General features: G+C 34.6%; 1 protein-coding gene, 4 long non-coding RNA genes, 1 other non-coding gene and 1 pseudogene across 7 annotated transcripts; all 7 read right to left on the bottom strand.

Moving 5' to 3' along the window:
* Window positions 1-2,855: 2,855 nt before the first annotated feature.
* LOC145046307 (uncharacterized) lies at window positions 2,856-4,865 on the bottom strand. Its single transcript, XR_013681993.1, has 3 exons — window positions 4,705-4,865; window positions 3,084-3,210; window positions 2,856-2,957 (listed from the first exon to the last, which is right to left on the bottom strand). It is a non-coding gene; the product is annotated as an uncharacterized LOC145046307 (long non-coding RNA).
* A 1,158-nt stretch (window positions 4,866-6,023) lies between these two features.
* Window positions 6,024-6,095, bottom strand: TRNAG-UCC (transfer RNA glycine (anticodon UCC)). Its single transcript has one exon. It is a non-coding gene; the product is annotated as a tRNA-Gly (tRNA).
* Window positions 6,096-9,032: 2,937 nt separating this feature from the next.
* On the bottom strand, window positions 9,033-9,711 carry LOC144998464 (uncharacterized). Of its 2 annotated transcripts, XR_013660337.1 has the most exons (4): window positions 9,621-9,683; window positions 9,455-9,505; window positions 9,277-9,359; window positions 9,033-9,181 (listed from the first exon to the last, which is right to left on the bottom strand). It is a non-coding gene; the product is annotated as an uncharacterized LOC144998464 (long non-coding RNA). The 2 variants fall into 2 exon arrangements; XR_013660336.1 differs by having other exon boundaries at window positions 9,455-9,711.
* Window positions 9,712-9,720: 9 nt separating this feature from the next.
* Window positions 9,721-11,218, bottom strand: LOC144998465 (uncharacterized). Its single transcript, XR_013660338.1, has 3 exons — window positions 11,137-11,218; window positions 10,485-10,640; window positions 9,721-10,408 (listed from the first exon to the last, which is right to left on the bottom strand). It is a non-coding gene; the product is annotated as an uncharacterized LOC144998465 (long non-coding RNA).
* Window positions 11,219-11,304: 86 nt separating this feature from the next.
* On the bottom strand, window positions 11,305-12,394 carry LOC145045391 (uncharacterized). Its single transcript, XR_013681814.1, has 3 exons — window positions 12,175-12,394; window positions 11,480-11,689; window positions 11,305-11,394 (listed from the first exon to the last, which is right to left on the bottom strand). It is a non-coding gene; the product is annotated as an uncharacterized LOC145045391 (long non-coding RNA).
* A 12,878-nt stretch (window positions 12,395-25,272) lies between these two features.
* Window positions 25,273-26,978, bottom strand: LOC145047398 (uncharacterized protein At4g06744 pseudogene; annotated as a pseudogene).
* Window positions 26,979-28,129: 1,151 nt separating this feature from the next.
* Window positions 28,130-29,931, bottom strand: LOC145046529 (uncharacterized). The gene is made up of 5 exons (XM_078994816.1): window positions 29,917-29,931; window positions 29,498-29,697; window positions 29,307-29,424; window positions 29,032-29,215; window positions 28,130-28,515 (listed from the first exon to the last, which is right to left on the bottom strand). The coding sequence occupies exons 1-5, from the start codon at window positions 29,929-29,931 to the stop codon at window positions 28,130-28,132; spliced, it is 903 nt and encodes a 300-aa protein (XP_078850942.1).
* Between the last annotated feature and the right edge of the window lie 28,429 nt (window positions 29,932-58,360).

Raw genomic sequence — 58,360 nt, 5'->3', positions numbered from 1 at the left:
CATAGAAAGAATGGAGGAGGATGCTGTGAATGATGGGCAGGGTAATTCTGGTACTCCTAGACCTCCTGATATTGGTAAGGTTAAAAGTGGTGATTCTGTATACGGAAGTAATATTGATATATTGGGCAGTGGTTCTGAACAGAACATTGATGTCACTATTCAGAATAGGGGGTTGAATAGTGGGGTTGGGAATAAGAATGTAAGTGTTGTATCTCAGGCATTTGAGGAGGTTAATGCCAAAAATGTTACTAATATCCAATGATGAATATAGGTGCTTGGAATATTAGGGGTTTGAATAAAAGTATTAAGCAAACTGAGGTGATTGAGGTGATTAATAAGGGGAATAATCTTGGTTTATGTGCTATTTTGGAATCTCGTGTGAAAGATAAAAAGTTGGTTAGAGTGTGTTCTAAGGTATTTGGGAATTGGGAATGGGTTTCTAATAATTCTTCATGCAATTCTGGAGCTAGAATAATTGTTGGTTGGAATACTAACGTTTTTGATGTGATGGTGTTATCTGATTATCTCATTCTTATCAGGTCATGCATTGCCTTATAAGATTCTTGGAAACAAATTGTGAGTTTTATATCTCTTTTGTTTATGCTGCTTCTCAATATATTGAAAGAAGGATTTTATGGGAGAATTTGGGTAAACATAGAATTGTTGTTGATGATAAAGCCTGGGCTTTATTAGGTGATTTTAATGTTGCTATGAAGCTCTCGGAATGCTCTATGAGTTCATCCAAAGTCCCTGTAGGTGTTTCTGATTTTTTGGATTGTATTAATTTGATAGAAGTTGAGGATATTAACTGTTCTGGTCTTCAAGTATTGGAAATGGTGAAAATACTTCCCTTTGGCATGATTGGTGGCACCCCATAGGAATTATTAGTATGTTGATTCCTAGAAGGGAATGGATCAGTAAGGGGTTTAATGACAAATCTAAAGTTGGGGATATTTTAGTGAATGGTAATTACTGTTGGCCAAATGATTGGCTGGAACTTTATCCAGGGTTAAGGGATGGTCCTATGTTTAAGTGCGGTGGGAATAGAGCTGATGGTATCATTTGGAGAGATAAGAATGGAGTTAGCCAATGTTTCTCTTGTAAGTAGGTTTGGAATGACTTGAATTTTTTTGGAACAAAAGTTCCTTGGTATAAAACTGTGTGGTTTAATAACAACATTCCAAGAAATTCTTTTATTCTTTGGATGGCTATTTTGGGGAAATCGAAAACCCAACATCGAGTTAAAGGTTGGGAATCCAAAGGTAATCTTCTTTGTCCTTTTTGCCTTAATGAGATTGATTCCCATGATCACTTATTTTTTAGATGTGATTATCCCAAACAAGTCTGGAACCATTTTTGTAATAAGATCAGGTTCTGGTCTCATTATGAAAGTTGGAATGACTTAATAAGTAAGTTTTGCGGGTTTGCTAAAGGGAATTCTATAGGTTCTGTGATAAGGAAACTAGTGCTGGCTGGATGTGTGCCCCATTTATGGTTTGAAAGAAATGCTAGGCATTTTAGAGCTGTGAGAAGACCTTGGCATGATGTGATCTACTGTATTGAGAAGGAGATTAAGTTTAAAATATTGGGGATGAATGTTCAGGATAATATGGTGAATATGGAAGTGTGTAAGGATTGGGGAATTAATGGAGTGGATAGGAGAAATAAGGGAAATGAAAATAATGGCAATCAATAGTAGTATGGGGGTTGTTGATTGGTTTAGGTTTTGGGAGGTAGTGAGACTGGTTCCATGGATTTTTTGGACTGGTTTTTGGAGGATTAATATGGATGGCAGTTATATATCCAAAGGAATTGACGGATTTTGTTGCTTATTAGCAAGCTTGCTTTCTAATATAGTGATTTGTACCGCAGGGAATTACTGTCTGGATATGATCATTAGTGAGATTATTCAAATAGGGTTCCCTAGACACGTGATTGATGCCGTGTCTAGCCTGAAACTTAATGTGTTCTGTTTTTGGTTTGTCTGTTTTTGGATTTATTTGATGTACAGGTCTATTGCTAAGCATAGGCCGTTGATCTGTTTGGACAACTTGGAGAATTGGAGGAGGGCTGTTGGCTGGCAGATTAGTTGTTGGGTCAACGTCAAGCAGATGGTGATCATTAAAGGGAGCAGATGGCTAATTATTCAGATGGATAGGATGAAAAGCGAATGGATGTGGTCTGAAGACTGGAAGGACAGAAGAAGATTTTGGATCGAGAACTTTTGCATTTTCTTAATTCATAGGGTTATTTGGTTGTTTAGTGGTGTTTATTTTAATTTTGGTTTATTTGGTAGTTTGTTAATAATTTGTGGGTTGATGGGTTGGTTCTTAAGATTAGTCTACTGGACTGTGGGTTTTTTTTAAGGGCCTTGCCCCTTGCATTGGTTTTGATGGTATTTGGTGGCTATGGTGCTGCAAGGGGTTGAAGTTACCTTTTTTCCGACTTCAAATAAGTTCGTGGACTAGTCTTAGGGTTAGTATGGTCATGTGGGGTAGCATTGGGGATTATTTTTTGGTTAAAAAATGGTTACGGTAGTTGGTTATGGATAGGTTGGAGAACTATTGGTTATGTGTTTTGATTTTGGTTTGGTTGGGTTGTATTCTTTTATTCTTATATTAATAAAGTTTGCTGAGCTTTGGCTCTTTCAAAAAAAAAATAAAAAAATTGATTCCTTGGGGAAGACTACCAATCATTAGGATTTTCTTGTAATTTAATCAGATGTTCTTGTAGTCAGGTTCATAGCAGTGTTCAGCTATTTATTGCATTTGGCCCAGTTTGTGGTTTCAAATGCTAATCAATGTAAACTAATAATACACACAACAAGAATTTAGAACAAACAACAAATGATATTAGATGTTTAGTAGAAAGAACATACCTGGATTAATAACAACTGAATTCCAACGTCTCAATTTAAGTGTCAGATGCCTTCAATCTCATCTTCAAATAATCAGCGACTGTTATACAAAATTAATATAAATAAAAGACTGTTTGTTTTTCGAGAAGACAAAAAAAAAAAAAAAAAACATAGCTTCTAATTTTGAAAGAGGTTTTCTAAATGTGATATTTCTATCTGTTTTCACCTAAGCAAGCCAACTAACTTGAAGTTTTCTTTAATGAAATCACGTTTTCTTCCAAACCAACACTCCATGCATGTTCATCCTCCACTTGTAAAACCAACTCCATAATTCTTTTCTCATACATCTGAATCTGATATTTGCTATTGCTATTAGAAAATGAAAACAAATACTTCTAATCAACTTTGCATCTTTAAAAATAAATATATGTAACAGTAATACCAACATTATAAATACACCTTTAAAAACACAACAGAAACCTCTAATAAAAAATAGTTCTAAGAAAACTTTGACAATATAATGGGGGACAAAGCAAGAGTATCATCATAAAGAGGGAGTCAGATGTATGAATATGCATGATCAACAATTCCAATACAGGATCCCTGTTGCAATGTATAAATGTGTAACTTTCACACAGTAAAATTAGGTTTAAAAAAACTTTAAAATGGGTATAAAATTTAAACATTTCCCTTCCTCTTTAGATTGAATTCTTTGCTAAATGAAAGCATTTTTTATCAGGTCAATCATAGATATATAGACATAAATCCATAAAATCTTGATGAAAAAGAAAAAAAAAGGTTTTGCTAAATATCAAATCCATCAGATGTTGTAAGGACTTAAAGTAAAGATTCAAGAACAAATCTGATAGAATTCTTATTTTCTTTGCACTTTAAAGCAACGGAATAAAATGATGTTGGTTCCTATGACATTTGTTTCATTTTAATATATTTAATATTTTATGGCATGCCAAATATCATAAAGGAATTGTACTATTGTCTAGTTAAAATTTTACAGTTGCATTTTGTACTGTTTAAATTTGTTAATTGCTACCAAAGAATTAATTTACCATTTTGATCAACTTCTTTCAGCTTCTCCTTATCTGCATGTTTAACCTAACCAAGTTTCTGGTTCGAATTTGAAATCTATGTTTCAACTAATTTCCCAGCATTTCATCAAACAGTTGGAGGTTGAACAGTTGGACCAAAATCTTGGGTTCTTAGGCTTAGATAGCTTCTAGTATTATTGTTTCTTTGGCTTGTTAATGATCTTATAGAGGCGCATCCCAAATTAAGGGCAGCTGAACACCATAGCAAGAGAGTTATCAACACATTCAACCCATGACCAGATCCAAGATTTTGACCAGAGTTATCATATTATTAGTTAAATGCAAATCAGTGGAAGAGAAATAAGAAATAGAATAAAAACTAGGTGATGGAGTCTTCGATCCAAACACAAAAAACATTATCAAATGATCAACAAACCAAGGAAACACATTTTGAAATAAGCCTATGAGAAACGCTTAATCAGGATTTTACAGAAAAAACAAAAAACCCAATAAAAGATAGAGAAGAAACCCCCAAAAAAACGACAGAAAAACATTAGTTTCCTTTTGTTTTAATGTTGCAATACAGCTTGTGAAGTTTGAAAATCAGATTTTACAGAAAAAAAAAATAAAAAAAAGAGGCAGTCAGAAAAAAAGAGAATTAAAAAAGCAGCAACTAGTCTTCGATTTTATCTTATCCATACATAAAGAGGAAATTTAACCATCTGAAATTAGAGAAAACCCTAAGAGAACTAAAGTAAAAGGTAGAAGAGAAAAATGATAAGAATGAAAACTTACAGAGACCTTGATAATTTATTTGGATTGTAGACATGGTTGTCAGTGTCGTGCAAAGGATGGGGTGCTTGGGTCTAAGAGGAGCGGAGTTATAGAGATCCGGATGAGTCTCCGGCGGAGTTTGGAGAGCAGCCACCACCACCAGGATGAGCGAAGAAGGTTTATATTAAGCGCCAATAAACCGACCTAACCCTTTCAACTTGCCAGTTCTAACGGTTCTTTTTGTAACCTTTCCAAAATTAACTTTTGATTTTTACTGTTATAATCCAACTTTTTATTCTTTATTATGAAATTGGTCCCTTATTTTTTCTTTTTACATTTGACCCATTTTTTATTTTTTATTACAAACTTGTTCCACATGTCTTTTAGAATTTTTTTTTTATAACTTTCTAAAAATGTAACTCTACATTTATTGTTAGGTCATCTCTAACCATATACTAAAAATGTACTTTTACACTAAAAGTTATACTATATTGTTCTAATCCCATACTAAACCTAACATATATATATATATATATATATATATATATATATATATATATATATATATATATATATATATATATATATATGTTAGGTTTAGTATGGGATTAGAACAATATAGTATAACTTTTAGTGTAAAAGTACATTTTTAGTATATGGTTTATATATATATATATATATATATATATATATATATATATATATATATATATATATATATGTATATATAGCATTTGTAAATAATATAATACTAAATATGTTAGGAAATCTCCCCCCCCTTCTTGTTCACCGTCTCCTTTTCCACCATCATTATCTCATCTTCCACTATTTGCTCAAACGTAAACATGAAACCATCAAGGAAAATGTACCTTGTAGACATCACTTCCTCTTCATCTCTATAGTTCCAACTCCGTTTCTTCATCTCCTTTCTATCGGCGGCATGGTGGTTGTGCTTGACCGCTAATGTGGTGTTAAGTGATAAAGGGGGTGTTTACAAAAACAAAAAGGCAAATAAAGGGGAAGTGATGTTTACATTTTCTTTTCTTTTTTCTTTTTATTTATTTTAATAAGAAAAATTAATAATTTTTTTTGAATAAAGAAGATACCAAGAACGAATCCATCATTTTAGATATTTTCAAAATATTTTAAAACATACTCGTAAGGGAACATTCTGAAGAAAGTTTGAAGAAAGTTTGATTTCAATTGAAAGGCAGTAAGGGAACATGATTTTCGAGGGAGATGAAAAACAAAATTAACGCGGCAAACGAGAAGGTTGAAATTGAATTTTTAGCGGTTTATTTTGAGATTTATTAGGTGAAACATTAAAAAATAGAAAAAACAAAGATTGCGTTTGCCGGGAGTCGAACCCGGGTCTATTGCTTGGAAGGCAATTATCCTAACCGTTGGACTACAAACGCTGGATGCTTTTTAAGAATGTCTATCAATATTATATCAATAAAGGATATGGCATGTTCCTATTTCCTATTGTTGTATGGTTAGTTACGAATGAAAATGATTTTTCCTGATTGTCTTGAACATACATTGACTGATATAAATTGAAATTTTTTCATTTTAACACTCTTATTCAAGAGCAAAGAATGGTGAAGGGGGGGGGGGGGGGTCCACCACCTAGTTTTATAGATCGTATTACAAGTTATATATGAAAAAAATAAGATACGTCTTACAATTTTTTAATAGCTTACCGTATAATATTTGATAAATTAGAACACAAAAAATAAAAGAAATAGTGGAAGATTTATATTTAAATTTGCAACACAAATAGTTACAGAGAAAATAAAAAATAACACAACTCCCACGTTAATGGTCGTAGAAAATAAGTGTTTCGAATGAACTATTTAAAAAGAAAAAAGACCCAAACATTAAGTAAGTATTTATTTTTGCAAAAAATCCAACTATAGGATCAATTAGGCCGACTTTTTTTTTTTTTTTTTTTTTGGTTTTTAAGGTGTTCAACCGATCCGGTTGAACATTGCTTTTAGTGAACCAGGTTACCCTTTCGTTTTGTAAAAAAATGACCAATTAGACTCGACAAAAACAATTTTATTCCCTCAAAAAGCACGCAAATAAATTAAGGGACCGAATGAACAAATGTATCGGCTAATGTGTCATTTTTCCTATAAATAAATAAATAATTAAGAAGACCAGGAAGTGAATACCTTATCCTCTTTATTTGGTCTAAAACAACTCGATAGGCAAAAAACTAGACAAAACTATAAATTTGATCCTTGTGGTTTGCAAATTTTTTTGGATGGGGTCCAAAAAGTTTCCAGCTTGCACCACAAGTCCAAAATCAAGGTTTTTCATTGTTTTTAGTCCAAAAAAACTTGAAAAGTCGATTTTACCCTTTTACATTTCTTTTTTCTATTTCTTTATTTATTTTGGTATTTAAATAATTAAAAAGAGAAAATAAAATAAACCCCACAACCTCTTCCTCCCCCCTCTCTCTCTCTCTCACACACACACACATAGATACACACACAAATATATATACATATCGTCTTCATAAAAATGGCTGCCACCATTACTTCAATAGTCTCAAGCTAGATCGACCATAGAAGCTCAAAGTTTTCGACCAAACAAAAATTGGTGTGAAGGACCTCGTTGATGCTGGAATCCGCCAAATCCCTCTCATCTTCTGCCAATCACCATAAACATCGCACAAAAATAAGTGATGCAATTGTTGGAGGTTTAAGAGAAATTCAAATCGAGTAATCAAATAAAGTGATGAAATATGAGGTATGCTTTTCCAATTATTCTCAAAGGCCTTGGGATTGAACGCATATCACCCCCGGGATCACGATTGTAGCAAGGGGCTTTTGTTCTCCGACCATTAATACCCTGTTTGTTGACAGAAACCCTTAAGGATTTTAGAAGTGATTAATCGGGTAAGAGATGGTTTATGGTTTGATATGGAGACCTATATTAACACCACTTTCACAGACCCAATTTCTACATACATAATCGACTTATCATCTTCAGATCCATTTGGTATGGAGATCGATATCAGCACAACTTGCATAGCCATCACCGGGTGGCTTGAAGATTTTGATGTGGACTACGTGAAATATGTCAGAAACAATTGAGGGGGGAAACAACAATGAGATCACGGGTAGATCTAATTTTGTTGGAGGTGCTACTGTCGGAGACGCTTCAATGGTCGGAGGTGTTCTCTTGGCGGAGAAGGTAAGGCTGGCAGAAGCTTAACGGTACAAATCAGGAGAAAGGAGAAAAATGAAGCAACAAAGGCTGCTGTAAGATTGGTCCCTTCTGTGTGTGTATGTCTATGAAGACGATCTGTATTTATATTTATGTGTGTGTCTATGTGAGAGAGAGAGAGAGAGAGGAGGAGGAGGAGGAGGAGGGAGGGGTTGTGGGGTTTATTTTATTTTCTATTTTTAATTAGTTAAATACCAAAATAAACAAAGAAAATAGAAAAAAGAAATGAAAAAGGGTAAAATTGACTTTTCAAGTTTTTTTTGGACTAAAAACAATGGAAAACCTTGATTTTGGACCTTCGGTGCAAGCTGGAAACTTTTTGGACCCCATCTAAAGGTTTTCGCAAACCACAAGGACCAAATTTGCAGTATAGTCAAGTTGTACACATGGAGATAAGACTATTCGGGAGCTACGTTAGGTAATTATTTACAACTCTATATGACTTAACAACAATATAGGATCTATACATAGCAATTAAATATTAGATTTATTTAACCTTGATACTTAATACGCCCCCGCAAGATGAATGATCCATCAGAGACTCCAAGCTTGTAACGTAGATGAAGAAATGGGTTGCAACTGAACGGTTTGGTGAGCGCATCTGCAAGTTGATCAGTAGAGTTTACGTGAAGAACTTTCAAGGAACCATCAACAACTTTTTCCCATACAAAATGGTAGTACAAGGCTAAATGTTTAATGCGCACTACTAGAAAAAAGGCCTTTTACGACGCTCATTGCGCATCGTAAAACGCTTAGACGACGCGCAAATGCGCGTCAAGGAAGGCCCTGTCATAACGAGAGACGCCGCGCATTTACGACACGCAATGCGTATTATTAAAGGTGTTGTCAAGAAAGGCCATGTCATAAATGAAGATGACACACATTTTTGCGTATCGTAATTTTCTTTTTCTTTTTTTAAAGTTATTTATAAATTTACTAATTTTTAAATTAAATTTGCATTTCATGTCTCATAAAATAAAATAAAATATTATATACAAAAAATACAATCCATTACATAAAATTTAATATCATACAAATAATCGTTCAATGGAAAGATAAAACAAAGCAATAGAAGTTGTAACAAAAATTTACAAACTAATTACATACAAGAAATATGAAAAACTTGAAATCCCTGAGATTAATAGTTCTAACAAAAGCGGGCTTCACATGAGATACATACAATTGAAATCCATGGCTGCAATTCTCTCTCAACCTAACAACCAACATCATCATCTTTAGCAATCCATGGCTGCAATTCTCTATCAACCTAACAACAAAAACAACATAGATTCAATATTTTTTTAAATTGTAATAAGAATAAATGTTAGGATAATGTTAAGATAATTTTTTTGACATCCATACCTAAGGAATACAAATTAATCCCTAACCACCAATCTAATGAACTGCTTTTTGTTATTGTATATAGCTCTTCCCTCTGCAACAACCTATCAGTAACAAATAAACTAAAAACAACTCTTTTGCTTTTGCTAAACGATTTTTTTTTAAAAAGAAAGGAAATATATTGGAAAAATGGGTTTACCAGCACAACAGTTGGTGTTGCTAAACCCAATGCACATGGACAAGCAACAACCTGCATACAGTTACAAACAACAAAATTGGAAATTTTCCATGGTGAAGAGTAGCTGGTAAAATACGTGCACAATTTCGAAAAGTTCCCAAATGGGAAAAAAATGGCGAAAACTTACTTCTGAAAAGATGATTTTCCAAGCTCTCTCTAAATATAGTATACATCTAAACTTGGAAAAATTCCAATCAAAATGTGAAGAAATTCAACTTTATTATGTTTTATATTTATATTTACACAATTCATCCACAGATTATCGATATGAAAATGAAATGAGAAGTATAAGTTCTTCTAGCAACTCACTTGTTTCTAACTAATTCTTGTTACCGAGAGAACCATCCATGAAGCATATGATGGTAGTCCCCCAACAAAAGCTACACAAAACAAAAAACAACTGATTATGAAAAGAACAAGAGATAATTCAACAATTACAGTATTACCCTTTAATTTCACAGAGATTGCCAGCGACTTCATAGCTGAGAGATGTCAATTAATCCCCAGCCAACCAATTCTCAAAATGATAGATCATTAAGTATTAATTGACATTAAACGTTTAAAACACGATAAAGAGATAGAGATTCATCTTTAGAATTACATCTATATCATCAACTATTTACTCTCCAAAGGCCAATAAAAGGGTGGATCATTTGAGGATAATAAAAGTGAACTCTTGAAAGCAAGTATCTTACTGGTAAAAGCAAATCCAGATAAACTAAGTTTAACTAGCATCATGGTTCAAAAAGAGCAAACAAGAAACACAGGGAAACGTTAGGAACCAAAACTATCAACCTATTCCATACTTGAAAACAGTCTCGGAATCGGAATCACATATTGCCAGTGGACTTGAAGTGATTTTCATCAATCGATGAGTAAATCAGCCCCTCAATTACCATCCCTTCAATCGCCTCCCTATTAAAATTTCAAAACCATCAAAATATATTCTTTAATCATCATCATTACACATATAAAAGAAACAGAGGATTACCGAATCTTGTCTAAAGAAAGGCCAAATTGCATAGCAATTTCTTCTAAAGAAAGACCATAATCAACATAAAAGTCAGTAAAATATCATAAGGGTGGGAAAAAGGATACTCTTTCCTTAGCTGAAATGAGTGCACCTTCGGGCACGGTTCCATGTCCACTATATGGAGTTAACAAAAAAAAATTTTTTTTTAGTAAGCTTAGCAAATTTTGTCACCAAAACAATATAAAATAGCTCAAACATATGCACTAGTTGACTGTAATAAACCAGAAAATGCAACTCAATTACATTATAGTTCATAAGTTCATTCCTTGTCAAACTGATGTCAGGAATGCCAATAGAGCTTCCACGAATTATCCAAAAGCCTACTTTTCTTATAAAGCTCTTATGACAAACCAAGAAAGAGGTCAATTACTCCTTATTGAACCAACAGATGAAACTCAGTCTAGGGAAGATGTTAAAACAAACTTTCTTGATTTCCATTTTTAAGCTACATGTCTTAACTGTTGTAAACCTTCGATTCCTCTAAAGTCCGAAATAAATTAAGTTTTAGAGCTATTGTAATGAATTGATCTGAAACATACAAACAACTTACAAAGAATTGGAATTTCACATAATAAAACTAAAATAAACCAAACCAAACTAGACAACTTACAAATTGACTGGAAGTAGCAAATAATCCAACACTATTTTGTCAACTCCACTCAGTCCATTAACAACATATTGAACGATGAACTACCAGATCACAAAGTTAACATGACACAATAAGTAATATTTCTCATGATTAAAACTATAGAAAAGACTCTAGAAGGTTTACCTGATTTGATGGAGCAGTTTGGTATGGCTGTGTGTTAATCCGAGAACTTGGCATATGAGATTGATTACTAGTACCACTACTACCAGCTTGTTGCTTCTATATCACAGACAAACAAAAAAAAAATCAAGTACTCTATATTTTAATATCATGTGTTCAAAGTTAGAGGTAAACATCTCTATACCTGGAACTATCATTTTCACGGTCATATTTGTCCCTGCTTCTGTTGCGACTTCTCCTCCTATAGCCCATGTATTCATCTCTATACCTGGAACTACACTGGGTAAACATCAACTCCCAGCTTCTGTTCCAAAAATACCCCTGCTGCTGTTGTTCTCTGTTCTCTGTTGCTGTTGTTGTTCTCTGTTCTCTGCTGCTGCTGATGTTCTCTGTTCTGAAAAGTCCACAAAAACTTTTCAAATTCTAATTCATTTTAACTTCTTCCAAGAATTTTAAAACCACCAATGAAATATCCTAGTAGGGAATCTTATGAACAAGAGAACATTGTTTATCTAAGCATGAACAGAACTACTCATAAAACTAAACACTTCCAATAAAAAACATGTGTATATTGTTTAATTTATAGAAACAATATATGGATTTTTTTTATCAATAAGAACAAACACTAATTTAATTAACTGAGTCAAATTGTTTTCTTTTCTGTTAACCAATTGGAAAAAAAAAGATCAACGATAAAACAGAGACCACAAAACACACTTTCAAAAAAGCTTTGATTCCTTTTTCTTTTTCCAAATATTTCTGAATCATCGAAAAAATATGCAACGATAAGAAAAAAAAAAAACGATTGAACACAAAGTGAAGCTCATCATCATCATGATCATAGTTTCAAAGTAAAAAAAGAAATACAAACAAACATACGTTTCGTCCATAACAGAGAGGTTAAGAAAGATGAGCAGGGCAACTTCGTTGGCTTCCAGTGATAGAGAACGGAGCATCGACACAAGGGGTTTAATTACGACGAAGAATTGTCGGTGACACCGCTGGGAAGTCTTGGGAGTCGCCGGATCTCGTCTAAGACTGTTAGAGAGGAGGGAATCTACCGGCTGGGTCTCGCTGGAAAGTGCTGGAGAGGTGGGGCTCCACCGGCTCCCCCCCCCCCCCCCCCCCCCACACACACACACACCATCTTCTTCCCCTCTTGCTGTTACGCAGGTCCCCAAACACCCACTCGATTTGCTGCTTCTCACTTTCTTCATTCTGACAACAATTGTGTCGTTTGAGATTCCATATCACCGGAAAAAGCCCAACAGGAAGCCGGAGATCGCTGACTCCGTTCCAACCTCCGACAATCTTCCTCCTCCTCTACATCATTTCCCTGTCGAGTGCTACAGACACAAAGGAAAACAAGGCAGCAGAGTCGCTACCGCAAGTCAACCGTTACCACCCACCACCTCGTTGTCGCCGCTGCTGTGATTGGTTGTCCCCTCCATCACCGGTGCCAATCTTCCCTTCCCTCTGTCGTCCTTTCTCCTCATTTACCATCGCCAGAAAAGAAAAGAGAAGGGCAGCAACCTGCTATCGCATCTCCACTCATCGACCACCACTGCATTTGTTGAGAATCTCCGATCACCACCACCTGCTGCTGCTCTGATTTCATTTTGATCGATGCTCCCTGCCGGTGCTTCTTGACCCACTGTTCCCAATCGTGTTTCGACCCCCCTCCCTGCTGGGACAAGTTCTTCAAAAAAACCCTAGCTATTACAAAGAGGGAAACTAAAGCGGAGGAGGAAAAAAAAGGGAAGGCAGGGTTTTTAAGTTTTTGGGATTTCATTTTACCCGGATGGAACGCCCACGTGATATTAAAATTTATAAAACGACGGTCTTAGACGACGCGCATTTTATTATAGGCGTCCTCCGTGTTTTTTTTAAACACTAATTTTAAAGCACGCAAAAATGCGTGTCCAAAATCTTTTAAATTTTGCAAAATTGACATTATTTTTTAGGGCACTCACAAATGTGCGTCCTCTATCAACGAGTGTCATTGTTTGCGCGTCATTAAAGGGCTATTTTCTAGTAGTGGCGAGAATGATAAACTAGATTGGCACAGAGATAAGTAGCTTCAATGTTATCACAAATAAATATAGGTGGTTTCATACTGTTTGACACAAAGATCGGTGAGTAAGTTTTGCCCCCAAGAAACTTTTGCTGCTGCATTTGCTAGAGTCGTGTATTCTGCTTCAGTGAATTTCCATTAGATCATGTTAGAGCCCAAATAAAGTAAATAAGCGGTTGACCGCCATTTGAGACATCTCCCCAATCAGAATCAAAGAAGGCTTTAAGATCATGAGGGAAACCCTTTTTAAGATAAAGGCCATTGTGAATTATACCCTTTAGATAATGTAGCACCCTTGTAATGCCTGCCAATGAATCTCTGAGGGAGAGTGCATAAATTGGGCTAAACGGTTAACCACAAAGGAAACATCGGGCCTTGTGAAGGCCAAGTTTGCAAGGAATCCTACCAACTTTTCGATAAGGTGTGATTAACACTTGGTGACCCGTCCATGGAGTTGAGAACTATAGAAGGGTAGGGGGTAGCCACCTCTTTAGCACCATCCATATGAAACTGAGTTAGGAGATCTTGGATATGACAATGTTGAGTTAAGAATAAACCATTGGTTGTGGGAATAACTTCAATGCCAAGAAAATGGTGTAGAGGACCCAAGTATTTGATGGAGAAACAACGAGCTAATGTACCAATGAATTGGTCAAGAAATACATTGTTGTTGCCTGTGAGTACTATGTCATCAGCATAGACTATAAAAAGGCACATGATATTGTCATGATTATAGATAAAAAAGGGTACATCAACTAAGGATTTTCAAAAACCACAAGTAAAAAGGAAGGATGTCAACTCAATGTACCATGCTTGTGGAGCTTATTTCAGGCCATATAGGGTTTTTCAAAGTTTGCAAACATGTGTGGGGAATTGAGGGTGAGTGAACCCCGGTGGTTAGGTGATGAAGACGTCCCCATGGAGAGTCTCGTGAAGGAATGCATTATTCACATCAAGTTGGCATAAGGGCTTGTTGTGTGAAAGAGATAAAGATATAATGACTCGAATAGTCACAGGTTTGGTGACTGGACTAAAGGTATCAAAATAGTCTTTCCCATGTTGTTGTAGAAAACCTTTTAGCAACCAAGCGAGCCTTATACTTGGAATTGTAACATTTGGATTTTGTTTATCTCGAAAAACCATTTACAACCAATCTAATTATGGCTGTCACGTGGTATTAATTCCCATATTCCATTATGCATGAGTGCAATGAATTCTTGATCCATTGCTTTGCGTCACTCAGGGTTTAAGAGCTTGAGTGTGTGTATTGGGTTCAACAGTTGCGGGAATTGGGTGATGAATGGTGGTGTTGATGAAGGAGTCACTGGAGTATTTGGAGTTTCACTTTCTGGTGAGTACAAGTTATGAGTTTAGATAGGAAATGGAGATGGAGGGAAGAGTAGAGGGAGAATCGGTATGTAGGGTGTCAGTTAAAGGAATAGAGGATGGTGTTTATAAGATGGAGAGAAAGAGGTGATTATGGGTAATATGAAATGGGTTTCATTAGATAAGTGATTATGGAAGTTGTTTTGGGGTAAATTTTACATGGGGTAAATTTTGCACAAAATAGTTATACATAGTTGTTTTAGTTAGCCACAATAAAATCTGGCGGATTAATCAAGATGGATGAAAGAGGGCTTCTTCTCCTATCACTAAAGAGTTGCAGATGGGTGCATAGTGAAGTGAATTGGAGAGAGAGAGGGAGAGAGATATGTGGGCCTAAGTAGGATTAATTATTTTGTTTTTGTTTTTATTTAATAAGTTTAATTAAAATTAATTATAAAAATAAATAAAAAGGGTATAAAAGTCATTGTAGGTGGGTGAGAGATTATTTAAAAGTTTTGAAACCATTAGGACCATCTATAAATTTTTTTAAACTTAACAATTATATCTTAAATTTCTGAAAAGCGCAAGGACCATTTATAAAGTTTTCTATTATATATATATATATATATATATATATATATATATATATATATATATATATATATATATATATATATATATATATATATATATATGTTGAGAGGGTGTGTGTGGTAGGTTTCGTTGAGATTAAAAACAAAATAGAGATATTGAGATTCCACCTCAGCAACATATTTTATACCTGCCGCTCTAACCCTCTGGCGCACCGGCGTGACATGCGTGTTATAATCATAAGTGATTATATGGTGTTGTCTGTTCCTTTCTCCTCCGTAACCATCCCCCCCACCACAACTACCACCACTATCACCTCTGATATCATCCGACCCATCACTATCGCCTTCGTCACTTATACCACCGCTACCTCTGTCACCACCACCTATTCTGCCACCAACTGTCATAATCATATGCGATTACTCAATCTGTAAACAAACATATATGTATAATCATTTATGATTAGACATATATGTATAAACATGTATAATCATATTTGATTATACCTCTCTGTCGTATAATCATTTATGATTATGCATACCCCACTGCTGCCGGTACGCTGGAGTGTTAGAGTGGAAAATAAAAAATATGTAGCTGAAGTTGAATCTCAAGATCTCTATTTTTTTAATCTCAAGTGAACCCCATATATATATATATATATATATATATATATATATATATATATATATATATATATATATATATATATATATATATATATATATATATATATATATATAGAGAGAGAGAGAGAGAGAGAGAGAGAGAGAAAGAGAGAGGTTCATATGTTCTCAACAAATATTGTGTGGACGTATAGACCAATGCTAATTTATGAAAAAATAAATCATTAATTAAATATATAAGGGTAAATTGATAATATTGCATATATAATAAATAATATCCAAAGTTAATTTCGTATCATATCCCTTTATTTAAGAAAAATTGGAATCAGTTTGTTCATTACGCCATTACCATCGCCTTGATTTCTTCATCCATGCCCTAGCATCGCTTCCTAAACCATTGTCTACAACCCATGAACAATTAAGAACGTCGAACATATAAGGAAAAAGGGGGTTTCCGAGGAATCAACAATGAAGCCCGTCAAAGTATTGAAGTTAAGTCACACGTTAACATTTGAAGGTATACACTCTTTTATTGTAAATTTCGTCACATTCATGTATTTGTTAATTACATATAGTGTATGTTTCATAAAATGGAGTATAAAGATCTGAGCATCTGATTTTGCCCACCAATTGTTTACTAAAATGCTTGAAACAAATATATCGACCAATTTTTTTTTTTTTTGTAATCTTTGAACTGTCATATCTCTCTCATACTGGCTTAGAATGATTTGAATTTTTTTTATGCATATTCTCATGTTAGCTACAAATTAGGTTCTGAATTTGAATTGTCCTATCTCCCACATATTAGCTTGTAATTAGATTCAGTCAATTATTTGGATCAAGTGACTCGAGGATTACATTATATTAGAATAAATTAAAATTCTTTAATATTTAACACATTCTATTAGAATTTATAGTCTTATTCTTTTAGAATGTACTGGAAATTTGTAATATTTGAAAGCTGATTATGTTTTCTTTGTGAGTTTAGGTTTTGAAGAGACTATCACTAATGTGAAAAAAGAAAGAAAATACCTGAGACCAATAATGTATTCTAGTAGAATGTATTCAACCAAAATGTATAAAATGATGTTTAACAATAATATTTTTTTTTAAGAATGATTAGTGTTAACGATTTTTAATGTTTTTGATGTTTTTTTTTTCTTTTTAAAAAAAAAAAACATTTTTAGATTTAATAATTAAGAATAACCGTAATTCTTAACCCTAATTACTCATATTTTTTTTAGAATTAATGTAATTAGTGATTTTTAAAGAATAAAATCCGTTTCATATAAAATCCTTGCTTTTTTAGAAAATTTCATTCTTGATAGTATATGTTGTATAATTTGTAAACATGTTAATTATCAAAAATATCTTTAATGAAACCGTATTTCGTAAGAATAAAATCAGAAATATCTTTACTACTTTACGTCTAACAATTTATCATTTTGAAATAATATAACCGGTTATTATTAACAATTATGTTATAATTAAAACTGAATTAATTTAAAAACTGAGATATTTAAAATCAATCGAATTAATTATCCATTGACATCCAAAATTTCATATTTTAAATATAGTTAATTTTCTAAAATACTCTTATAACTAAATTTGAATGATAATATGATACATGATATTCCATTGTAATAGCATACCCTCAAAATTGTAATCATTCATTGTTTTCATCTTTTGGTCCAAAATTGTCCATTTATGCATATAATAGTTATCTAGAACACAATAACACACACACACACACACACACACATATATATATATATATATATATATATATATATATATATATATATATATATATATATATATATATATGGAAAATGTCAATAGAGAATCATAATTATCGGTTCTCCAAGGAACTAATTTTTTTTCAAGTTTTAGAGCTTATTTTTTATTGATAAAAAAGCTAAAAATATATAAATTCATAACTTAACATTATGAATTTTAAATATATTTTTTGGATTCAACGTGTGAATTTAGATTCACATTGTGAATTTGACGATTTTTTTTATCGAATTTGATATCATTGGAAAAAAGATAAAAAATTATGAATTTATGTATTTTTAGTTTAGTTTAGTTTTTTTTACGAGAAAAAATAAATTCTAAAAATTGAAAAAAAGATTCATTTCTTGGTTAATTATAGTTCCCAATTGAATCTTACCATATATATATATATATATATATATATATATATATATATATATATATATATATATATATATATATATATATATATATATAGAATTAGGTTCATATATGAATCTTAAATATTGTATGAATGTATGACCTAATATCAACCATTGATCAAATTCATTCAGCAAATGGTAAGATTGGAATTTCATATCCACTTGAAATATTATCTAAAATAAACAAACTGATATATATGGAAATCACATATGCGTTATATTTTTGAATCAGTTTCTTCCACTTCATCTTATTCGATTGGCATTTTCATCATATTCGTAAGTATTATCTTCATCCTCCATAACAATTGATGTGAAGTAAATCAAATCATATTTTTTTTTTTTACAGATTTGTATAAATTGATTTGAAGTCAGTAAAATTCAACAACGAACACTTGTCAACAAGAATCAAGAAAGCAAGAATTTCAAACAAGGTAAGAATTCGGTTTCTTTTTTCATTAAAATTTATAGGCTTTAGGTTCTCTTCCAGTTACGATCATAGGAAACAAGGTATTCGAGGTATTCATGATATGCGAATTTTAGTATCCCATTCTTAAAGAATATGATAATAATAGATAATTCTTTTTAACTCATTTATGTTTCATATTGAAATACTTTCTGAATTATTTAAATGTGCTTATTTGTCTAATAATGCATAAAGAAATTTGTTCTAAATTGTTAACAATTTGTTGTCGTTTTTTGGTCAAGTTATACTTTTGAAACTACTATTCTTTTAGAATCATTGTATCAGATTGAACAATTAAGTAGTTATTTTTAGTATGTTTCAAATAAATACATATTCTTTTGAAATATATGTTGTTCATCCTTTTCATGTGATTGAGATGATTTGTTTAGATATTTATCCGTTCTACAAGACTTTTTAATAATCAAGTTAATTATTTGTCTATTCTAAAAAACTCAATGCATTTGTTGTGAAAGTGTTTCTGTCAAGAACCAATTATATAATATATGTTTTGTTGTTTTGGTTGTTTGATTTTTAGTTAATATTTCTTATAGAATTATTAATACCATTTTATTTCTTGCTAGTAATCTAACATTTATATAATATATATTACAGTGTACTAATCCATTAAAGAGTATGGAAGTCATTTGTGGTGATGCTGTGTTGAGGCCTTTCATTGGACACAAGAAAGAAGAGCATAATAAGTAGGTTGTGGATATAGAGAAACCAAATTATAGTTAGAGCACATGATGAGTGAATCACTGAATGTGGTTATCGGAAGATATGGAGCTATTTCCATTTTTTGGTGATTCTATGTTGTCTTTTGTCCTTTTTTTCTTATTTTCTTTCCACTCCTATCATTTCTTATATTTCTGATTGTATTGATTGTATAACTAGTTCTTCTTGTACAATAATTTCTACAATTAGTAATTCTTGATTAGCTTTCAGTTGTAGCTTCCGGTTGTGGTGCAATTACAACAACTTCTATCAATGAAAACAAGTTAATACATTAGTATCAACTTAAGTGAATTTACGTTAAAAACTTAAGTATACAAAACCATTGTAACAAAGCACCAATTCTTTGAGAATATATTCCGTTGAACTAACACTTTTTAAACAATATAGTTTACAAGAATGCATGACATTTAAGTCAATAATAACTACAACCATTTAGTCACTCCTGGTACTAAAAAATCCATTATGAATGAATGTTTTTGTAATTAAGTTTGGTACAACCATGAAGATTATTATCGATCCAACAACTTTGTAAGAATAATTTGTACTAACACATAATTTCTTCAAAGTACTCATTACCTAGTAAGCTAAATAGCAAAATACTAAACACTTGTACTAAATCATTGTACTAAACCAAGAATTTTGCAAGTATACTTTTGTAAGTAAGCCATGTACAACCAAACTATTATACTAACCCATTACCTCTAATAGATTTCATTTTACTATAACTAAAAAAAATCTGAATAGATTGTAATAAACCAATAATTCTGATAAAATTATTTTGCAATTAAGCTCTATATAACCAAATCCATTGTGCTAAACCTGCAATTCTTAGACAATTCATTGTACAAGCCCAAAATTTCTTTGAATATTTCCTGCATTCTTAGAGAATTCATTGTACAAGCCCAAAATTTCTGAATATTTTCTGCTACTACTAGGAAAATTAGGACACATTAACATGTTCATCAAAATGCGCTTAAGGTTTAAAAAAAATATTTACAAATCCTATCTTGTTAAAAACAAATTTTATAACCACGTTATAAAAGAATACATTACAAAAAAAAAAAAAAAAAAACATCTCATTTGACAAAAAGCTTATTCCATTATCTATTTTTAAACATATAAAGAATACTCAAATTAAATTCTACAAGAATACATATACATTCTTATAGAATACTAGGTAATAAACATTCTATTATTTCATAATCACCCATTACTATTATAAAAACGAGCAACATTAAAACTATTCACCAAACTTAGATTAGAATTCAAAAAAAGACCTTATCTTTAGAAACCCTAACTTCTTATTAACCTTGTTGCAAACATTCTGAAACCAATTGACTAAAAAAATACGGATGGTGGAGCGACAAAATAATCATTATTGTCTTCATCATCCAACCTCAATAGTACATCTTTTGTGTTTTTGAACCTCGATTTGAAGGTCGCTCATAATCATGAATTGGAACGTCTTTTCATACTTTGTCGTCGATTCTATGCTTCAATTCTAAACCCTCATTAATTGTTGATCTATGTTTACAATGTTCATAGAATTAATACGATATTATTTATAATAGCTAATTGACTTTTTTTTTTTTGGGAAATCTCATCTTTAGATGATCATATCAACACCACTCTTCCTTAATCACATGAATTGATATTAGGTGTTAGAGTGAAAGAATCGGGTTGTACGCATATAACATGCCAACTCCCTTTTTTTAAAATAGATGAATAATGAATCAATTGTCCCTATTGATGTTTTTTAAGACATTTAATTAGAAATTAAAAAGAATCATCATTAAAAAACATCGATTCTTTGCCTCCTTGATTTTCTAATCTAACGATCCAAATTAAGTCATACATTCACACTATATTTAACGTTCACATTTAATCCTAACCATATATATATATATATATATATATATATATATATATATATATATATATATATATATATATATATATATATATATATATATATATATATATATATATATATATATATATATATATTGAAATTAAGATTTTTGCTAAGGTATAATACATAAGTTGTAATGTTAGTGGTAACAAAAATAAAAAAATGTTGGCATTGCACTATAAGAGTGGTAATAATAATAGTCGATATGATCCAAATGTATTCATCGATCTGGAAGAAAGAACATATCATTCCACTTGGTTGAAAAAAAATGAAGAGTCCAATAATTAGAAAAGTATAGTCGACATACAGATACAAATAAAGTATAGTCAAACTTTCTACTCGTTTTGTACTCATTCTAGGCAACTAACTTTTAAATTACCTTACCTTCCAAAACGACAAAAAGAGGAAACTATAATATGAGAGTGCAAATTTTGTGTTCTATATAATTTAAGATATTTTTAGTAAAAGACATGAATTTTTAAACTCTATTTAATAGATGATAGTAATATAAAAACTTTCATTCAAACAAATATAATTCTAATTACTAAATTTCTTTGTCGCGTGAAACTATGTGGTCATCTAGATAAATGACATGTAAATATATGGATTCAATTAATATTAGACCAATCAAATTCAAATAGAAGTAGGGATGGCAATGGTACGGGTATACCGGGTTTCGTGTTCCTCATCCCCATACCTGAATCCCCATCCCCATCGGGGATTAAAAATCTATCCCCATCCCCATCCCCAATGGGTAATCGGGGATTTTTTCCCGTTACAAAGTTTTGAACTTTTATGAAAAATAACTCAAAATTATATATTAACCAACAAACAAAAACTAACAAAACTAATATAAAACACTATAATCACTGAATGTCTTCAAACACGAACAATAACATTCAAGGTTACAGATTAAATCATTCTTCGCAAAAAAAGACATAAAAAAGTCTTCCCAAAACTATACATTTGATTGTTAGAAAACCTTATTTATTCTAATGAACATTTGCTTATGCATTATTAAAAATAAAAACATCAATATTATATATATATATATATATATATATATATATATATATATATATATATATATATATATATATATATCGGGTACCCATCGGGGTTGGTTTCGGGTACGGGTATGGGTACCCGACAGGTAAAACCATCCACATCCCCATCCCCGCTTTTTATATTCGGGTAATACTCATCCCCGTCCCCATCCCTGGTCAACTCGGGGATTTACCCAGTCAACTCGGGTTAGGGTTTCGGGTACCCGTTCAGTACGAGTTTTTTTGCCATCTCTAAATAGAAGGTGAAAAGATGCACTCTTCATCTCTTTGAATTGAAAAACTAATTGTTTTAAAAATTATAGAAACTAATTTAAAAAGATAACAAAGTTTCTAAAATATACAAAAAAGACCATTGTTGTTTTCTTAGTACATAAAATACAAATGAACCGGTTATTGTAGGTAACCATTAGGTTATCTGGCTTTTTAAAATGTTCAAAAAATATCATTATTGTATTTTTAGTACACAAAATATCATTGAAGTGTGCTATTTGTACACAAAATACCAACGAAGTACACATGTGTTCAACTAAAAGTTTAGGGTAACCGTTACTTTGTAAATGGAAAAATAACTTAAAAGTGTAACGAAGTTCTCAAAGTTTTCAAAAAATACCACATTTTTTGTTCACTTCGTTGTTGCCGGATTATATAGAACACGGTCATCGGAGATCATGCACCATTATATCAATTCATAACAGTCGTGTAATCTCTTTCATTCCCTCACTCGATCGTTCTTGTGGTAATATGAAAAATAAGTGGGTAATAATCTTAGTTAAACATTCTTGCTTCCCAGTCGCATTATGTGTCTCCAACCTAAAACACACACACACATATGTTATATATATATATATATATATATATATATATATATATATATATATTATACATCAAGGTTAGCCGTTCATTAGTGTTACGACAAAAGAGAGACACAAAAGAGAAACAAGTGTGATGTTATGTTAAAAGAATTCATAAATATGGATGTAAAGAGTAGGAGTTGCGTTTAATTCTCTGGGCCAGTGAGCGAGAAAGGGATGACTAGGAACACTCAGCGTCATGTAGCTGATTTGATGACGATTTGTAGTCAAAGTAGAGAGAAATATATTTGTTGGAGCGCTTGAACGACTTGCATCGTAATTGATTGGTTCTTAGTTATATGTTTTTTTTAACAATTGTATTTAGATACAAATTGATCAAGTGAGAGAATGAAATAGAGTGCATAACTGGTGTGAACTGCTATGACAAATAATCTCTGATGAATGTGTTCTATATAATCCGGAAACAACAAAATTAACAAAAGGGGCTTTGAACATTTTAGAAACTTTAATGGTATTTTTTGTACTAAAACATGTACTTTGTTGGTATTCTGTGTACAAATGATATACTTCAATGATATTTTTATACTAAAAAAACAATGATATTTTCCGAACATTTTGGAAACTTCGTTACCCTTTTAAGTTATTTTTTTCGTTTACTAAGGTAACCGGTTAACACAATATTTTATTTACTTCATTCGTATTTTGTGTAAAAAAAATATTTTAATGATATTTTGTGTACTAAAAAGAAAACAATAATTTTTTTTGTATATTTTAAAAACTTTGTTCCATTTTTAAATCATTTTTTCATTTTAAAATTATATGCATGTTGGACTTTGTTGCAGAGTTGCAACTTGCACGGCCTATGCTATCTGCAAACAAACCAAAAATTATAAATGCAAATAATACGAAGGTGTAAACACATGTTAAACACATGTTAATTATTCATATTTTTCCATTTTGTCACTTATTTGATTTTAACTTTTCATTCAAACAAAGCCAAAATTTTATTTTGAACAAGAATGAAACCAACCACATGTGTTTTTTTAGTTGATTTGACGATATATAGAACACTTATTGGCCTTTTTTTTTTTTTTTTTTTTAAGATATTAAAATACAGATGATCATCAGCAAATTCTTATGATACTTGTGAGAAAATTCCTCATTAATTCTTATACTTTACATGCTTATAAACCTTTTCAAGTTGCATTGTGTTTTAGAGAATTCACAATGAAGAATTTAATAAAAGAGTTAGAATTGCCATTTAAGTTCAATATATCATTATGAAGTATTACATTCATATTTAATGATAATGATACTGGAGAACCTTTCAAAAAGAAAAAAATGACATTTTTGTAACTTCTAAATACATATTTATATATGTTTTGTTGAACTTTGTCGAGTTCAATAAATTATAAAAAAAAAAAAAAACTTGATAGAACTGTATTGCATATAAAATGGTAATGTGTGAATTCGATGAATTCAACACATTGTGATGTTTTTACTGTCGGTCCTGAAAAATGAAATATTTTTAAAGGCCCAGGATGGATAAAAAAAAAAGGATCCTTATCTTTATTATAATTTTGTATTTTTAATGAAAAAAATTGGACACTGTGCAACTGCCCACTTTGCCCCCCTCTAAGTCCCCCATGCCTTTACACTTAAGAGATCATTTAATCACAAATAATATTAATAAGTTTACAATAGGGAAAATGACTTAAAAGCCCAACAAACTTTCCAAACCATTCAAAAAATCTCAATCATGTTTTGTCTGTTTAAAAAAAATCCAACGAACTTAACTTTTTGTCTAAAAAGTCCAACAAAGTTCCAAACCGTTCAAAAAATCCCAATTTTGTTTTGTTTAAGTTCATTGGGTTTTTTTTTTTGAATAGTCAAAACATAGTTGGAGTTTTTTAAACGTTTTGGAAACTTTGTTGGTCTAACAAATCATTTTCTCGATACGGTAATAAGCCACGTCATCTATTTCTTTTATTTGGTTTTCAGGAAAATGTAGCTTAGTTGAGTTTTTTTAGATAAAATGTTAAATTCGTTGGTTTTTTTTGAACAAACAAAACATGATTGAGAGTTTTTTGGCTTGTAAATCATTTTCCCTTTACAATATATATACTTATACACAACACTAATTAGCAAAATTTCCGAAGTTGGATGAGCATTACCAATTATTTTTATTTTTGAAATAAGAAATAACAAGATTCGGTCACTTTCACGAATTTCAATCTAATTATACAAATCAAAGATTGATTAATGTTGCGAAAGTGCACCATAACTTCGCATTAGAGGAGCCGGTGCCGGCGATGGAGTATCCCATTGAATGTTGGACGCCTCCAACTGATTACCAGAATACACTTTGGAGCAAGGTACATATCTGAAAGATTTTTCATAAGCGCAAGAAGGAGGATTCAAGAAGAATTGAGCACAATCGGCTTTCGATCTCTGATTCGGGAGATAAAAAATGCAGTTCATCTTCACATCAAGAACACCTTTGTTGATCAGTTCCCGACACTTGGGCCCAACCCAAGTGAAATAATTATACGATGCAGTGAAATTCGTCAGTTCCGTTAGGTTGCATAACGGCTCCGGAACTCCGTTGTAGAACTTATTGTTAGCCAAGTTCAGAAGCTCCATTTTCTCTAAGCACTGAAGCGAGTATGGGAGTGGACCAGTTAACTGGTTGAATCCAACGTCTAACACGGTGGATTTCTTCAAAAGTCCGATTTCATATGGCAAACAACCGGTTAGCTGGTTGTTCAAGAAAAGAACCTCCAGTAGGGTGTTGGAAGCTTGACCAATGCTCCGAGGGATTCCACCGACGAATTTGTTGTTAGCCAGGGTGAGATAAAGCGCCGGCGTGGAGCCAAGGTTTTCCGGGAGTGTTTGCTCGAAATTGTTGTTGTTGATGAAGAGCAAGTCGAGGCCGAGAAGGAAGACTTGTGGAGGAACAACGCCAAAAAAGGCATTGAACCTGAGGTCAAGGAATACTAACTTGGTGGCTTGGAGGACTTGGTTGGGGAAGTTGCCGGATAAATTGTTGTTACTGAGGTCGAGCTCATATAAGTAGCGGAGTGTGCCTATATCGGTGGGTATGGTGCCTGTGAAGTTATTGGAATTTGCATGGAAAAACGCGAGGTCTTTTAAACCGCTTAGGAATTCATTGAGGGTTAGATCTGGGCCATACAAATTCCTGTTGTTGAGGTTGACGCCGGAGATGGTCTTTTGTTTAACATCCGGTACAGTGTCGCAAATGAACCCTTTGTAATCACTGCAAATATTGCTGCCTTCCCATGTTTTCGTAATGCCTGTTGGATCGATTGTCACTTTCTTTTTGAAGGCTTGGATGACGTCATAGTATCCTCGTAGTAGCTCGCTCTCGAAACCACTGATGATTGTGGACTTGGTGATGGTGGAAGTGGAGATGGTGTTGGTGTTGGTGGTGATTGTGGACTTGGTGATGGTGGAGGTGGTGGTGGTGTTGGTGTTGGTGGTGATTGTGGACTTGGTGATGGTGGAGGTGGTGGTGGTGTTGGTGTTGGTGGTGATTGTGGACTTGGTGATGGTGGAGGTGGAGGTGGTGTTGGTGTTGGTGGTGATTGTGGACTTGGTGATGGTGGAGGTGGAGGTGGTGTTGGTGGACACGGAGGGGGAGGTGGAGGAGGGCAATCTTGATATTCCGGCGGTGGTGGCGATGGAGACGCAGCAGCACCACCTATGATTATCTCAAGTGTTTCTCTAGGAGTAACAGCTTCGCCAATAATAGCAAAGAGATGAGTGATGCAAATCAAGAGTAGAATTACATGAAGGCCGCCCATCTCTGATCAGAGGACGTTCAGTGGAATAGAAAAAAAAAAGATAACGAATTAATTTGATTAAAATAATAGAGTCATGGGCATAATATTGATGTAAACTTGTCTATTTCCTCATTTGTTTCCCGAAATGTATAATTCATAAAAAATGACAATTCGCCAGCCATAAAGTATTGGTTCAGCTGATAACGTTCTAGCAAACAAACAACACTTTAATTTGAAAGTTGACGAATGAAGGTATAATTTGAAATTAAGATTTGAATTATTTGTTCATTATTGATTAATTCTTTGTTAAGTTGATAGTGACTCTACGGCCATTGGTCTTGCCACATTCGAAGTAGGGGGTGATATTGATAAATCAACAGGGTTTAATCCTAGTGTAATTTAATAATTGTTTTATGCATACATGAGAAATTATACATAAAAAATCAACATATATTCATACAATTTGTATTTGATACGTTTGTTTCATTGCAGTGGATACGGTGAAACCTCTTAATAAAATATAACAATTATGCATAACAATGTTATATCATTTAAATCTATAGATGTAGTTTTCAAAAAAAATAAATAGTTTTAGCATTCAAAAAAGGCTTAACGACACAACTTTTTATCCGTTTGCTTTTTCATTAGTTGTATGATGATAACTAAGTTTTATTAATAAGACATTTGTATTTAGGAAGTAAAATGTATACGATAATAGATAACGATAAGTCTAAGGTTGGAGACATGTGGATAACGAATGATGATATGTTTCATCTAGCTATTAAGATAGACCATCATTTTAAATATATATATATATATATATATATATATATATATATATATATATATATATATATATATATATATATATATATATATATATATATTAGTGACGGAGCTAGGGTTAATGTAAAGGGGTATCCTGAAAAAAAAAATCGTGTAATATATAATGAGAAAAAAATAAAAATTGCAATTTATTAGATATAAAGTTCAACTTCTATAACAAAGTTACGTTTTAAAGTTCACCTCTCCGCTCTTTCATTTTACGAAAACGAGTAATTATATTTTCAGTCTTAACATTCTCTAGTCCTTCCTTTTCTACACTACAAATCAAAGCACCATTCATAAAATCGTCACCTATTCTATTACGCAAATTGGTCTTCAAAAACTTCATTGCAGAAAAACATCGTTCAACGGTTGCAGTTGCGACAGACAAAACCAAAGTTAGTTTTAATAATCTATAAACCAAAGGAAAAGAGAGGTGCTTCCCGGTTTCCACCAACAAAAACGATAGAGGTTTGCAATTCCCTTCAAATTGAAAAATCTCTCATCATGGAGCAAAGAGTGATAAAAGATATTAAGTTGCGCCATTTCTGAATGGTTAAAATCCTTTTTGTATATCTCGCTTAACTTTAACAACTTTGCTTTATCAAAACTAGATAATGAATCACAAGGACTCAAAGCCGCCATGTTCTCCATCAACTCCGTGCCAACTTCACTAAATCTATCCTCAAATTCTTGAATTTGCATATCTAAAACCGTGTTAAAAATCACAACTTCAAAATGATGCTGATTAGTCTTATTGGCCATACGCTTTTGTGGGGTAATATAATATTCTACATGTCCACAATTCCAATACTATGTTTTTCACAAAAAGAGCACACCTTGTTCCAAATTTGCAGAAACCCATCTTTTCTTAAAACTAGTAATGTTTTTTTTTTGTCCCTTTTACTAACGAAGTCGCTTCCAAAATATCTTGCTCTTTTTTTTAATATGCTTTGACAAAGTATCGTTGAGGCATAAAATTTCCAACATCAAGTGTAAAAGAAATACAAAATCAAGTGGTTTGAAATATGATAAAATACCCTTTGTTTGATTACGGTTAGATAAAATAGACCCCTCCTCTTTGACATATTTAAGGACTGCAACAACTTTTGCAAACAAATTCAGCAAACTTACAATTGACCCCATCTAGTATCTCCAGCCCGAACAAGAGAAATCTCTTGATTTAACCCTCTTCTTGTTTTAATTCCACCAATACCAATTTCGGTTGGCACTCTTTCTTTTTGCATCTCTCGTATATATCATATCTTTTCTCTTATAAGACCCACAAACGATAGTAACCACCAAACCTAGTTGTTCAAAGAATTCATCAACATCATCATGTTTCTTTGCAACCGCCACAACCACTAATTGAAGTTGATGCGCAAAACAATATATATAATGTGCATAACTGTTTTCATTTAAAATCAAAGATTTCAAATCGTTGAATGCACCACTCATATTACTTGCACCATCATAACCTTTCCCCCTCACCTATATATTTGAAAAAATTAATAAAAAAATATAAGACATAAAAATAAAATTAATATCATGTTAAAGGAATAAATATTTTACGATTTCTCACTTGATCTATAGTCAAGTTATTGTTGGAAAAAACGGTATCGATGGCGGCTTTAAGAGTCAAAGATGATGTATCCAACACGTGAACAACTTCGATAAATCTTTCATTTACAATCCCAAGTCTATCAATATATCTCAAAACTATAGTCATTTGTTCTTTTTTGGAAACATCACTAGACTAATCAACTAATATACCGATTACCAAACACATATTTACCAATTTCATCACAAAAAGACTTGATTATCTCTTTTGAAAAGCAATTGACAATATCTTTTTGTAGCGTCGGAGAAGTCAACTTTTCATCATCTCTAATAAAATATAAGACTTCAACAAAAAGTCCTTTATTATCATACTTTTTCGTCTCATCATGTCCACGAAATGGTAATGCATTTTTCTATACGGATTGTAGCACGTTATCAAATTTCATAATTACTTTGCTCAAGTTCCATTTGCTTATGCAAAACTTCACCAATAGATTGGTTTTTTCTTAATTACAAATGACACTTTTCTTCAGCCTTATGATGAGAACTATGAATCTCACCCATATGTTTCGTGAATGATTTATTTTTATTCCAATTGTCAAAGCCTTCGGTTATAAAAGCATCTTTTCCACCTTGACCCCTACCATGTCTCTAAACAAATAGCAACAAAAACAATATGCCTTTTTTTTAATACTATACTCTAACCATGGAAATTCCGTAAATAATTCCACAACAAAACGTCTTTGCTTCTCACCAAATAAAGTAAATTCAAAATTATACCCCTTTGGTTGACAAGGTCCTTTAATCAAATATGCCATCCTTATTACATCCCTTTGATTAGGATTATAAGATGTAATCTTTGGCCTCTCCCCAGGTCCGAAGGAAGATTATTCAAATCAAAAGATTGTGACACTTTTGGTTTTTGAGTATGCTCATTAAATTGTGGTTCTTGTGGTTTTGAAATAGGTTCATTAGATTGTGGTTATTGTGGTTTTGGTGTATGTTGATTAGGTTGTGGACTTGTGTACTTTCATTAGCCTTATTATTTTTTTTTTAAAGTTCCTTCACCATTGTTGTCTCCAACATCTATTTGTTTTTAGAAAAAAATGTTAGTAGCAACCTACAATCAAAATATATCAACAATCAACTTTAATTCTATAACTTGACTTAAAGTTCTAACAACAAAAATAATCACTAATTATTGACCCTAAGTCTCTAATTTAACAATCCTAATTGGTAATTTCTATTTTTTCAACACAATGCCAAAAAATTGAATTTCAATTAAACAAAAAATAATCACAAAATTTTTACTTACTTGCTTCATTATGCACAACTATGATAAAAAATCACCCACCACTAGCCACTGGAGGATTTCGCCGGAAAACATCCACCATCGGCAGCAAAAGAGATAGGGCAACAACTTGTCGTCGCAGGCAGGGAGTAAAACAAAGTATGAAGTCACAATATGTTAATTCTTGGGAATTGCCGTTCATAAGTTTTTTTTGGTAATAGACATTGAGCTTTAAGTTTGAGCAATTGGGTTACTTATTAAATGGATTATACATTTACAAAATAATAATAATAATAATAATAATAATAATAATAATAATAATAATAATAATAATAATAGGGTAGCCCAAAATATATTTTAGACTTATGGTGCATATAAACAACAATTTATTGGAAAAAAATGTATTATTAATTTTTTTAGGGCCTCCTGTGATCCCCATATATATATATATATATATATATATATATATATATATATATATATATATATATATATATATATATATATATATATATATATATATATATATATATATATATATATGGAAAAGTGAATATGTCCTTAAGGGTATATAAGCTTAGGTACCCAAAATCACTATATTACGTCGTTTTATATCATATATAATTGTTCAATATTCTTATAATTCAACTTCTAACTTGATTTACTTCGAAGATTTTTATAAATTTCACATTTATTGTCATCTTACATAATTTTCACTTTTTAACTATAATATATATAACTTAGTAGTATTTGACAAAAAGATGTGATGTAAGATGAAGATAATGGTGAAATTTTGGAAATGTTGAAAGTAAATCAAGTTAGGGGTTAAAGTTTAAGAACATTATAATGAATATATCAAACAAAACATTGTATTATGGTGAGGTTGGGTACCTAAGCTTATATACCCTTAAGGGTATATTCACTTTTCCCATATATATATATATATATATATATATATATATATATATATATATATATATATATATATATATATATATATATATATATATATATAAACGAGAATACCTAAAAGGTTGAGAACGCGAAAACAATTGTGGATCATTCAATGTAAAAGGGTATATTAGTAATTGTATATTTTAATTAAATTAAAATAAAAAAATTCAATCAAACTCCTTTAAATTTAAGATCAATTACCAAAAAACAAAGAAATACCCAATTTTTTTTATTTTTCTTATTAATGGAATATAAAAAAAATTACCAAATTTAATTTAAAACTGAAAAAAATAATTTTTCTAGTATTTCAAAAAATGAATAGAAATTCAATCCCAAATCAATACACTTGTATTCAAAAACGAAAATTTTCTTCAAAAAACCTAATACGACTCAAATCAAAAATCAATATACATCAATTTACAAAGAATCCAATGCCTTTTTTTCATCAAATGAAAATAAAAATAGTGTAAAAATTATCATTTCTTAAAAAAGTGAATATCTCTAATCATAAATAAATACACTCATTCACACATGAATACAATGTTATTCAGAAATTAATACAACCATTCACACATGAATACACTACTATTCATAAATAAAAACACAACTACGCATAAATAAATACAAAATAAAAATAGTGTAAAAATTAACAATATCTCTAATCATAAATAAATACACTTATTCACACATGAATACCCCGCTTTTTTATAATTAAATAGTCATTCTATCATAGATGAATATACCAAAATATAATACAATTTTTCATTATCCTCTAGCTCAAATTATTCACAATTCATCTTCTCAAACAATTCCAAAGGACCCTCAGAAAAACCCACATTCAAATACACATATATCATTAAGTTCAATGAACAATATCTCTCACACAAAATTCATCAAATAACTTCAATTCACAACCTTTTCCTGTGAATATGATTCCATGTCTACGTGAAGATGATCAATTACAAACCAAAACGGTAATGTGTTTACTCCATATTGACAAAACCAAAACTGTAATATTTTTATTACCTTATTTTTTGAAGTAAATAAAGAAAACCAATTTAAAAAGCATTATAAGAATCTCAAAGATGGAATATGTTGTTATTGTACTTTTATATGCATCTCTTTCAGCCTCAAAATCCAAGGGGCCTATTGATTTGTTTATCTTTTATGCCAAACACAAGATCACCATGACCATTTATGGGTCTTCATCAAGCCATCGTATTCACCAATTTAGACCCACTAGACATCATTCATACACAGATAAGAGGAGACTAATCAGTTATGAATCACTTATAACTTTAATAACAATAAATTATGACAATAATATCAAAAATTAAGAAAATAGCATCAAAAAATCGAAAAATAAACTAGATGAAGAGTAACACAGACAAAAGTGTTAATCACAACTTCCGACCACTAGGGTTGTTGTCGGCTCGTTGGGCTACCAGAGTACCGTTGCAATATGCCTCAAACATCGTTGCTTCACCATATCCCTTCTCAATCTCACTCCGAATTAAAGCTTACCTAAAACGATGTCTATAGTGTCGATGATGGCGACATAAGTTTTTAATTTCTATAGAGATAATGACACCGACGGAAATGTTGACAATGGTGGTAGGAGGGTCTAATTCGGAGCAGCTGAGAGAGAGAGAGAGAGAGAGAGAGACGTGCCCTAGGTATATATATATATATATATATATATATATATATATATATATATATATATATATATATATATATATATATATCAAGGAAGCATTTTTCCTTTAACCACATTCATTTGAAACTCTCATGCATTTTTTCTTTCACCACATTCATTTGAAACTCCCATGACTTTTCAATTTCTTTCAAATAATGATTAAAAGTTGTTTAATAAGGTTAAATAAATATCAAACCTAAAGTGTAATCATATATAAACTAAATTTCAATATTAAAATAATATCTTTACTTCTACTTATAAAGTTATGTTTGTCAACTTTTAGCATATTATAATTAATTTATTAGTTTTAATATATTGTTGGATATAAACCATTATCATTTTAAAGATATAATTTTGGAACAATTTGTATAAAATATTTAAATTATTAATTTATGCATAACATTATAGAGTCAACTTATATATAAATTTTAGTTTAACTTAAACGAACCAAAAAATATTTTGTAAATAGTTAAAAGTTATCAAATGTAGTGTCTTTCTAATAATGATTATAAGTTGATTAATAAGGTTAAATAAATATCAAACCTAAAGTGTAATCACAAATAAACTAAATTTTAATTTTAAAATAATATTTTTACTTCTACTTATAAAGTTATGCCTTTAACTTTTAACACATTATACTCAATTTATTAGATTTAAAATGTTATGTATGTAAACCATTATCAGTTTAAAGCTACAACTTTTGAACAGTTTAGACAAAATACTTCAATTGCTAATTTAAATATAACATTATAATGTTAACTTAAATATAAATTTCAGTTCCACTTAAAAAACCCAAAAATAATTTGTAAATAGTTAAAAGTGATAAAATATAGTGATAAATGCAAAAACTAAATTGTAATCTCAATTTAACTAAATAATTTCCTAAAGATATTATTATAATCGTTAAAATCTTTCAAATAAGTAGTTTAAAATATATTACAATAATAATAGTTAAAAATAAATCTATATAAATGATTACATTGTTACCTTTAAAATCAAAAAACAATGTTTGATGTTTTAAATAATTATAATAACAAAAATTAAAACAACAAGCAAATAATTTTCAAAAATTTGATCAACAATAACAACAACTATAAATAACATTAAACCATATATTATATTTAATTTTATTCATTTGTAACTCGCGTGTAGAAGTCATTCAAACGATTGATATTATGCAGTTATAATAGATGTAATATATTATCATATAATTCAAAATAATTAATATATTATATCAATTTAGTATACGAATTATTATATCAAATTTAACAACAACGTTATTATTATATTAAAAAAAACATATATTTGTAAAGACTTCAACTATATAGGTTTTTCTGTGCAACGCGCGGGCATTCGCCTACTGTATATATAGTTGAAGCATTTTTCTTAGCACCATATTGATTTGAAACTCTTTTGTCTTTTTATATTCTCAAATGACTACATTTCTAAGCACCACATTGATTTGAAACTCCTTTTCTTTTCATATTCTCAAATGACTTTTCAAATGTCTTCTAAGTAATTGATTTAACATTAAACACCAAACATGCTATATAAACCCTTACATGTAAGAATGATGTCATAAGAAAAATGAAAAGAAAAAATTTCAATAGGCACAATTCTTTTAGAACGTAGTAGCAGTGATGAAGTCCTAAAAGAGCTCTACAAGTCAATGTTGTGGATGAATGTATCATATTTTACTCATAGTTTGATCATCTTATATTTTTTTTCCAGTAGTGATGTGCAATTCAAGTTGTAGTTTGCAATTTTTGAAGTTACATATGAGAACATCATCATTAGCCCATTTGTTTTTATATCTTTGTTTTTCTTATGAATATTTCAATATGCTTTGTTTTTTCTTAGATTTTTGTTTCCTTTTATATTTACATTTGTACATGTATAAAATGTTGTTTGAACCACATATTGTAATTGATTAAAGCAATACATGTTAAGTATATTGATATGCTCCATAACTTGTATCATAAAAGCTTACTTTCAAGTCCATCGTTATGCCATGATGTACACATCTTATATAAGTGGCCTAAAATGACAAGTTTACAAGCTTAACAACGTTTCTTTCATAATTAGTTTAATGATATTAATAATTTTTTATTGTATGTCTTAAAAGGCAACAAACATGCCATAATGAGTTTTTATATCAACTTCGTATAAATATAATTATTTCAAAATTAATAATAACGATATGATTATTTTAATAGCGTGTATGTATGCGTTTGTCTCGCTCTCTCTCTCTCTATATATATATATATATATGTGTGTGTGTGTGTGTGTGTGTGTATATATATATATATATATATATATATATATATATATATATATATATATATATATATATATATATATATATATATATATATATATATATATATATATATATATATATATATATAGTTAAGTTCATGTATAAAGTCTAAGTATTGTATGAACGTAAGGTTAATTATTGACCAATCAACATATAGGGGTAATTTTGGAATTTGATATACATTTATTTTTAATAATTAAAAATATAATACGATATTTATAGAATTTCTCTTAAATCATGGATCAGTTATAATTTATAATATACAACCTAAAATTTACGCTTCTTTCATCTTCATAACCCTACATCCATTGGTGAAGGCAATCTACTAAACCTGAAAAATAGAACCTTCATTCATCGTTTCACGAGTCACGTCGGTCAAAGGCTTGTAAATTTTTATTGCTCTTTGTCTCTCATCGGGTCACCACTGTCGATGTCCCATACTGCACTGCTCAAACGACGGTCACACTATTTGACGACTAATTAGCTAGTCAGCTTCTTTGCCATTTTCAACTCTTCCTCTCCTGGTATATATCTTCTAATTTCAATCTTTTTCTCATTATGGTTATATGTATCTAACTAACAGACTGAGAGAAGTTTATATAATTTAATATTAAAGACATTTGAACCACGAAAGGCTTGTTTACATTACATGTTATGTCAAAATATGTTTACCAGGAGTTAAGAAATCAACAGATACATCAAAGAGGTAATAATACTATTCCATATTTGAACCAAGAAAGGTTTGTTTGCATTACCTGTTATGTCAAATCATTTTTTTGCCAAATATGGATTAACAATGATATTCTCAAAGAATGTTGACATTTGAAATTCAAAAGTTAAATTTGAAATATTTTTCGTTTATATGTACTACTAAAAAATGTTGCCAAATGTTTTATTGATAATATAATTCTTTAAGAATGTTATATGAGAATAAAGAAGTTTTGTTTTAGAAACTAACATTTTAAGTAACACATTCTGTAAGAATCTGATAATTATTTATTCATGGATGTTGTTTCTCGTAAATTTTGTTTAGAATAAATGTTTATGCCATTCTTACAGAATCTAATAGTGGGTAACTGTTATTGTATCTTAAAGAATTCAGGAATTTGATTTACAAGAACTATTATCTCACTTTTAAATGATCCGGGATTTTGTTTCTCAAGAACTTTAGTTGTTTATAACAATTTAGGAAAGTTTTTTACAATTATTGATTCATGGATTTTTGTTTCTTATATGTGGTTAATTGTTATCTCATTCTTAGAGAATCTGATTGTAGATATAAGAGTTCAACAAAGATATATTGAAAGTGATTCTTGAAAATGGAATTTTGAAGATTGAAATGCATAATGGAAACTAATTATTAAATGGAGTTGCAAATAAAACATGAGCACAATAAGAATGTATCATGTATTGTAATTTTTTTTTCCTTCTTTATTTTTATGTATTACTTTTAGAATTTTTTTTTCTTCAAAAATGTAAGTTACAAATTTGGATCGTCTCTTATTATTCAAGAATGTACTTTATGAACTTGTGATTCGTATCTTATGCAATATATTCTTAAAGAATTAACTCTAATTCTTAAAGAATTAACTATAGCTCTTATAGAATTAATCATGATTCTTTAAGAATGTCTTATGAGAATGTCAATATCAACTATTCTCATCATCAATAAGTTTTAACTAAATTAATTGATTCCTAACGATTTTCATGAAATAGAACAAACTTTATTTTTAAAAATAATTCTTAACCATGAATATTGTATATTCATGTTCAATACGTAAGTAATTTCCAATATTCAATATTTATTATACCATATTGTTAAGTAATACATAAAAAAATAATCATTTTTTTTAAATAAATCTGCAGATTTTACCAATAATATTAAAGAATCTTGTAATGAAATTAAAATGTAAAAAAATAGAATTTTATTCTTTTAAATTCTAATTTAAATTGTATCCATTAATATGCTCACTTTCAATAAATTATTGTTAACAATTTAACTAACTTACCCTTATAATTAATTATGTGTAATTATATAGTACATGCTAGCCCATGGTAATACCATGTGCCCTTAGGATCACAACCATTCATGTTTTTTAATCTAATAATCAAAATTTAGTCATACACTCACACAATACTTATGATTCACATTTAATCCTATATATATATATATATATATATATATATATATATATATATATATATATATATATATATATATATAGAGAGAGAGAGAGAGAGAGAGAGAGTTAGGTTCATATATAACATTAACTATTGTGTGAATGTATGACTCACTCTCCACCAATCATTTGATATAGATAATTTAGTAACTTTATTAGCTATATTAATTATTATTTACTATTAATATATATAACCTTCCTAGAATTATGGTAAGTAAGTTGTGATGGCCTATAATTATGCATTGTAATGTGTTATTGTTTTGTTTTTCAGTTTTGTTGTTTTTGATAACCGATTCATTATTCTTATAGAATGCATATGATGTTTTGGTCTTTCAAAATAAGAAACGAACATGTCTAGTTGCATATTGATTTATTTTTCTCTTGAAAATAATAATTTAATGGTTCATATACTTTTACCAATTAGTGCATTTTTAAATGATCAACTTTCATTCTTGAAGAATTAACTTTGATTTCTAAAAAATGAATTCTAATTGATCAAGAATGTCTAACCAGCATTACATTCTTAACTATTCTCAGGCAACTAGCATGAATCGTTACGTAATAAAAATTATTCTCAATCATTCTAAAAAATGATTATTTAACTACAAAATCAATTAAAAATCATTATCAAAAAATTAATATTTAAAATTTTTTAAGAATGCTTCTAACAATCACTAACTTGAAATTTTGAGAAATCAATATGTTTAAATATTATCATCGTCTTATAACACATTTATTTTTCAAAATGTTTACTTGAATATTTAATTGTTTTACTTTTTTTATTATCTGATTTGACTTATTTTCTTAGAATATAATTAATTTTATTTCTCTCTCTTAATAAATTACACATTTAATCTTATAATTAATTAAGTAGAATTATATAATAAACGTTAGTCCATGTTAGTAAAATGTATTCTAACATCACCTCCCTTCATTCTTTTTAATCTAATGGTCAGAATTCCGTCACACATTCACACAATAGTTACGATTCACAATTGATCCTAACCCTATATATATATATATATATATATATATATATATATATATATATATATATATATATATATATATATATATATATATATATATATATATATAATATTCTATTCTGCGCAAAGTGGGAAATTTACTTAAATCAAATTCATTTGAAATTTTCACAACAACAAATGAGTTTTCTAAATTGTGTATACTTATGATTTCAAATATAAAGTTATTAATCACCACAACCCAACAGTTTTTGTAACTTATGGTTAGTAATTGGTAGTGACTTTTTATTTTCCTCTCATTTATATACAGTGTATCATACACACTTATAAAACTAGCATTTTTTCTTGAATCTCATGCATTTGAAACCCCATTTTTTAACTTCTTCAAACCACATTCATTTGAAACTCCCTTTTTAACTAATGCAACTCAAAATTTTTCTTAATTATGAGTTAACACTCAAAAGTTTTATAACTTATATTATGTTTAATTAGCATTTAGTGAAAAGTTTACTATAAAAAGACCAATCTTTTGTGTCTTTTGTGTTATATAAAATCTTACATGTATGAAGGATTTGAAGATATTGTGATTCGAAAGTTTTCATATAATTGAAGCATTCATGATCAAAATATGATGATTTGAAGAAATGAGTTATGTCGCATCAATGGTAATTGTAATATGATTTTTTCTTTCAACCAAAACAAATGAATCTTTTATATTATTTCTTTATATTTAGTTTCTCATTTAATCTTTATATGTCATTTGTGTGTATTACTCAATCTTGAATGTTTTGCTTGGAATATCTTTATGATTCTTCTTTTTCAAGGAAATATTTTTATTGCAGGTTAGTGAAGAATTGTCATCAAGTTTCTATGGTTGAATGGTGTTAAGTGAAGAAAGAAGATTCATAAAATGGATATACGTTTTTTTTTGTTTGAGCAAAGTTGACGAATGTTAGTTTTTTCTTTTGATTTAAATGTATGCATATGTAACATCTTTATATTCAACCACCTAATGCTCTTATTTATTTATATGTAGTTTTTCTATTTTGATTATGTTTATTTTCTATTTTTTTGTTGGGTTATCCTACACAACATATTTAAAAGACAATATTTAAAAGATAATATAATTTTGAGCATTTGATATGTAATTACGATAGACTTATCATGATATGTTCTTTATATAAATGTAACTTATCCATATTAATACGATAAGTGTAACACCCCAAAGTTTGGAAAGCCAAGAAAAGAAAGAAAAACCTCAAGTTTAAGGGGAGACTTGGCGAGTCCATGGAGGGACTCGGCGAGTCCGAGCGGGATCCGGGTTGTGGTGTAAGCGACCGACTCGGCGAGTCGGCCAAGGAGACTCGACGAGTTGGGTCTGAGCTAGGAAAAACCCTAAATCCGGGATTTGGAGCCTATTTAAGCGTCTCATTCTCTTCCCTAGGGTTCCTTTACTGCCTCTCTACCCTAGAACACCAAACCCTAGCCACCATATCCGTTTTTGAGCTAGATCTTGCCTTGTAGAGTGCACTAAAGCTTGGAGAAGGAAGAAAAGCCTTGGAGGTGCAAGAAGGGACTGTAGATCCGAGATTGAGAAGACATTTCAGACCAGTTGGAGGTAATAAGCTGTTGCTTGGACTCCCTTTGCACCTAGATTTATTCTTATATGTGAGTTTTGGTCATTGTTAGTATGATATGTAACCAATCCGAGTTGGAGGTTGAGATCTGAGGTTGCTACCTCAGATCCATTTTTGTTTTGGTCTTGAATCCCCTAAAGTATCAGCCCTTGGTATGTTGAAGAAGTATGTTTGCCATAAACCCTAGTTTAGGGTGTTTTGAGCCTAGATCTCTTAATCTACACGTAAAGTTTGCCACTTTACGTGGGGGATAGTCCCTAGAAGTATGGATCTATGAGTTGGAAACTCTGTTTGGCTCAAAAAGCCACTGCATGGATTGAGGACTGGATAGACTCGGTGAGTCCTTCGAGTGGACGCTGCGAGTAGCTTGAAGATGAGGAGGAACTCGACGAGTAGGATGAACAACTCGTCGAGTCGGATGAAGTTAGGCATGGACTCGGCGAGTTGGATGAGCAACTCGACGAGTTGGTTGAAGATTGTCTAGGACTCGGTGAGTCTGTTCTTGGACTCGGCGAGTCAGATCGCGAAACCCTAAACCCTTCGAGTTGGGGCTCGAATCAGTGAGTCGGGTGGTGACTCAGCGAGTTGGACAAGACAGGACTTGGAACTAGTTGGACTCGGCGAGTCATGGACTGACTCGGCGAGTCGAGTCGCGAATAAGAAAGACCCAGAACATATGAACTCGGCGAGTCAGTAGGTAGACTCGGCGAGTAGGGTTGACCCAGAAGGTTGACTTTGACCAGGATTTTGACCTTGACCAGAATTGACCTAGTGACCTTTGGAGGTCAGTTGGACTAAGTGTTATATTGATATTAGTAGCTCGAGGAGCTAGATGAGCAGCAGTCGAAGTTAGAGGTCAGGTAGCAGTCAAAAGGATTAGCAGCAGCAGTTCAGCAGCATCAGGTGAGTTTCCTTCCAGTAGGGACGGGTCTAAGGCCACAATGCTGGCTCGTTCAGTTAGCAGTAGTTTCCGGAATTCGATCCGATGCAGTAGTTAGTATGTTTGATGCCTTCGTGGCTCAGACAGGATTTATGTGTTATGTGCTATGTGTTATGTGTTCCGGGCTACGGCCCGATGTAGTATGCAATATATGTGTTCATGCTAGTTGATATGTTATGCTATGCTATGTTCAGTCAGTTTCCGGACTTCGGATCGATGTAGGGGGCAAGGCCCCAGTTAGTCCGGACTTCGGTCCGATGCAGGGGACAAGGTCCCAGTCAGTTTCTGGACATCGGTCCGATGTAGGGGCAAGGCCCTAGTTAGTCCGGACTTCGGTCCAATGCAGGGGACAAGGTCCCAGTCAGTTTCCGGACTTCGGTCCGATGTAGGGGGCAAGGCCCTAGTTAGTCCGGACATTGGTCCGATGCAGTGGGCAAGGCCCATTATGTGCTTTATATGTTATTGCATGGTATGTGTTGGATTGGGGGAGCTCACTAAGCTTCGTGCTTACGGTTTTCAGTTTTGGTTTCAGGTACTCAGTTTTCAAAAGAGGAGCTCGGGAAGATTGCAGTGCACACACCATAGTCAGTTAGCCCGGGAATGTTTGACTCTGATAATGATATTATGTTTTGAATTAATACTCGAGAATTTATGTTATGACTTATGATACAGTTTTTATAAATATGATTTTAGTAATGTTTTTTAAAGAAATTTTTGGGTCGTTTCAAGTTGGTATCAGAGCCTTGGTTTGAGGGATTTGTACATGCTCTCGAGCGTGTCTGGACTCAAACTGAGGGATTGGTATAAAGATTTTCAAAAAAAATGAAAAGACGGTTTTGTAAAAAGGGAGTTTTGAGAAAGAAAACGGTTTTAGAAAGGTAAAAAGAATTCAGAAAGAAGGAACTTTGAAAAGAAAAAAAAGTGTGGTGCATGCAATCAGCCGAGCTCAAGTAAGTACTCCCAATTTACCCATACAAGTTATGTTATGATTATCATTATCAGCTTCAGTTTCAGTTCAGTTTCATTTTCAGTTTCAGCTTCAGTAGAACAGCATGCTAGAATAGGACTAAGGATCTAGGATGATGCCTTATGTGCCTGTTTTATGTGTTTCAGCTTGATAAGAATTGCATGCTAGTATTGAGTAGACAGTAGTAGGATAGCCTGTGTAGGTTATGCCTGATAGCATGAGCTTAGCATTGTATGCTAGTGCAGTTTCTTGTTATGAGAATTGTTTTGCCTGAGTATGTTTCCTTTATTCGAATGCTGCTTGCTTTGTGCTTTGTGGGACTCTGAGTGATGGGAGTTAGCCATTAGGTGAATACGTCACATCACATGTGATCAGGGTTGGATAATCTAAGAGTGCTAGATTTGGCCTTACTGCGCAGCTCTCGTCTGAGTCCAACCGTTGTAGGGACGAGACTTTTACTCGAAGGATTATCCAAGCCTCATTACATGTGATGGTATTCAGGTGGTGGCTAATTGGCATTACAAGGAGGCATTCAGCAGCTGAGGACTGTTTGGATAGAGTCAGAGGTTCCCTAGGGTAAGCCTAGGATGAGAGTAGCAGAGATCAGTAGAAGAGTAAAAGGGGGCTTGGTGGAGTTGAGGTAACCCTTGAGGAAAGTACGGGTAGATGTGGAAAGGAGTAGGGGCCCATACTACTGAAAGCAGAGGATCCGTACTCGATTCAAGAGGGGCCGAGGCAAAACCAAGGAACTAGTAGAGTGTGTGAAAGATCCCTCAGCGGTAGTGTGTAAATTGATCAGGAATTGTTATATTTTCAGCATGGTGACGTTGCGCGAGATATCAGTTGGCAATTCAGGTGCAGGGGAGGGGTCTGGCTCGGGCTTTAGAGCCGGGCAGCTTGATGATCAGATGAGGGATTTCATTTCCGCAGAGATTATGCGCAACATCATTGATCAGACTCCAGTGATCTTCAGTTCAATTAGAAAGGCCATTGTGGAGCTCATGGACAGTCATCTTGAGGCCTTTAAGGCCAGGATGGTTTCAGGACAGATTGGGGCTCGTCTAGGTCCCGAATCTTATGGAGTTCAGGGATCCATCAGGGAGGGAGATCCCATTTCTAGTTCCTGCCATCAGGGGGCAGGGGTGAGTGGGACATTTTGTCTCCAAGAGAGACCTTTGCATGATTGGATAGTTGAGGAAGTTTCGCGAGCCATTCGTGAGGATCTACCCGACATGGTTGTGAGGACCACTGATAGATTGATAGCGAGGCTCCAGGATCAGACAGCTGCTGTTCAGTCGGCAGACGTTGCCGTTGGGGTAACGCAGGAGCGAGAGTTGGGCAGGGGGTCGGAAAGGAAGAGGAAAATGGATGAGACTCAGGTAGCCACAGGTTCGGGTAAGAGGCCCAAGGGTTCGGATTTGAGGACGAGGAACTACCAGAGCCGCAGTCAATGCGGGAAGTGCGGAAGGACGCACATGGGTGTGTGCAGGCGTAGGAGTGGTGGCGATGCCGGATGTTTCAAGTGTGGCCAGATTGGCCATTTTAGCAGGGATTGCATTATTACCATCGCCCAGGGACTTGATCCGATATGTTTCCATTGCAGTCAGAGGGGCCACAAGAAGGCCCACTGTCCGAGTTTGTATTTAGCAGGGCAGGCACCAACTCCTGCCCTTGGGACTTCAAGTACCGTCAGTGGTTGTTGAGGCCGGGCAAGGGTGCCTACGGCTCGGAGCCGAGTTTCTCCGGTAGATTTCAGCAGGGATTCGAGCAGCACTGAGTAATGGAGGTATGTAACTTTGTTTTTTTTTCTGACATCTTATGTTATGATTATATTGTTATGGTTCTGCATCAATTGTGGTATAAGTGTTGTGTTATGGAGTGGCTTGCTTGTGATTATGTTATATGCCATTTGCATACCTCGGATAATTGGTTGGTAGTTAGGGGATGTGCTCTTATGGAGAAGGTTTCGGAGGATGTAGTAACTGTAGCATGGTTGGGAGAGATTTGGTTCGTTTCGCTAGTTTGGAGTGGTTAGTGTTTGGGATGGATTGGTTAAATTCCTACCTGGCGGGCTTGGGTTCCCCAGTAGACGTTTTGGAATGGTAGTAAAGGTCAGGATCTCTTTTGAATGTGAAGCAGCAAGGGGTAAGCAGGATCGAAGTGGGGGAGAACCCTCCGGGTATACATGGATAAGAGTCACGTAGACCCATAATGAGTGCGCGGCCTTTGAGAAGAAGTGGTAGTAGCATAGTGATGGATGGATTGAGAAGTTCAGAGTTGGGTGTTCGAGAACTTTTCCCAGCAGTTAGTTCGCGTAATGGAGATGGTTAGAAGCTGGTTGGGAATCCAGGATCTGAGGACCACCTGTAAAGGCTCAAGTGAGTCGGAATGAGGATCCGGAGAAACGGTTAGCAGGAGATGTCTTCGTATTAGTAGCCAGTGGCAGAGCCAGCATGCAGGATTATGTGGATTCAGGAGTTGGGAATTTGGAAACTTCCCAACAATAGCTTCTTATATCTAGATTAGTAGACGGTTGGTTCGGGAACCAAGCCGAAGAGTTCCTCGACGAAGCGCTGAGCATTCAAGGATATAGGATGTCGAGGATGATGCAGTAATTCAAAGACTGAGAGCTGGTTTTGAGAAATCAGGATGAGGATTACCGAGCGGGACTAGGGATAGTCAGGATGTCCTCGGGATAGTAGTAGAGTGTTGTAAGTCTACGGGGGTAGCTGTAGCATTCACTAGTAGTCAGATAGTAGTATGAGTGTTGTAAGTCTGCGGGGGTAGCCGTAGCATTCACTAGCAGTCAGATAGTAGTAGTAGTGTTGTAAGTCTGCGGGGGGTAGCCATAGCGTTCATTAGCAACCAGATAGTATTTGAGAGTTGTGAGTCTGCGGGTGTAGCCGTGGCTTTTATCAGATTGGTAGCAGCATGAGCGCGTTGTTGAACGCGGGAACGTAGTAATTCCCACCCGTTCGGGTGCAGTAGTGGGAATATGGGAATCCACAGGTTAGATTCGGATTTCCCAAATGGTTCAGTTATGTCTAAGTCAGCAAATTTTGGCTATAGATCGTCACATCAGTTATGAGATCAGAGTAGCAGTGGACTGTTGGGGTTCGGGTATGTTAAGGGCTACCGTCAGTCTGGGAACCATCATGTTGTTAGCCATGAATGGATGATGTCAGGATGTGATGTATGGACCCGATCGGTTGGATCGGAAGGTTGTTAGAGCCACAGCGACAGGATAACTAGTGGAAACTAGTTCTAGAAAAAGATTTCGTTCAGAAGTCGTGGAAGCGACTAAGTGAGGAGTCCTTAATTTCGCGTTTGAGTCGGAATTCAGTGTTTCAGTCAGTTCAATGTCTCAGGCAGTTTAGAGTTTCAGGCATGATCAGTATTAGTATTTGCGTTGGAATGCAAGTGCTGGCGGTATAGTTGGTTGATTTGGAAATGGCAAGTCTCTCTCAGCAGGATCAGTTGAGCCTTCGGCCGAGTATAAGTGATATGTAAGGATAGCTAGGCAGGTATCTTTTCTTCAGGATGAAAGGTTCGAGTTAGTAGGAGTTGAGTAATCAGGGAGAGATAAGCAAGCTGGTTCCAGCAGCATCGATTCAGTATGGATGGTAGAATGGATAGAACAGTTATAGACAGTCGAGGTATCTTCCGGAGTCGCTGGGAGCGGCTAAGAGATTGCGATGGAGTGTAGTGACCAGTGGGAGTTCGGTAACTCAGATATTGGCAGAATAGTTGAACAAGGGTAGTCTCAGTGCATCCAGTAGGCAGATGAGAGGCAACATGATTTTCAGTCGGAGGAAGTAACGTTGAGGAAATTATGGAAAAGAAAAGGATTCAGTATGTACCAACGGTAGTGATCGGCATTGTGAATGGCTAGAGTGAAGGACAAAAAGGGTGTTAGATTTCCCAGACAAAGAGTTGGAGGCAGTTTGCAGGCAGTTGGTCATAGCAAACTTCGAGGATAAAGTTTAGTTTAAGTGGGGTAGAGTTGTAACACCCCAATGTTTGGAAAGCCAAGAAAAGAAAGAAAAACCTCAAGTTTAAGGGGAGACTCGGCGAGTCCATGGAGGGACTCGGCGAGTCCGAGCGGGATTCGGGTTGTGGTGTAAGCGACCGACTTGGCGAGTCGGCCAAGGAGACTCGACGAGTTGGGTCTGAGCGAGGAAAAACCCTAAATCTGGGATTTGGAGCCTATTTAAGCGTCTCATTCTCTTCCCTAGGGTTCCTTTACTGCCTCTCTACCCTAGAACACCAAACCCTAGCCGCCATATCCGTTTTTGAGCTAGATCTTGCCTTGTAGAGTGTAACGCCCGGGTTTTCAGGGCTAAGCATTTTTGTCAATGTAATAGTCTAGGTCAACTATTGTAACTCTTTTTGAAGTAATAAATATGAAATATTTGAGTATTATGTGAATTATGTGTGTTTATGTGTTTATTATTTAATTATAAATGTATAATTAATAAAGAATAAAAATGAGCGTCAAAATTAAAGTGTGAGATAATCCTGATATCTCTACATAAAGTTGTAGAATATGTCTCAAGGTTTCCATACATATAAAGAATGCCGAAATCCGAGCTATAACGAAGAAGTTATGGCTCGCCGAAGTTTTACGGTAAAACCGGCACGACACCGGGAGACGTAAATAGTGAATTTACGATAGAAGACTTTTTAGCCTTAGCAATCTAAACAAAAGTCATAGAATATGTTAAACTAAGAACATCGATAAAAAGAACGCCCAAATCTGACTTCGTATGAAGAAGTTATGATTTTTCTAAGATTCGGCTTAGCAGTGCACGGCCTGAAACTCGAATTTTAGTTCGAGCGGTTTTTGGCTTACGCAACGTAAATGAGAGTTGAAGATCTCATTAATAGGAAATCAACGGTAAAAATACAGACAAAAACAGAGTCCGTATGTAGAAGTTATTAATTTTACGCAGACGTTTAACAGTATAATCTCCTTGTACTGTTAAATTTAAGATCGGTCGAGAATTAGCTGACGGTGTCAAAATGAAAGTTGTAGATCTTATTATTACCTATGCGTGGATATAAAGAACGTCAAAAACGGAGGTCGTATGTGAAAGTTACGGATTTTAGAAGTCGGAAGTGTGCTGTGCGAAAATGGGTGATGTGACACAATCTTGGCCATTGCTTTCTCCCCAAGGCTTGCCACCAGATGGTGACATATGGCACCAAGTTCAGCCACATTTCACCCTATAAATACCACCTCTCCCACCCTCATTTTCTTCACACCTTTCCCATTCTTTCTTCTCTTTACTCTCTCTCTCTAGAACCTCTCTCTAGCCCCGAAATCCCCCGAAAAGCCTAGGGAACCTCCCTAGCATGAGGCGGAAGCCCCGGAGTGCTCGAAGGCTCTGAGAAGAAGAGTTTTTCGGCTCGGGAACGCTGCTCCAAGCAAAGCCCGGTTTTCTATAAAACCCGCTGTAAGTGAGCTACGCCTACGCTATTTTTAATATAACTTTTATTTAATTATAGTAACGTTATTAGGAACTTATAATAAATACTTGGGCTATTATTATGGGTTATATAAGTATTTTTTTGACGCTTATATAATAATAATAATAATAGCTAGACTATTAATTAGTCTCGACGAATAATAAACTAAACTCTAGTGGTAATAATACTAGGTTTCGTCGAAGAAAAAATTCTTTTTAAGAAGCGAAGCGCTGTCTGAGTTCGGAATCACCACCTTTTCCGGTGAGTGCATAGTTACTTTCAGCTTACACATAGATATGAAGTACTTTTATATAAATTACGTGCTATGTGTGCATATTATCTGAATACTTGCTATCTACGTTAGATGAACGTTGTTATACATGTTTTCAATGATTTAAACTGTATATGTATTTTATATCTACGAAAATGTTGGGGTAAAACATGGGTAGATGTAATAGGTGATGTGTGATAAAATGATGAGAGGCCTCGATGTTGTTGTTGTTGATCCAGTCATCTAGCGGAGTATAGATGACGACCACAGACTCTTCTAGACAGTCCAGTGGAACACTAGCAAGCTCGCAACCTGTAGGTGTTGTGAACGATGTGTTCACCGGTGTACTCCATCCCCCACATGGTTGCCTATTAGGACATTTATTGCTGAGGAATCCCCTTAGCAGTAGTGTTCGTCCCGATGATGATCCTTAGGCTAGGTCCCTTATGATAGGTGTTTAGGGACGTAAAGTGAGGATAACGGGAACGGGTAATCGGGTTATTGTTGATTGATGAAATTAATAAACTTATTTATTGTGGGTTGAAAACCCTATGTGCTCACCAGGCTCCCAAGCCTGACCCACTCAGTTTTATGCATTACAGGTAGTGGCGCATGAGCATAGGTGTGATGTTTTGGACGAGGGATTACGGATATAGGCCTGTAGATATGAAATAATGTAGTAAGGCTTATATTGTACTGTTTATACTTTTGATCTGTACGAACATGACATCCCGAGTCTTTTAATGAAATACATTTCTATGGAAATGCTTTTGATAAATCTTTATCATATTATTGTTTTGGGACAAATTCCGCAACCCTTTTATTAAAAGATAACTCTGATTTTGAAATAAAGTATAAACAAAACCGGTCTTTTCTGGCCGTGATTTTGGGGATGTCACAGTTGGTATCAGAGCATTAGGTTAAGCGAACTAGGAATTTGTAGGATTTCTAGACTTAAACTTAGAATGCTAAGCGATGATTGTGAGGTGTGAGTACTAGCTTATTTTAGGAATTGTGCCTAAAATGCTTTTATGTGCTAAATGCTTTATGCATGATATGCCGTTATTTTGTTCGGATCTATGGTCTGTTGCCGACCGGATCTGGAAACCTTATGTGTTTAGGATTCTAAATGTACAACTACGATATTAGAACTAGCATGTAAACGTTTCGGAGTGATAAGGACGATTTAAAACGTCTCTCCTACATAAAGATCTGAATTCACCTTATTCGGTGTATAGATCATGATGGCAAGGACCCGTAGCGGAAACGTGAACGCAAATGGAGGTAGGAACCAACCCCCAGTAGTTCAGCAAATACCTATTGTTGAAGAAGTTGCACCTGAGCCAGTTACCATGGCTGGAGTTCAAGCCATGATTCAGGCTATGCTAGCTGAACAAAGGGAAGAAATGAGACGGATGCTCCACGAGAATAGAGACGAACCTACCATACATGTTGAACCGACGGAGCCAATTCCCGAGCCATCTGAGGAAGGGAACTATAGCCGTCAAGTGAGTCAAATAGGGACTCAAGGTGAACAAAGGGATGGCCCAGAAGGAAGAAACAACAAGGATGGGCGGATGTACAAAAATTTCTTGGGTGCAAAACCACCAAGTCTCTCAGGAAGCCCAAAGCCTGTTAAGATTATGGACTGGATCTCCGAGATGGAGATGGTGTTTGAGAGCTGCGATTGCAATGAAAAGCAGAAGACTGTCTTCGCTGTGAGACAATTGAAAACTGGAGTCTTGAGTTGGTGGAAGCTATTGGCAGATACGATGCCACGAGGAAAAGCCCTGAAAATGTCATGGGATGAGTTCTTGGAACAACTAAAGGCGCAGTACTGTTCAGAGATAGACCTGATTGATCTGAACAATGAGTTCCAAAATTTGAAGAAGGGGAGAATGAGCATCGATGACTATGCTGCTGCATTTACGGAAAAGATGAAGTTGTTTCCATACCTAGTGCCAACCGAACTTTCTAAAATTGAGAAATTCGCAAACGGACTGCCGGCTGACTTTGGCCTAACAGTCAAGATGGCAACCACTCTGAAATCAGTTGTTCGAGCAGCTAAGAATGTGGAGACCCAACAAAAGGAAAGAGGTCTGGAAAGGGCTGAGGTCGGTGAGAAACGGAAGTTCGATGGATCCTCGAAGTCCAACAAGAAGAGTAGATTCTCGAAACCTGGTTCGAGAGGAGGAGGATCAGAAGCAAAGTGGTGTGACAAGTGCAAGAAGAAGCACTTTGGGAAGTGTGATGGAGGGGTCACTTGTTACAAATGCGGAAAGCCTGGACACTATGCCAATGAATGCACCCTTAACCAGAAGGCCTGTTATGGGTGTAATGAAAAAGGGCACATTTTGAAGGACTGCCCGAAGAAGAAGGAGGCAGGAAGACCCAACATACCACCAAAGCCGAAGGCGAGAGCCTTCCAGATGATGCTCGAGGCTGCAAAGGAGGCAGCAGACGTCGCTTCAGGTACCTTTCTTCTAAATGGTTTGCCTGCAAATATACTGTTTGATTCCGGAGCCAACTACTCCTTTGTGTCGCATAAATTTAGTGCGAAATTAGCATTACCTGTAGAAAAACTTGATAACGCCCTAATTGTAGAAGTTTCCAATGGCAAATTCGTACCTGTTAGTAATCGTATTAGGAACATCGTCATTGACCTAAACGGAAACGAATTCCAGGAGGAACTATTACCCATAGAGTTAAACGGTTTCGACATCGTTTTGGGTATGGATTGGCTTAGCGCCAACGATGCCGAGATATTATGCCGAAAGAAGATAGTTAGGATAAACCCACCCGGAAAGGAATCATTTATGGTGTACGGGGACAAACGCAGAGTGAGTTCTGGAATCATCTCCTTGATGAAAGCCAAGAAATGTTTGTCCAAGGGATGTGCATCGTACTTGGCATTCGTAATCGATGCTAAGAAAGAAAAGAAAGAGGTGCAGAATATACCGGTTGTGTGCGATTATCCGGAAGTCTTTCTCGAAGATCTTCCCGGATTACCACCTAATAGGCAAGTAGAATTTCATATAGACTTATTACCAGGAACAACACCGATAGCAAAGGCACCTTACCGATTAGCACCGACGGAGATGAAGGAGCTCATGACGCAACTTCAGGAGCTGTTGGACAGCGGTTTCATTCGACCTAGTTCATCACCCTGGGGAGCTCCGGTGTTATTCGTGAAGAAGAAGGACGGAAGCATGAGGATGTGCATAGACTACCGAGAGTTGAATAAGGCAACGGTGAAGAACAAGTATCCATTGCCGAGGATTGATGATCTATTCGATCAGCTGCAAGGTTCGAGCTACTTCTCAAAGATCGATCTTAGGTCAGGATATCATCAGTTGAAGGTGAGAGAGCAGGATATTGAGAAGACTGCATTCAGAACAAGATATGGACACTACGAGTTCTTGGTTATGTCATTCGGACTAACCAATGCTCCCGCAACATTCATGGATTTGATGAATCGGGTTTGTAAACCATTCCTCGATAAATCTGTGATAGTGTTCATCGACGACATTCTCATTTACTCGAAAAGCCAGGAGGAGCATGGCAAGCATCTACGAGAAGTGTTGGAGGTGTTAAAGAAGGAGAAGCTTTTTGCAAAGTTCTCCAAATGCGACTTTTGGATACGGGAAGTCCAATTCTTGGGTCATGTTGTTAACCAGGAGGGAATAATGGTTGAGCCCGCCAAGATCGAGGCTGTAATGAAGTGGGAACGTCCGAAGATTCCCACGGAGATTCGAAGCTTTCTAGGATTAGCCGGATATTACCGACGATTTATCCAAGGCTTTTCTTCGATAGCTGCTCCATTAACAGCTTTGACCCATAAAGGAGCTACGTATACATGGAGTGAGAAACACGATGAGGCGTTCGAGAAGCTAAAAAAGAAGTTATGTGAAGCACCGATACTTTCTCTACCCGATGGAGTCGAAGATTTCGCAGTTTATAGTGATGCATCTGGAGTCGGGTTGGGTTGTGTTTTGACCCAAAGAGAAAAGGTGATAGCATACGCATCTCGACAATTGAAAGAGCACGAAAAGAACTACCCCACTCATGATCTGGAGTTGGCAGCGGTAGTATTTGCCTTAAAGATATGGAGGCATTACCTCTACGGCACGAAGTGCAAGCTCTTCACTGATCATAAGAGCCTCCAATATCTCTTTAATCAGAAGGAGTTGAACATGAGGCAACGACGCTGGCTAGAACTTCTCAAGGACTATGACTGTGAGATACTTTACCACCCAGGTAAAGCAAATATTGTTGCTGATGCTCTCAGTCGGAAAGTCAATCTTGAAAGAAAAAGGCCAAGAGCGTTAAGAATTGAAGTCGTCTCGATGATTGTGGAAAGTATCAGGAAAGCTTAAGAAGAAGCCTTAGAAAAGAATGACCGAAAGGAAGAACGTTTGGGAAAAACGTTAGTGTTCGGTACGAACAGTCGAGGACTGAAGGTATTCCAAGATCGAATTTGGGTACCTAAGACGGGATGAATAAGAGATCTTCTAATGGAAGAAGCACACAAGACCATGTACTCGATTCATCCCGGTAGCACTAAAATGTATAGGGACCTAAAACCCTACTACTGGTGGCCGACGATGAAGCTCGATGTTGCGAAGTATGTGGCTGAGTGCGTAACATGTGTGAGGGTTAAGGCACAACATCAAAAACCGTATGGGAGTTTAGAACCCTTACCTGTACCCAGTTAGTCCGGACTTCAGTCTGATGCAGGGGACAAGGTCCCAGTCAGTTTCCGGACTTCGGTCTGATGTAGGGGGCAAGGCCCTAGTTAGTCCGGACTTCGGTCCGATGCAAGGGACAAGGTCCCAGTCAGTTTCCAGACTTCGGTCCGATGTAGGGGGCAAGGCCTTAGTTAGTCCGGACTTCGGTCCGATGCAGGGGACAAGGTCCCAGTCAGTGTCCGGACTTCGGTCCGATGTAGGGGGCAAGGTCCCAGTTAGTCCGGACATTGGTCCGATGCAGTGGGCAAGGCCCATTATGTGCTTTATATGTTATTGCATGGTATGTGTTAGATTGGGGGAGCTCACTAAGCTTCGTGCTTACGGTTTTCAGTTTTGGTTTCAGGTACTCAGTTTTCAAAAGAGGAGCTCGGGAAGATTGCAGTGCACACACCATAGTCAGTTAGCCTGGGAATGTTTGACTCTGATAATGATATTATGTTTTGAATTAATACTCGAGAATTTATGTTATGACTTATGATACAGTTTTTATAAATATGATTTTAGTAATGTTTTTTAAAGAAATTTTTGGGTTGTATTTTTTAAAGAAATTCAAGTTCATATGATAACCGTTTTAAAAAAATTTTGGTCATTTCTTTGGGATGTTTCAAGTTGCTCTGATACCAACTTGAAACATCCCAAAGAAATGACCATTTTTTTTTAATGATTACTAAAAACACCATAATAAAATCATAAGGTAAACTCGTACGTCAATATCTCACAACAATAATAAAGTGTTATAAGTGAACTGAAACAAAAATGTATTAAGCACATCTATGAAAAACAAAACAACTCCCAGGACAAATGATACTGTGGTGTGTGTGTGCGATGCCATCAACTCGAGCTCTTCCCTTTGCTTGTGGAAGTACCTGAAACCAAAACTGAAACTGTAAGCACGAAGCGTAGTGAGCTCCCCCAAACTACCACATACCATACAATAACATATAAACACATATTGGGCCTTGCCCACTGCATCGGACCAAAGTCCGGAAACTGCATCGGACCAAAGTCCGGAACTATCCAGGGCCTTGCCCTCTGCATCGGATCGGTATCCGGAACTACTGAGGCCTTGCCTCCTGCATCGGATCAAAGTCCGGAACTACTGCATCGGACCGAAGTCTGGAACTGACTGCATCGGACAGAAGTCCGGAACATACTGTACATAGCATCACATAAGCATATCAACTAATCATGAGTACATACATAGCATACTACATCGGGATGTAACCCGGAACACATAACACCAAATACTATCCGAGCCACGAAGGCATCAGACATACTAAAATCTGCATCGAACCGAAGTCCGGATACTACTGCTAGCTAAACAGGCCGGCATTGTGGCCTTAGACCCGTTCCTACTGAAGGGAAAACTCACCTCGTGATCTGGCTGCTGAGTGTGTGGCTCCGGGAACCATCTGCTGCTGCTCCGGTATCTCCCCGGCTACAAATCCACAATTACACTCAATCAAATTATTAATCACTGTATTGGGGTAAATGACTCCTTTACCCCTGGCTAAAGTCAACTCTCCTGGTCAAAGTCAACTTTACAGTTGACCTGACTCGCCGAGTTGGGCCGCCAACTCGCCGAGTCCCTACTCTCATTTCTCACCCTACTTGCTGCTACTCGTCGAGTATGGCATCAACTCGACGAGTTCCCTATCGAATCTAAAACTTCAGGCAATCTGCATCAGACTCGCCGAGCCGTATGAACAACTCGACGAGTTGTTCTTCGAGCTAAGAAGATTGCCTTGGACTCGCCGAGTTGTATGAACAACTCGCCGAGTCCCTCCATTTACTGAGTCTAACCACAACTCACTGAGTCCACTCCAACACTCACTGGTCTCACTCGGCATCACTCAAAAAGGGAAAAAAAATCGGGGACTCGCGGCTCGACTCGCCGAGTCGCTTGCATGCAGCAACTCAAAACTTGATTCTTCTTGAATCTGGTGCATAAAACTTATAGATCTGGACTCCCTTAACTCGATTAGCACGTAAAGATTCTATCTTTACGTGCCCATAAACATTCATGAAGATAAAATAGCTCAAAAAGCATAATAAAGGCTAGATCTAGGGTTTCCATGCAAAGTATCTTCATAAAGGCAATAGATCTGGGCTCTGAAACTTCTCAATGAATAGTTCTAAGGATATCTCGACTTATTAGGGCATTCATACAATCATAAGGCTTGGGAAAAGCATCAACTAGATCTAGAGGAGTTCTAATGGAGGTTTAAAGCATAAAACAAGAGGGAAATCCGAAGAATACCTCAAATAACTCTGATTTTCCCTTGGATCTTTGCACTACTCCTCTTCTCCTTGCTCCTTTCTTCTTCTCCTTCTTCAAGCCTTCACAAATCACACAAGAACACTTAGATCACTCAAGGATGGATTAGGGTTTTCTCACAGCGTTCTGAGGGTGAAGGAGGCGAGAATGGGGGCTATAAGGTGGATTAAATAGTGAGCAACCCGAAGATTTAGGGTTTCAACCTGGCAGGCCGACTCATCGAGTCCCGAATATGGACTCGCCGAGTCGCCGATCTATACGCTGATCAACAACGCGACCCTACTCGACGAGTCGGGACATACACTTGCCGAGTTCCTCCCTTAACTTTAAAAATAAATACTAAAAACCACATACCAGGGACGGGTCGTTACAATTCTCCCCCACTTGACTCAGACTTCGTCCACGAAGTCTACTGCTACATCTGCAAATAACCTGGGATAATGTTCTCTCATTTCGTCTTCAGTACTGCTTTCCACCCTCAGACGGACTAAAATCATATTTATAAAAAAATATGATTCATAAGTCAAAAAAAATTTAGTAGACGGAATATATGATAACTTGAATTAATACTCGTCGAGTCTCCCCTTAAACTTGAGGTTTTTCTTTCTTTTCTTGGCTTTCCAAATTTTTGGGTTGTATTTTCGGGATAATGTTCTCTGATACCATTTGTAACACCCCCCTCTGGCACGTATCACAATATTGTCCGCTTTGGGCCACTCGGCACGAGGACTTCCCAGGGGGTCACCCATGCCGGTACTACTCCCGCCCGAGCACGCTTAACTGCAGAGTTCTTATGAGATCTGCTGCCCTCACGGCTTTAAAACGCGTTGTGACAAGGAAGGTATCCACACCCCTTATAAGTAGATGTTTCGTTCTCCTTCCAAGCCGATATAGGATCAGGTGCAACCCACCTTCACCCCCCATTATAGGGTTCGACGTCCCTGTCGAACACATCGACCTGTGCCCTGGCTCTGATACCAACTTGAAACGACCCAAAAATACAACCCAAAAATTTCTTTAAAAAAACATTACTAAAATCATATTTATAAAAACTGTATCATAAGTCATAACATAAATTCTCGAGTATTAATTCAAAACATAATATCATTATCAGAGTCAAACATTCCCAGGCTAACTGACTATGGTGTGTGCACTGCAATCTTCCCGAGCTCCTCTTTTGAAAACTGAGTACCTGAAACCAAAACTGAAAACCGTAAGCACGAAGCTTAGTGAGCTCCCCCAATCTAACATATACCATGCAATAACATATAAAGCACATATTGGGCCTTGCCCACTGCATCGGACCAATGTCCGGACTAACTAGGGCCTTGCCCCCTACATCGGACCGAAGTCCAGAAACTGACTGGGACCTTGTCCCCTGCATCGGACCGAAGTCCGGACTAACTAAGGCCTTGCCCCTACATCGGACCGATGTCCAGAAACTGACTGGGACCTTGTCCCCTGCATCGGACCGAAGTCCGGACTAACTGGGGCCTTGCCCCCTACATCGGACCGAAGTCCGGAAACTGACTGAACATAGCATAGCATAACATATCAACTAGCATGAACACATATATTGCATACTACATCGGGCCGTAGCCCGGAACACATAACACATAGCACATAACACATAAATCATGTCTGAGCCACGAAGGCATCAAACATACTAACTACTGCATCGGATCGAATTCCGGAAACTACTGCTAACTGAACGAGCCGGCATTGTGGCCTTAGACCCGTCCCTACTGGAAGGAAACTCACCTGATGCTGCTGAACTGCTGCTGCTAATCCTTTTGACTGCTACCTGACCTCTGACTTCGACTGCTGCTCATCTAGCTCCTCGAGCTACCAATATCAATATAACACTTAGTCCAACTGACCTCCAAAGGTCACTAGGTCAATTCTGGTCAAGGTCAAAATCCTGGTCAAAGTCAACCTTCCGGGTCAACCCTACTCGATGAGTCTACCTACTGACTCGCCGAGTTCATATGTTCTGGGTCTTTCTTATTCGCGACTCGACTCGCCGAGTCAGTCCATGACTCGCCGAGTCCAACTAGTTCCAAGTCCTGTCCTGTCCAACTCGCTGAGTCACCACCCGACTCACTGATTCGAGCCCCAACTCGAAGGGTTTAGGGTTTCGCGATCTGACTCGCCGAGTCCAAGAACAGACTCGTCGAGTCCTAGACAATCTTCAACCAACTCGTCGAGTTGCTCATCCAACTCGCCGAGTCCATGCCTAACTTCATCCGACTCGACGAGTTGTTCATCCTACTCGTCGAGTTCCTCCTCATCTTCAAGCTACTCGCAGCGTCCACTCGAAGGACTCACCGAGTCTATCCAGTCCTCAATCCATGCAGTGGCTTTTTGAGCCAAACAGAGTTTCCAACTCATAGATCCATACTTCTAGGGACTATCCCCCACGTAAAGTGGCAAACTTTACGTGTAGATTAAGAGATCTAGGCTCAAAACACCCTAAACTAGGGTTTATGGAAAACATACTTCTTCAACATACCAAGGGCTGATACTTTAGGGGATTCAAGACCAAAACAAACATGGATATGAGGTAGCAACGCGCGGGGATTCGACTTTACGCAACGCGCGGGGATTCGACTTGTATACTTGTAGAGTAAGCATTTTTCTTTTCACCACATTCATTTAAAACTCCCATATATTTTTTCTTTCACCAAATTCATTTGAAACTCCAATGACTTTTCAATTTCTTTATAATAATAATTATAAGTTGGTTAATAAAGTTAAATAAATATTAAATCTAAAGTGTAATCATATATAAACTAAATTTAAATATTAAAATAATATCTTTACTTCCACTTATAAAGTTAAATTTTTTAACTTTTAACATATTATATTTAATTTATTAGTTTTAATATATTGTTGGATGTAAACCATTATCATTTTAAAGATGCAATTTTGAAACAATTTGTATACAATACTTAAATTATTAATTTAAATATAACATCAAGGGTCAACTTAAATATAAATTTTAGTTTAACTTAAACAATCCAAAAAATATTTTGTAAATAATTAAAAATGATCAACTGTAATATCTTTTTAATTATGGTTATAAGTTGGTTAATAAGGTTAAATAAATATCAAACTTAAAGTATACTCGTAAATAAATTAAATTTCAATTTTAAAATAATATATTTACTTCTACATACAAGGTTATATCTTTAACTTTTAACATATTATACTTAATTTATTATATTTAAAATGTTGTTGTATGTAAACCATTATCAGTTTAAAGCTACAACTTTTGAACATTTTGGACAAAACATTTATTGTTAATTTAAATATAACATTACATTGTCAACTAAA

This window comes from Lactuca saligna, chromosome 5 (genome assembly GCF_052625555.1).
Source record: "Lactuca saligna cultivar CGN05327 chromosome 5, ASM5262555v1, whole genome shotgun sequence".
Taxonomy (NCBI): Eukaryota; Viridiplantae; Streptophyta; class Magnoliopsida; order Asterales; family Asteraceae; genus Lactuca; species Lactuca saligna.
Note: the sequence above shows the minus strand (reverse complement) of the source record. Positions and strands in the feature narration are given on the sequence as shown.

Bases quoted from the DNA above. Each gene is read 5' to 3' on its own strand.
- LOC145046529 (XM_078994816.1), bottom strand. The intron at 29,425-29,497 runs GTATATTAGTTG...ATATATTGATAG, and splicing joins AAATATGTGTTTGGTAATCG to ACTTGGGATTGTAAATGAAA. The intron at 29,216-29,306 runs GTGAGAAATCGT...TCAAATATATAG, and splicing joins ATAACTTGACTATAGATCAA to GTGAGGGGGAAAGGTTATGA.